The sequence below is a fragment of the Centruroides sculpturatus genome, unplaced genomic scaffold, assembly GCF_000671375.1.
Source record: "Centruroides sculpturatus isolate CEXI.00-Female unplaced genomic scaffold, Cexi_2.0 scaffold726, whole genome shotgun sequence".
Lineage (NCBI taxonomy): Eukaryota > Metazoa > Arthropoda > Arachnida > Scorpiones > Buthidae > Centruroides > Centruroides sculpturatus.
In genome coordinates, this window is record NW_019384840.1 from 350230 (window position 1) to 422318 (window position 72089).

The 72089-nt window shown below is 24.5% G+C and overlaps 1 protein-coding gene across 1 annotated transcript; it reads right to left on the reverse strand.

Annotated features, from left to right (window-relative positions):
- Positions 1 to 9065: 9065 nt before the first annotated feature.
- Positions 9066 to 56442, reverse strand: LOC111630291 (carbonic anhydrase-related protein 10-like). The gene is made up of 8 exons (XM_023374378.1): positions 56303 to 56442; positions 51610 to 51801; positions 36722 to 36817; positions 33610 to 33676; positions 29370 to 29524; positions 24254 to 24388; positions 22096 to 22138; positions 9066 to 9236 (listed from the first exon to the last, which is right to left on the reverse strand). The coding sequence occupies exons 1-8, from the start codon at positions 56399 to 56401 to the stop codon at positions 9211 to 9213; spliced, it is 813 nt and encodes a 270-aa protein (XP_023230146.1). The 5' UTR covers positions 56402 to 56442; the 3' UTR covers positions 9066 to 9210.
- Positions 56443 to 72089: the final 15647 nt, after the last annotated feature.

A 72089-nucleotide genomic window follows, 5' to 3' on the forward strand; every position in this document is an offset into this window, starting at 1 on the left:
TAATTTATATATATATATGTATATACTTTTTAAACATTTCTTTGTGATCTATGATTTTTTATTGTAAATGTAACTAAAGACTTTATTTTTAATTCGAAAAAAATATAGGCTACAATTTTGTCATTTGTGTTATAAAAGCCGTATAAAATAATTATTTAAAGTAAATCTCAATTACTCTTTACTTAATAATAATATTACACGTAATCTGCTATAGTTTCAATTGCTGTTGCTTCAGATTAAAGATGAGAATTATGCTTTAATCTGGAAGGAATATTTATAAAAATTATTAAATAAAGAAAAAAAAAACTATATTTGCTTTATTTGTAAGGACTGGATTTTGACTTTAGGAGATCGGAGAAGGGAATAGTCGATCTCTATTGTAAGTTGATGGAGGAAGACTTAAAGATTTGACGTGACCTTACTGATAAAAGATGCTTAGTGATGGGAGGATTGACCGCACTGTGATTTCACACCATCTTTTTTTATTTCAATGGTCGTTTCCACTACGAACGATGGCAGATTTTCGTAAATCCGATTCGTTGTTTTCTCCCTTGGGGCAACGTCCGGATTGTGCTCTGTGCGGTCTGTTTTGTTGTTTGATTCTCCCGGATTTCTTGTCTTTCTTAAAGGTAACCTGATGACAGAGGGAATTTGTCTACAGTCTTAACCCGGAAAAGAATGAATGTTAGTATTGTTGTTGCTCTTCTATTGATCCTATTAATAATTCTTTGCAATTTTTAGATTTTTTTTTTCTTTTTTATAAAATTTATAGGTTATAAAAAATAAAAGACCGCGCTAAAATACATTAACTAAATATATTTCGCGTCTGAAAAATATAAAATTTATAAATATTTATATATCTAACAAAAATAAAGAATCATATTTCATTAAACTTATAAGAATCTTTTTGAAAAATGAATATTGACTTTCGCACGCTAATCTATCATAATCTACTTTAATAATATGTGTATATGTATGTAGACAGAAGACAACTTGAATTAGTTACATTAACATGAATTTTTTGTAAATACATGGAAAAATTATTTTAAAATACTTTTATAATTTTAACAAATGATATTTTTAATTTTTTATAATATTAAATAACTGTTTGAATATTACAATTATTAGTTTAATTTTTTAAAATAACAAATCAAAATAAAGTTATAATCATAAATTTAATGTTCAGTCTTTTTACAATGTAATAAATTTATTATTAATTAAATCGTATAAATCTAGATAAGAGTATAATTAATTGCATATATTAATATATATATAATATGTAGGATTTCAATACTGTATATAACTTAGATTAAAGCGTACTATATATATAATTACTGTATTATATGTATATATTGTGTATAGCAGCCTATAACCGCTATGGTAAATTTCATGAAATAAAGATATACGATAGTTAATTTTTTTATCAGAAAATACGTTTATTTTATTCTTCAAATATTCCCTAAGACCGGGAAGTGAGTACATAATCGGTAGCAAGATAACACTACAATTACAGTAATATAATATACACACTTAAGTTCTTTTTCCCGGTGTGGAAATATCAGAAATCAAAAATTATCTACGTGTTTTTTACATTTTCTACTAAATAAAAAACGTCTAAACCGTTTTCCAAATTCAATATCGGTCTTACTTCAAAGGATAATCGAAAGGAGAAAAGCACTCGGTTGTTGAAGTATTCTTTTTTAATCTTCTCTATGTATCCCACTCTTTACGTTTTCAATGGAGGAATGAGTAGTTTCGGTTAGTTCAGTGATACAATTTTTGCTGATTATTAACACATCACTTCAAGATAGTATCTCATAGAAATAATTCAGTACTGAGTATAACGATTGATAGAAAGTCTTTTAATTATTACTTTCAATCATCTAAAGTGATTGTAGGAAAGGACCAAACATCTTTCTAATAACAAAGTTTTTAAAAAGTTTCTCTATAAAAGAACTATTATCTTGAAATCTTGATATTATTTTGTCTTATTCTCTTGTTTTTATCTCATTTTTTCGGAACGTTTCAATCAAGTTTTTGTCTCAGAAAATTCATCAATTTATTCAACCGATATTAAAAATTATTTTTAGAACTTAATTATAATGATATTAATTAAATTTGTAAGTAAATAATTTAATTACCATTTTTTAAAACTATTTTATAATTTCTAATTAATTTGAATAATTTTGATGAGAGACAGGCAAGGATTATTTATCAGAATCATAAAAAAGCTTTTATAAATCTTTTTATTTACTACACGGTACGATTAAATTTTCATTAAGATAAACTTTATGTGTTTTTTATTAATCTTTATAACATTTATATTTTCTAAAATCATCGTCGTTCTTCTCTTTGTAAACGCGTTTAATTTATTTTTATAATTCTATAAATTAAATGAATCGGATATGTATTTAAATGTTATAACTCTCAAGTATGCTTGCTTTTTTTTGTTTTGCAACTTTTCACCATAAAATTTCGATATGCATATTAACACAAATTCGTTTTGAATACCAGTATCCCGAATACAGTTACAGCATATCCTGATTAACAATGATTTATACGAAAGTGGAAGTAGGCATTTAGTATACTATGTACTGGATCATTTGGAAGCATATAGCTGATATGATTCATCTTAAGATATATATCAAATACTACGTAAGTTCTTTTCTTATACTACAAAACCTGTGCTTCTTATGGATATGTGTAAGCCTCAAGAATGGATAAATTCCTGAATGTCTCAATATATAACATCCTGATGTGGCTCTTCCTTCATAAGATAAATGTAATACTGTATTCTGATTGGACGACATTCCTTACGTCACAATATCTTAAAGTACTTTGAGTATTTTTGTACCACTCTTAATCCCTGCTGATTTTTAAACAATAAACAATGATTGACGGTGAGAGTAATTGTTAAAATCTGGTTGTTTTTAAGAGTTTTTCTTAATAAGAAACTTTTCACTTGTGTAACATTTTATATAAAAGAAATAACGCTTAAAAATCTGTCTTGGCTTCCTTTGGTAGAAATCATTTCACTTTAACCCTTTGTCACAAAAGAATCATCATCAAACAAAGATGCTCTTAGATTTCAATAAAAATAAACATCAATCAAATTCAACATATAATATGAACTTAACTCTTATTTAAACAAAGTAGTCCTTCTATGATGATCAATGGAAAGATAATTCTTGTGACGACACCAGCTGACACAAAGCAATTAGACGAGGAAGGTAGCAAAGCCACATACATCAGCGCCGAGGATACATTTCCAACATGGCGAGGCATTACTTGGATTCCTTCTTCATGCGTGTCATGTGACTTTCTGACGTCACTGGAATAAAAAAAATATATATATAAATTATAAATTAAGATATCGGTATAAAGGATACGTAAGTGTTAAACAAAAAAAAAGTAAAAGAACTCCAAATATTTTTTTAAGTTGAGCATATGAAAACTCAGTATACGTGCAATGGCATAGTGTCACAGACTTTGCACTTTTCTGAATATTAGTTAAATTTAGTCCGTACATAAAAATTTAAATGTTTGATCTATAAAGCAATATTTTCTAGCCTATTTTAAATATTTAGAAATTTTTTCGTATTATAAATTGAAATATAATACAATACAGTGTTTTATAACCCTTCCAAAATTTATGGTAACATTAATTGCAAATACATATAACTAGATTTAATTTATTCTATAATTGTTAAAATCTTCAAATAAATTAAAAGTAGTAATAAATAAAAGTCATAACACATTTTAATTTTTCTTTATTATTATTATTATTAGCGTTTTAAGATAAAATTTTACAATCGCGAATATGAAACTCGATAAAAAATTTTTTTTAAATGATACTTCCTGGAAATGTTCGTTTAAATTAATTATATATATATATATATAAAGGTTAAAATTTTAAATGTAAGACGTTCCAAATGTTAATGCGAGTGTATAAAATGTAAAAATATAAAACGTGTAATATTTATAACATGTATGTAACTTACTGCATTCTCTGGTAGTGCTATAAAAACTTTTATTACTTGCAATTATGAATAAACCAACTGGCGTTTCAGATTTTTCGGTATTCGTCGCTAAAACTCTATCCAAAGAGTTAAAAAAAATTTAAACTCTACAAACAAACTGCTCCTTATACCAAAAATATTTTAGTATTCCAAGAGAGTAGTTTTTTGCGGTTTTATTACGTGACCAACTTAAGCTCAATGACGTCATTCTTCGACACAAATTTTTCCTTTTAAGATTTTGCTTCTGCATTCTTTTTGAAGTTCCAAATATCGGTAATATTTTCGGTGATGATTTTTTTTTCTTTTTGAAAGTTCTAAATCATTTCCTTAAAATTTTAAAAACGTCACTTTAAATTCTTTTTTAGAATTTATGATACTTTCGAGTTTTCTATATGAAATAGCTTATCTATATTTATCGTAATTCACTTTTATTATAAATATTTGAAGACATTTCACCTGAAATTTTAATAAGTATTGTATTTTAAGTACTTTCTATCAAATAATATTACTCTTTATTCAATTTTGTGGTTAAAGCACTAGCATCTTTCTACATAAATAATAGAAGAAGATGGAAAAAATTAGCAACTGTATTATTTTTACATATACTTTTTAAAAATAAAATTACATTTAAAATACATTATTTCGATTATTTTAAATATTTTTTAATCATTTAACACACTAATAATATAGAAAATAAAATATTTTATATTTTATATTTTGCCAGCTTTAAAATAAAAACAGCATTCATTAATAAATCCAGATATGTCACAATTTAATATAGCTTAAAAATAATATTTAAAAATAATTATTAGTGTTTAATATGTGAATATTTGTTTATAATTTATTGAATTCTTGTTACCTCTATCGGAGAACCTTTTATTAAATATTATTTTTTAATATATTCTAGTATTAAAATATTTAAATAAAAATTAATATGGTGTAGTTTTAGAAATACTCTATAAATAAAACTGTTTGTTTGATGGAAAGTTGCTTATTTTGTTGAATTCAGACGGCTGCATTTCGTCTACCAATAGAGTTACAGTTCACACTAGTGTAGACCCCAAGGGTGATATATTCTGCTTTTTTCACGTTCCTCTTTAGTATCCCAAGTGCTATCTATTGTTAGAAAAAGGAGACACAGTTAAAGTTCCCTATTGGAACATCTATCTCTCAGCTTTTTCTTTGATTCGATATTTTTTTTACACTTTCAATTTTTTATAAACTTTATTGTTTTTAATGTTCAAATACTGTTCAAAATCCCGGACTGTTATTTTGATTTAACACTTTCTTTTAAAATAAATCTTTCAAAGAAAGTTCCTTATACTGTATTTATTTACGAAATTGATGGCATTGGTTAGCAATTTTCTGTCTTTTTTCATTTTCGCAATTAAGTTAAAGTAATATCTGATATACTAGACAGTAGCATTGCAGATATTTATCTTTCGATAATTAGTGAATACATTAATATGTAACAGCTACTATAGTTGAGTAGTTTTCTATAGCATTAATAGTTCTGTAGACTTTAATAAAAGTATTAAAAAATCTAATGTTATTATCGTCTCGATTTAATAACTGTATAAAATTTAACCTAAATTAAATTAATATTCATACGGTAATTTTCTTATCAGAATTTTTAGTGGGATTAATTATATAAGTTACAAATTAACAGGTTTAATATTGAACTGGCTACAGAGATTATATATATATTTTTTATAGAATATGATTTTTATTTTAAGAAAATTATAATTTTTTGTAATAATAATTATCGTTTTTATTATAATTTTTAAAAAATATTTTAATAAGACAAATTCAAAAAAATTAAAACGTAACTTATATAAGTTAATAATATAAAATATATTTGAATATTTATCTATGAAAAATAATTATACAAAAAATAATGGTTCAGTTATTAAATTTTATAACTTTTCAAGACCTCTAGGGAGTGATGAGTAATGTTCAAAAAATACCAAAGAGACATTATCATACACTAAGCATTATATTTTATTAATTTAATATTCACGTTTCTATTTGCAAAATTAATACCTTAGGATAAAAATAAATAAACTATTGATGTAATTGTTCTAAAAGAGGAAAAGAATGAAAATATACTAAATATAATTGTATATATACACACACAAAATGTGTGTATATCGTACGAGCTAATATATTCTTAACATTATGTTTAGAATCTAAGTCTTGTTAAAATTGATTAAAAAGCTAATATAATTTATCTGCCGAAGTAGTGTTTTTGCAATTTCGTAATTAGTAATTTACCTTGATGAGAGTTATGTCTGGCAAATGCTGGCAGGGAAGACGAATACAGTACAATCTCTAACTGAACTGAAGAGGTTGTGCCGTTGGAACGTACAATGCCCAATCGAAGGCACTGAAAACCATGAAATATAGGCAACTCTTGCAGTCAAAGACGACGGTTTGAAGTATTTGCTAAAAATAATAATCGTAAAGTAACTATTTATAATCCTTTTCTTATATGCATAATTATTTAGCCTATGATACAAATAATTGAAATTAATATATATATTTTTAAATATTTGTGAATATCTGTAAAAAATGTAAAACATTTTTAATAGAAGAATATTCAATGCTAAATTGTTAATATGTAAGTCACGTGTCTATTATAAGAGCCAAAATAGAGAAAAAGTTTAATACAACCGTAAAAATAGCAGTAAATTCGATTCTATTGAAGTCAAATAATTTTTCCCTATTTAGAATGTTAGTTATTTTTCACTCATCGATTTCCAATTGATAGATTGTATTATAATTAATATTCATTATTATGAAATTAATATATTTATAATACATCTGATAATAAATGTTTATAATTTATCAGAACAACTATTTGATTGTTTCATAAACTTACCGTTATGTAGATTTATCAATATAAACAGTAATGCAATAATTCTAAATATTGTCTAATTTATTTTATTAAATTTATCTATAATAGCAAACAAGTTATTAAATGCAATTAAATTACACTTAATATTTAATACATCATTAAAAATCTAATAAACTTTTTAATTTTATATTATACATCATATTATCGAATTTTATTAATATTTTTCAGATAAAAAATTTATTATATTTCGATAAATATTTATATTTATTATTTATTAATATACATTTTAAATATATTATAAAATATTTAGAAATTGCAACAATTCTTTTATTACAAAACTTAATAAAGTCAAAAAGTATTTTTATTTTATTTTTTATTTTTTACTGTAAACTATCATTTTACTTTAAAGATTCATTTCAAAGGGAAATTTATTTTCATATTGTTGCTTTCATCTTGTTTAAATATGTTCTAGAGTTTTTAATAAAATATTATATGCACTCCTTGAGATTTTTTTAGTAAATTTTCCCAAGTTACAACATTAATAATCCAAATATTTTGTATTTATATATACGTGTATATATATATTTGAGTTATAAATAATAATTTTACTGAAACAACTAAATTTTTAAATGATTTAAAGCTCTATTCAAATGTTAATCATTTAAAATTAATATAAATTGTCGCCTATTTATTTACAAAGAAAAGTTTATAATTTATTTATTTTTTAAAAATATAGGAATTATTTTAAAAAAAACTGAAAACTATTTAAAGTAAGATTTATTTTATATTTTTATTTTAAAAAATAGATTAATTAAATAAATGAAAATTTATATAGGCTACGTGTATAGTTAACGTATCTTAAACATTATGTATTTTAAAACATTTATACACTAATCTCAACCTAATGATGATAAAGTTATTTTATTTTATAAAAATTAAAAGTTAGTTTGATATAATTTTGTTTAAAATAACAGTTTGATAAAGAAAAAATGAAGAATAAGTAGCATGATAATAAAGTCCTTTATCTTTGAGATAGTGTTTCACATCCTTGCTAATATTTATATAATTTATCTATTTATGGCACTTATGTTTTATTTTTTGCTAATTATTAATTTTTTTTACAATATAACTTCACGTTTAAACGGTTGAGGAATTTTAATCTACATAGGCCTAATACTAACATTTGACATATACTGTTTCGACAAAATCAAAATCTTCAATTATTTTAATTTCAAATTATTTTATAACAGAAATATTTTTCAAAATTTTCAAATATAGACTTAAAGTTTTAAACTAAACTTTATGATTTATTTAAAAAAAAGNTATACTAGACAGTAGCATTGCAGATATTTATCTTTCGATAATTAGTGAATACATTAATATGTAACAGCTACTATAGTTGAGTAGTTTTCTATAGCATTAATAGTTCTGTAGACTTTAATAAAAGTATTAAAAAATCTAATGTTATTATCGTCTCGATTTAATAACTGTATAAAATTTAACCTAAATTAAATTAATATTCATACGGTAATTTTCTTATCAGAATTTTTAGTGGGATTAATTATATAAGTTACAAATTAACAGGTTTAATATTGAACTGGCTACAGAGATTATATATATATTTTTTATAGAATATGATTTTTATTTTAAGAAAATTATAATTTTTTGTAATAATAATTATCGTTTTTATTATAATTTTTAAAAAATATTTTAATAAGACAAATTCAAAAAAATTAAAACGTAACTTATATAAGTTAATAATATAAAATATATTTGAATATTTATCTATGAAAAATAATTATACAAAAAATAATGGTTCAGTTATTAAATTTTATAACTTTTCAAGACCTCTAGGGAGTGATGAGTAATGTTCAAAAAATACCAAAGAGACATTATCATACACTAAGCATTATATTTTATTAATTTAATATTCACGTTTCTATTTGCAAAATTAATATCTTAGGATAAAAATAAATAAACTATTGATGTAATTGTTCTAAAAGAGGAAAAGAATGAAAATATACTAAATATAATTGTATATATACACACACAAAATGTGTGTATATCGTACGAGCTAATATATTCTTAACATTATGTTTAGAATCTAAGTCTTGTTAAAATTGATTAAAAAGCTAATATAATTTATCTGCCGAAGTAGTGTTTTTGCAATTTCGTAATTAGTAATTTACCTTGATGAGAGTTATGTCTGGCAAATGCTGGCAGGGAAGACGAATACAGTACAATCTCTAACTGAACTGAAGAGGTTGTGCCGTTGGAACGTACAATGCCCAATCGAAGGCACTGAAAACCATGAAATATAGGCAACTCTTGCAGTCAAAGACGACGGTTTGAAGTATTTGCTAAAAATAATAATCGTAAAGTAACTATTTATAATCCTTTTCTTATATGCATAATTATTTAGCCTATGATACAAATAATTGAAATTAATATATATATTTTTAAATATTTGTGAATATCTGTAAAAAATGTAAAACATTTTTAATAGAAGAATATTCAATGCTAAATTGTTAATATGTAAGTCACGTGTCTATTATAAGAGCCAAAATAGAGAAAAAGTTTAATACAACCGTAAAAATAGCAGTAAATTCGATTCTATTGAAGTCAAATAATTTTTCCCTATTTAGAATGTTAGTTATTTTTCACTCATCGATTTCCAATTGATAGATTGTATTATAATTAATATTCATTATTATGAAATTAATATATTTATAATACATCTGATAATAAATGTTTATAATTTATCAGAACAACTATTTGATTGTTTCATAAACTTACCGTTATGTAGATTTATCAATATAAACAGTAATGCAATAATTCTAAATATTGTCTAATTTATTTTATTAAATTTATCTATAATAGCAAACAAGTTATTAAATGCAATTAAATTACACTTAATATTTAATACATCATTAAAAATCTAATAAACTTTTTAATTTTATATTATACATCATATTATCGAATTTTATTAATATTTTTCAGATAAAAAATTTATTATATTTCGATAAATATTTATATTTATTATTTATTAATATACATTTTAAATATATTATAAAATATTTAGAAATTGCAACAATTCTTTTATTACAAAACTTAATAAAGTCAAAAAGTATTTTTATTTTATTTTTTATTTTTTACTGTAAACTATCATTTTACTTTAAAGATTCATTTCAAAGGGAAATTTATTTTCATATTGTTGCTTTCATCTTGTTTAAATATGTTCTAGAGTTTTTAATAAAATATTATATGCACTCCTTGAGATTTTTTTAGTAAATTTTCCCAAGTTACAACATTAATAATCCAAATATTTTGTATTTATATATACGTGTATATATATATTTGAGTTATAAATAATAATTTTACTGAAACAACTAAATTTTTAAATGATTTAAAGCTCTATTCAAATGTTAATCATTTAAAATTAATATAAATTGTCGCCTATTTATTTACAAAGAAAAGTTTATAATTTATTTATTTTTTAAAAATATAGGAATTATTTTAAAAAAAACTGAAAACTATTTAAAGTAAGATTTATTTTATATTTTTATTTTAAAAAATAGATTAATTAAATAAATGAAAATTTATATAGGCTACGTGTATAGTTAACGTATCTTAAACATTATGTATTTTAAAACATTTATACACTAATCTCAACCTAATGATGATAAAGTTATTTTATTTTATAAAAATTAAAAGTTAGTTTGATATAATTTTGTTTAAAATAACAGTTTGATAAAGAAAAAATGAAGAATAAGTAGCATGATAATAAAGTCCTTTATCTTTGAGATAGTGTTTCACATCCTTGCTAATATTTATATAATTTATCTATTTATGGCACTTATGTTTTATTTTTTGCTAATTATTAATTTTTTTTACAATATAACTTCACGTTTAAACGGTTGAGGAATTTTAATCTACATAGGCCTAATACTAACATTTGACATATACTGTTTCGACAAAATCAAAATCTTCAATTATTTTAATTTCAAATTATTTTATAACAGAAATATTTTTCAAAATTTTCAAATATAGACTTAAAGTTTTAAACTAAACTTTATGATTTATATAAAACAAAGTAACTTTTATCTCTAGAGTTGTTAGGGAATTGAGAAATACAAACGATTTTTGTAACGTCCAATTAAAACAGACCTGAAATAGAATTCTTGACCCAATTCCGCATTATGCGATTTCTAAGACCCAAAGACCTTAAAATAGAAGATTGGAAGCAAGAAGTAAAGGAGAGAAGAAATAGAAAAGAGAAGAACAAGCGCTTGATGACATACAGCTGATGAAAAGTTTGATAAAAGTAATAAAAGGCTTAAACTTTTCTGCCTGAAATAGAGCTAACATCTTAGAGTTAAATTGAGTTTATTATATAAATCAATATAATAAAATATATAATAATATATTTTATTATATTATTTTAATCTAAACAAATTTTGAATGCATATTATAAGTAAAAGGCTACATTAAAACCAAAGGAAAGCTTAAGTCGTAAGACATGTTATTCACAATACAAGCACTATTAAAGATTTTTCACTAAAACTTTTCACTAAAAGAAAGCTGAAGAAAAAAATGTATTTAAAGTTTTTTGATTAATGATTAATTTGATTCAAAAAAATTTAGATTGTAAATTAGGGAAAGTAAATATAGGTCTAAAGAATCAGTTACATTAAAACATATCCACACAAATAATGTTATATATAGAACTTTAAAATTTATTAGATTTATTTTCTAACAATATTTATTTATGAAACTTTTTCTTGATATTTAAAAAAATATTTTTCTGAAATACATATTTTAATGTTTAGAGGAAAGAAATCTGTTTTTATTGCATTGGATTATTTCAGATTTCTGAATAACTTCATGTATATTAATCATTTCATGGCATTAACACTTTTATGATTCTTAGTTGAAGAAACAAGATGCTATGACTTATTGTAACATGGTTTTGAAAATTTACAGCATAAAAAACTCTACATAAAAGCCGGAAAAACAGAAAAAAACATGAGCAATTATTTATTATGCAATTTTCAATTATATTTTAAACCTTTTTAATTTAAAATATATGCTCTCACCTGTCGTCCCTCTGTTGTCTTTCCTTAATCTTGAGAACAATGTTAGATAAATGAAATTAAAGACAAGATATAGAAAGCTTATATAAAGGAAATTAACTATATACGGACTTCCGATGCAAACCAGAAGTCACGTTATTTCAATTCAAAAATTTTCCCCTGAAAGGAGTAAAATAGATGATCGGCACGACTCCACTGCTAACGAAAAAGTATTATTTACAGGGGCAAGTCACTACTAATTTGAGGTGGAAAGAATATATTTTAAATGAAATAAATTAAAAATATGATTTAAAAAATGCAGTCCGGCATTGTGACGATGTCACAATAAATAATTGCTTGTTTTCAGCTAACTTTTTAGGTAATACGACGGTTTTAGAACGATAATATAATCAAATTTTTTGTATAAGCGTTTTTAAAAAATATATTTAAGATAGTAGATTAGAAAATAGCAAACTTATTATTTATCAAAATAATCAAGAAGGATAAAAATAAATAATATTCAAAATAATAGATTAATTCTATACGTGCCTATGAAATATACTTTTACATTGTATATGTATACTGTATCTCATTGTTCAGATTTTAGCGTGCATTTTCAATGGCTAACTATCTTATTTGGACGTTTGAAGTACCGACTAATATGGGCCACTTGAATGTTTCATTTAATATCTATAAATAAAATTATTTGTATTAAGTCTCTAGTTTGTTTAAAAGGTAAACTGCTATTCTGTATTGTTTTTGTATGCCAGTTTTTATAGCAGGAACGTTCCAATTAGTTAACCATTCAGTAAATCATACACACGTCAATGTAAGAGGCAGATATTAATAGTTATATCAGTGCAAGATTTAAATAAAGATATATTCTCAGATTATAATTAAAATCATATTCTTGAACTAAAAATTAAATACAAATAATTGTAAAAAATAAAATAATCCTAGTATTAATTACGTAAATTAAATTAATGTAATGAAAACTGTATCTAATCATTCGATATATATGAGTAAAAATTGCGACAACTGCATATATTCAGACAAATTTAATGATTTTATATGTAACTTTTGATGATAAAAAATGTCTTGCAGACATTTATTTATTATATTTAGAGATTCGTGTAATATAAATAAAAAAATTAATATTTTTATTCAATTTTTTAGCGTAATAATGTAATATTAACGAAATAATAAAGAATAGAAATTTGTATATTTATAATTAATCATAATGTTATAACCATTATGATAGTCACCTTATTTCAAAACGCTAACTTGTGAATTTATCCTGATTTTTTATTGTATTTAGTTAAGGAAAACATGCTTACTAAACATACTTGAATAATAATAATAATAAAAAACAATCAATTAAAATATTTTGATTTATAAAAGGCATCATAGTAGAAGTATATTCATAGTAAGCTTATTATTTTATAATAAGATTCACTAAATTNATATAATATAATACACGTTATATAATTTAGTTTTATTTAATATATAAAATATATTAAATTTAAACAAGTTGTATTTTCTTTTTAAAGGAAAATACAAATTTATATAACAAATTTTAATGAGCTTTTCACATAAAAATAAAAAAAAATATTATAATAATTTGAATTATAAAGTGTTTCCTTAATTTTAAAGTCTTAAAGAAGTTTTAAAAAAATGTTAAATGTGTAAATATTATTGTATGTATGTAAATGCTTTATAAATATAAAATCTATTTATAAAATATATAAAAGTCTATAACATTTATAAATTTAAAAATTTTAAACATTCTTTATCCAATTTTTATGATGTAAAGGAAAACAAAATTATTATTATTTTTCCTCAAATACATTATAAAATAACTTTAGGTTAAATCATTGTTGTTTGAATACTTTGATATAATCAATTTGTCAATTCTTCAATAAACATTTTTTTATTCAATTCATTCTAATGAAACATTAAGTAAAGTCAAACAAACAAGTTAATTTAAATTACAAAATTTAATAATGTAAACTACTTCATGTCTTTAATAATGAAAGATGATTGATAAATCTACAGATATTTAAATTTAAAATCCTTTTCTTTCGAAAAAAAATAAAGTAGAATCATCTTAAGAAAACTGTTTAAATTATAATATAAATGCATTCTGCAGTCAAGTTTTATGTATTTGCAAATAATGTTAAAAGGTATATTTATGTTTATACAATTTATGCTACTATAAACGTATTTTATAAGACACGGATTTATCGTTAGATTTGATCCTGTATATCGTTTATAAGAAATAAATAAATAAACTAATAAAAATTTAAATTTTTTAGTAATATTATATGTGCAAAAATTAAAGTATTTTACGTGTTTGCACTGAAACAAGATTATATCCTAATTTAATATTATTAAATAATAAAACTATAAAATTTTTGTTTTATTTATTAAATTATAATACTTAATACTTTATATTATCACTCCCTACTCCAGAGGTGAAGAACGATTAATCGAAAGACAAAATCCAATTTCAGAAGAAACACGAAAGGCCGCATATTACAAGTTGAATAAATTTATGCATTTTGTATACATATAAATTGTACTTAGAAATATATCTTTATTGAGAAAGAGGACAGAATACATATTTTCATAATAAATAACTTTAATTTTACTGCCATGAATTTTACCATTTTATATTTTATCAGGCCGTGTGCGATGCCGAATGTGGCCTTAAGGCCATAGATTCCCCACCCCCGTTCTAGATATTGAAAAAGATACTACACGTTCAATGATCTATAACAATAATAATAAAAAATCTAACTTGAATTTTTGAGTCAGTATATTTTAAACTATAATATAATAAAATCTTTCCCTGTTATTTCAGCATAGAACATAGTTAAATTTTGATATCAATAAAAAAAAGTACATACGAATATTATATTTAACGATTTGAAAAATCAAGAAACATTCTAAAAAGTAGCCTTAAACAATAAATTTATTTGGGATTTAATTCGGTTGATTAAAAAAAATAATGAAAATTTTAGCAATAAGTAATACGTAGAAAGGAAAAAAATACAAGAATAAATTGAATTGAATGAAAAAATTGTAAAAATGGCTTCATAAAAGCAATTCACATGTGTGGGCACTCCGTAATAAATGATTTTACATTTATTACAGTTCCCCTTACAAAATGAAATACTAGAAAAACTATTATAAAAAAATAAAAATAATTGAATTTAGTATCTACTGCCGATCGTGTAGCAACTCGGTTACGGTGGTAAGGACGAAACTGCTTAAATTATATTTTTGTTTTAATAAATATCAAAATAAAAATAAATATTAATAAAGATGAACACACGTATAATCTACAATTTTATTTTTTGTGTAATATAAACTAGAATTTATAGAATTATATCAAAAAATCTATTTGAAGTCATCATGTTAAGAAAAACAACTGTATAAATATGAGTGTGTCTATATATTACTGTAAATCAATAGAGTCTAATCTGATAATGATTATCCAAATTAATTTAATTTAATTTTTGAAAGCCAAGCTTATAATAACTAAAGTTAGAAAATTCAAATTAAAATGTTGTAGAAGAAGAGTATTTTATGCTCTCGTTTCAAATCTAAGGACAAAAACTGTGGAGAAATGGCGTATTTTATCTTCTGCGACAAGTATAACATTGGCGCAACTAACGTATCGCAATGCGCTGTTTCAGTGAGCAAGAAAATAATAGTGTCGTATGTTGTACTTTTTTCTTGTGCGACGAAGTGCAATATGAACGAAACTAAAATATCCTAAACGACAGTTATTATTTACAATTTCCGTTTCACTAAGATATAAGTAATGCAAAACAGTATTTACAATTATTATTCTAAATGAGAATTAAATTGAAGGAGGATGTAAATTTCGTGGCGACACATCAATCGTGTCGGCATTGTGTTGTGAGTAGAAAATAAAAATTCATAATTATTTCTAAGTACTTTTCGTTTGAATTTTTAATAGTCTCGATCGTTTCTATAGATCTGTTTTATGCATAACTGACTTCACTTCAGAATTTTATAGTTTAAATTTCTCCCTATTTTCAACTATTCAAAGTTAATTGCCTATTTTAGAAATTAAGTCAAAATTTATTGAGGTAATATTTCTAGATTAGATTATTCATTAAATACATGGATATACACACATTTTCAAATTTGCAATTCTATCAATATAATTATTAAAATCTAAACATTTTTTTCTATCCATGCTCCTTATTACAATACGATAATATTATTTAAAAAATATATAAATAAAAATGTTAATAGTAATCATTAACAGAATTATTTCGATAACTGTAGATTTATTGTAATTACAATTATTTTATTTCAATATTTAATATAATGAGCCTTATATTTGATATCTGCTAAATAAGTAGAAAAATTTTAATAACACATTTGGAATATTTTATTAAATAAAAAATAAAAGCTAACTCAAGATTATGACAATTTGATTAATGCTAATGATGAAATGAGATACTAATTTCTGCTTTATAAATCTATTTTCAGTCTTATTTGTTATATAATTGTACTGTACAGTACATTGGAAAATTTGAATGATACCTATGAATATATTCCTGTTATAATAAATATTGATGATATATTTTCTAAGCTTTCAAATTGAATGCATTGTAGATCTGTGTTAATCTATTATTGGAAAGTTTGAGATGGCTGAAACATCTATCAATATAATCACAGAAGAAGCTGTAAATCTACAAACAACAGGGACTTTGAAAGTAAAAATTGTATAGTAAAATTCCTATTTTTCAACATTACTATGGAAGTTTGTTTTATAAAAGAAAAAATAATAATATAATAAATATCATTTAAATTTTTCTGTTATAAATCTTATGTATTTTTAAGATTATTAATATTTAGTTTGCTAGATTTATATGTAACTTGTTCTCTTTTATACAGATTATTTTTTGTGTGTAGACTATCAAGTATAAAAATTCTAGCTTAAATGCTACTAGTTTATATATTAGGTATACCTAAATATAGATTTCTACTTTATTTTAGAATGTTGATTTAAATTGTTTCTGATATTTCATACTATCTGACTATCTTATATATTAAAAATGTATAATTTTATTGAAACCAAAAGCATAAGGCGAATTTAAATAAAATTGAGTAATATGATGCATCAGTTTCATAAGCGGCTTTTGGATTATTTTACTGGACTGACTTTCATTACTTTAAAGATTCTAAACGAAGTTTTGTATACATAATAAATTTCTCAGTCAAAATTCTTTTTATCCGTCAACGTAAGATCTATGGCACATTGTTTTGAAGCCATTTATATTTGCATCTTTATTTTCATATACATTTAATAATGAAATATGTAAATATAACTTGAATCTTTTTGAATTAAATTTACATAATTTATTTTTAAGCATTCTTATAACATTATTAAGTAATTCATTTTATTGGTTAATGCTAACAAAGCGTATTACTCCTGATTTTCCGCTTCAAAATTCAGTAATGGATAAGAAATAATTTAATTACTTATCTTAAAATAATATTTCTTTAATATGAAATTATATTGTGAAAAATGTAGCATTCAAATTTCAAAATATAATAGGTTGTATGTAAAAAACTTATTTAATATGCAAAGAATCTAATAAATTAACAATGGTACAGATTATTGAAGTATTGCTTTAATAGTGTTTTTATTATAGCACTTTTTACTTTTTTATATAATTTTCATACAAATTAACTATCCAGAAATTATCTAGACTTAACCTGAGAACAGTTACATCTGTCATTTTATGTGTCACAAACTTCACACTATCACTTTTCTAACTTTTATCTACCTACAACATCAATATCATCTTACTAGTCTTTACTTTTAGAAACGGAATGATTTCTATTTACTTTAACGAAGGTTATATTTTTTCATTGTAATAAATGTTTTTAATGTGCAGAAAAAATATTATATAAGCAGAGATAACTTAAGTAGTAGGAATAAGAAATATTAATTAATAATATAAAATTATATAAATCAAAAACCGCTTATAATTTTCTATTATTTTTTTTACTATTATTTAATTTTTCGCTATTCATTCGAACGAATATATATCTTTTCTTCAATATTTTTCCTCTTCAGAATGATGAACGAAGATATTTATTTTACTGTCCTTTACGAAGAAAAGATTTAAGATACAAAAAATTCAATATATATTCTTTTCTGAAATAAATTTTTATACTTAATAATTTTCTATTTTTATTGCTGTATCTTTTTTGATTTTTAGAAAAAAAATTTTACATCCTATTTTATTAATATTTTGTTTTCTCAATAACATTTATTATTAACGTTACTGGAAAAAATATTTTAATTAAAATTAATTTAAATTATCATAAAAAATATTGTTTTTCTTAATAGTTTTTTACATAATAATAATTAACGTAATTGAAACAGAAATAAAATAAAATTACAAATAACATAATAAGTCTTAAGATTATTTTATGTAAGTTATATTTATTTATAGACTATAATAATAAAGGCATTGTCTTAAAGTTTATTACTTTAAGCTTACTACTGTATCTGCATCTATATATATATAAGTTATATCAGCATTAAACTTAAATTACCAAATATGCTTTAGGGTAAAATGTATAATATATGAATTTAATAAACCTTTCGTATGCTTTCCAACTAGTAAAAACAATTTTGTTCCGAACCGATGAAGGAAAAATAGCAATAACTGTTTAAATGGGAGAAACTTTTCCAAGTTGCAACGTTGATTTTTATTTTAAATCACGTGACCGGAAACAACTTTATTCTTTTTTCTAACCCTCTTTTGCGTTCACTGCAGATATAGAAAAGTGGTTTCGATTCCATCTTTAAAGTCTATGTTGTCTTTTCTGCTGCTTGTCATTCAATTCGTATGGCATGGAAACTCTCTTATATGTCCAACATCTTATAGGATATACGCTATGTATACACTATTTGCTGGTTTCTTCTACCAATGTAGTATCAATTCTGAAAATTCTTGTTCCCTATAGTATTATGTTAGTCTAAGATATTGGTATACTTTATAGAAAAAAACAATTTGATAGCAAAATTGATATAGGCTACTAAGAAAAAATTTCCAATGTATGATTACGCTTTTGTTATACCAATTTCTAGGTAGATGTATAAATAATAAAATAAAAAATCTGAACTATTTACTTTTAGATATCTGTTTAAATCAAAAAAATAAAAACTTGTTATTGAAATTTCGAATACATATTTATATTATTTATAATAAATATTTACCTTTATAAAACATTTTTCTATGCATAGAAGGACAATTTTCTCCCTGAAAGAAAATATAGTGTCAAAAATATTCTATTTGCTAATGTACAAAAAATATATATAAATTATTATTTCTTCTTTTATATCAAATTTTCAAATTTTTTCGCTTCAATATTATTTTCTTTTATCCCGACAACAAAATTTAATTTTCTTTAAAGTATATTTCATTATAAAATATTAATATAAATACTGTAAGCAATAATTGTATTTATTAGTCTAGACTATATATAAAATAATTTCTCCTGCAGTTATTTTTATAATTGATGTAGAAAAACTTATTTTTTTAATGGTTTAACCAGAAAAAAGATGATAATGTATTAAAGCAATAAACAGCATTACTTTGCATTTTTAACAAGTAAGCGCATTAATAGTGATCGTATTTACTAAAACCAAGTTTTTATGAAAAATTTTATTGAAAAATTTACTTTTATATTGTTTTTAATTTCATACATGCGCTGACAAAAGATGATAAAATTTAAAAATTCTTTACTTCAAAATACAGTAGAAAATTCCATTATAAAGTAAAATTGTCGAGCTGTAACCTTTAAATTAAAGCGTGGGAAAATATATTTTCGATTATTAAATATTTACAACCCTTCATTGCCTCTTTGGAAATAGACATCATACGCCACAGTATTTAAATTTAACAAGTTATATGGTTCCTAGTAGAGACATTATTAATATATTATCTTTTGTTCCAAGTTATTTTCTTTCAGTAATGATCTTTGGCTTAAAATATCATTCGTCAAGATAGCTCGGCTGATAAAGAATGAGTCGTAGAGATGTAGATGTTTGGAAGACAAGACAAAGTAGAATAATGGAGGATATATACTTCAATCTCTTTTGCTTAACAGTGAGATTGAGCATGTTGCTAGAATCTACGTAAGTGCTAAAGCTTTTTAAAGACAACCTGATGAATAGGATCGTAAAGGGAGTATTTACCCATACGCTACCAAACAAAATTTTCTTTCCTTTTACTATACATTATAAAACTTGGTAATGTTATTCTTTGCATTTACGACTACGTGTAAAATTTTCATATTTTGTAGTAATAAAGGTTGTCCATTCGCTGTTTTAATTTTAATTAGCTTTACAAAGTAGCTATTCTATTATAAACTCTAGAGATTTCTCCTTAGTAATATAATGCGGGTGTAAGCATTTATATCCAGAACATATTATTTAAAAATTCTAGAAAATAAAAACTTACGTTTCGATAAAGATGGGAAATATAACTGTTAATTTACATTTCAATAAATTCTCATCATTAAAGCAAAATTCAATTTTCCAGATCTTTACCGAATTCTGCTGTTAACAATACCGGTTGAATATCTTTAGTAGGATTGCTCGAAGCAACTGAGATATTGAAGAAACGATTCTTTAGTTCTAGTTCTTTCTTATGCAAATGAACTGTAGTTTTCTAGTTATTCACGGCGAATTTAGCCTGAAGGATGAACATGCCGCTTCTTTTCGTTTTTTTTTTTTTTTTTTAGTTTTAAAATGTTCGATGAACCGAACAGTTATTGCCATTGGATGATTAAACGTGATTCTTTTATACTTCGACACATTCTTTTGATGACATCTCTCTACTAAATTTCAAGTATTAAAATTTGGATTTAATATCTCATTTATTTACAACTATGAATTTATAACAACTTCTTGAATTCTTTAGAATTATTAATATTTCTTATTATATACCGTACCTTTATTATTACTTTTTAAAATTAAATTTAAACGTATTTAAATTTGTTATTAGTTTTATTCATTTATTTACAATAAAGCATCAATAAAACAATTTAATTTACGGTCTTTATTTATTTAATCATGATTTAATCACTTTAAAATAACAACCATTTATATTCAAGAGTTATTGAGTACACTTTTAATGCGCGTATATAACCAACAAAAATAATAATTTAGCGGCAATTTCCGTTAATTTTTTTAAAACAAGTTTTTAGATACTGACATGGTTCAATTTTTAACAAAAAATAAAAGTAAATTAAAATTACAAATAACATAATAAGTCTTAAGATTATTTTATGTAAGTTATATTTATTTATAGACTATAATAATAAAGGCATTGTCTTAAAGTTTATTACTTTAAGCTTACTACTGTATCTGCATCTATATATATATAAGTTATATCAGCATTAAACTTAAATTACCAAATATGCTTTAGGGTAAAATGTATAATATATGAATTTAATAAACCTTTCGTATGCTTTCCAACTAGTAAAAACAATTTTGTTCCGAACCGATGAAGGAAAAATAGCAATAACTGTTTAAATGGGAGAAACTTTTCCAAGTTGCAACGTTGATTTTTATTTTAAATCACGTGACCGGAAACAACTTTATTCTTTTTTCTAACCCTCTTTTGCGTTCACTGCAGATATAGAAAAGTGGTTTCGATTCCATCTTTAAAGTCTATGTTGTCTTTTCTGCTGCTTGTCATTCAATTCGTATGGCATGGAAACTCTCTTATATGTCCAACATCTTATAGGATATACGCTATGTATACACTATTTGCTGGTTTCTTCTACCAATGTAGTATCAATTCTGAAAATTCTTGTTCCCTATAGTATTATGTTAGTCTAAGATATTGGTATACTTTATAGAAAAAAACAATTTGATAGCAAAATTGATATAGGCTACTAAGAAAAAATTTCCAATGTATGATTACGCTTTTGTTATACCAATTTCTAGGTAGATGTATAAATAATAAAATAAAAAATCTGAACTATTTACTTTTAGATATCTGTTTAAATCAAAAAAATAAAAACTTGTTATTGAAATTTCGAATACATATTTATATTATTTATAATAAATATTTACCTTTATAAAACATTTTTCTATGCATAGAAGGACAATTTTCTCCCTGAAAGAAAATATAGTGTCAAAAATATTCTATTTGCTAATGTACAAAAAATATATATAAATTATTATTTCTTCTTTTATATCAAATTTTCAAATTTTTTCGCTTCAATATTATTTTCTTTTATCCCGACAACAAAATTTAATTTTCTTTAAAGTATATTTCATTATAAAATATTAATATAAATACTGTAAGCAATAATTGTATTTATTAGTCTAGACTATATATAAAATAATTTCTCCTGCAGTTATTTTTATAATTGATGTAGAAAAACTTATTTTTTTAATGGTTTAACCAGAAAAAAGATGATAATGTATTAAAGCAATAAACAGCATTACTTTGCATTTTTAACAAGTAAGCGCATTAATAGTGATCGTATTTACTAAAACCAAGTTTTTATGAAAAATTTTATTGAAAAATTTACTTTTATATTGTTTTTAATTTCATACATGCGCTGACAAAAGATGATAAAATTTAAAAATTCTTTACTTCAAAATACAGTAGAAAATTCCATTATAAAGTAAAATTGTCGAGCTGTAACCTTTAAATTAAAGCGTGGGAAAATATATTTTCGATTATTAAATATTTACAACCCTTCATTGCCTCTTTGGAAATAGACATCATACGCCACAGTATTTAAATTTAACAAGTTATATGGTTCCTAGTAGAGACATTATTAATATATTATCTTTTGTTCCAAGTTATTTTCTTTCAGTAATGATCTTTGGNTTTTATAAAAGAAGACCTTTTTTAAATATTAATATGCATATAGATACATTCAATATTGTATTATTCAATGTCTCTTTTGTATGGTCTTACGTTACACAAAGCCATTTCGGTGATGCTTTTTTGTTATGCTTTGATATCATTTTCATAGTGCAGCGAAGAGGAAACATAAAGGTATGGAGCTCGTATTATCCCTTCTTTGAAACAAAGTTCCATAAAAAAAAAAGCAGCTACTCCAATCGATTCTACTATAATCTGTATCAGAAAAGAAACTTCTAAATAGTTTTCTATTATAACTTACAAGAGAAATATAGGTCATGTTATAACCATCAGAAAACTCTTATTTCTTAGAAATAGACCCAATAAGTAGTGAGCTGTACAAAAGAGGTGAATTTGTGTCTATAAACATTATTTAGAAATCTTGGCACTAAGTCATCAAGGCAGTGTGTTTCTCCGAAATTTGCGCTTGTGGTTGCTCACACGCAGCACGTTTTCCATTAGCACACGCATTTAAACACTATAACTTTGCTACTATCGCCTTAGCAATTTTACTGTCATCGACAGAAATATGGAATTACTATAGTGCATAATATAATGTCCGTTAGGCTATTTAAGGTTGTAAACGAGAAATAATGTTGTCAATAAACTTACTTTTCGGGACATTTACTGAATTTTGATAATCTTTCGAGAAATTTTTCGTTCAATTTTTTTTTCCTCCAATATTAAAGCAAAAGAAAATAGTAAAAAAAAGGAAAAATAATAACGTAAAGATTGTAGCGTAGAAACATTATGTATGACTTTAAAAATGTAATATTTTTAGACTGCATTCGAACGGGAAGAAGTCATAAAAGTTACAGAAACATTGAAGCGCCTCATTATTATTATTTTTTCTTTCTTAAATGAAATTCGGGTATTTCTATTATTTTATTTCTTTGCTTTATAAATAATAAAACCTTCCAAATTTCATTTAAGTGTTGAAATAATGTCATTTCTTGCGATAATCTGAGAATAAAGACAGATAAATTTTCTTTCGTTGTCAGAGAAATTGTCTTTAATACCAAAATTTACTGGAATTTATTTTATAGTGTTGTGTGAGAAATATTATTTTTCATTCTAAGATATTTCTATTATTTTCTAGAATTTTAATACATTACTTTATATACATTAAGTAGATTTACTAATAAATATAGAACATATTCTAACATTAAACTATAGCAATTTTTTGAATTGTTCTCGTTTTCTTTCACTCGTACTTACATAATAAAAATACATTATCGTCACCGAAATTTTATACGGCAAATTTAAACTGAATAGAATTGAAGATATAAATATGTTAAATAATTATTTAAGAAAAATACTGTAGAAAATTAATGAGGAGAAAAATTTCTTTACCGGTTCACGAATGTTAAGTTCTATATTGGTTCGTATGGCTCTATGATGAACAGGTTGTACTGGTCGGAAATTATTACCTAATGGGGCCTTTGGTGAATCAACATCTCCTTGCATTAACTTCCTTAAGGCATATAACTGAAAATGTTATAAATAAGTTAATAATGTAATAATAAATAAATTTAATAAATAAACCTATTAATTCAAATTAGTCAGCTTAGAAATTTTACTTTAATATGTTAAACTTAATACAGAAATCGTGCAACAATATTTAAAAATTCTTACATATATTTAACGAGGAGAAAAATATAAAAATATACATTTTAAAGTTATCTTTTATTTATACGGCATTTTTATAAAAATATATTTTAAAACCATTCTTTCAAGCATTTTTATTACTTTTACCGGTTGTTTTTTCACGGATTATTTCTTTGATTTTTTTTTAATAAAAATCCCGATAAAAATTTATTATTATTCGATTTTAAATAATTCTATATATAAATTGATAAACTTAGTTTCATTTAAAGACACATTTTGCCTATCGTAATTAATACACTCTATTTATTACTTAGGTTAATGATCTCCGGTGTTAATAGATATGTATTTATACCTAATAAAAATTAAATAATTAATTAAAGCAAAAACAATAAGTTTTTTAAGTTTTCTTAGTTTTTGTGATCACAAATAAGCATATATTTATTTAAATTTTTAATACTGTACAGTACAGTATAAGTACAGTACAGTACATCTTCCAATTGTTTAGATGATCTTTGCGTTTTTTAACAGTTTATTGAAAATCTCTACTTATAATTTAGGTTCTATATTTTACTAAATGGTTTCTGGAATTTAATTTCAACTGATACTTAAATCTTCACTGATTGACTATAAGAAAGTAAAGAGTCAGAAGTGCCGAATATTCGGGGGTCTATTTCTCCGCTCTCCAAACGCCTAAAGTAATTTTGAATATCTCATTTGAAAGATAATTGTTTTCTTCGTTAGTATGCAAAATTTCAAGATTTTCTAGTAAAGAATTGCCGAAATATAAGCAATCGAAAATTGCAAAAATCGTCAAAAAAAAGCTGTATTTTCTTTTCTTCATCCGGTCCCAAAGAAAAAACTACTGAGTCTAGTAAGGTCAAATTTTAAGCTTAATCTTTTCTCGTTATCAGTGAGGCGCGGACAAAACTTTCGGATCGATAAGTCAAAGTTCACGGAGTTACCCATAAAGCTATTTTACTTTTATCGCTTAATTTTATGCTTGTAAAGATAAAATTGCACTCAGACAAATGATTTTTATTCGAGATGTTATCCAGAATAACAAAAACCTCAAATTTATGCCAATTAAAACTTTTTATAACAATTTTATTAAACGGCATATTGAAAATGTTCGGTTGGCATACGCTACCGACCGAACGTCATCGTCTTATGTCTTAATGTAACAATGCAATCATTAACAAAAAACAATTGATATCCAAACAAAAACATTTAAAATGTAAAGAAATTATGTCAAGTTAAAAGATATGACAATTTAGATGACAGTCAAATTTTTTCTTAGTAGTTTTTCTTTGGTAAAGATAAGTTTGGCGCTTGGAAGCGATTTGTAGAAAACAATAATATAGGTAAAAATCTTGTAGGTATCACTTCCAAGCGCCAAGCTTATCTTTACCAAAGAAAAACTTCCAAAGAAAAATATTTGACTGTCATCTAAATTATTATAAGTTTTTACTTGGCGAAATTTTATACATCTCAGATGTTTTTGTTTATATTCTTATATAATATTTCACTAGCTAAAACTCAAACTTTTAATAATAAAACTATATAATGCAATTGCTTTACATTGATTTAATTTATTAAATATATTTCCTATGTAAAAAAACAAACCATTACTCTTTATCTTTTCACATTTAAATTAAAAATTGAAAAAGTCTTTTGATCTAAATTTAATTATTCAGTTTTAAATAATTGATTATACTCTGTATTCAGATATTAAATAATTATTGTTAATTAAATATTCCAACTAATTAAATACTTTCTTTTCAAAACTCTAGAGATGGATGAATGAAAAGTAATTATTAAACTTATTTATTTTTTTTTATATCCAATCGTTGCAACATAACAATTGTACATATATAGCCTATTATGTTCTACTATCAACTAATTAGTTTTACACAAGTAATAATAAAACATTATAATAAATAAATTATTGATAAGATGTTTAATGATGAAATTTTTTTTATTTCATTTCTGAAATATTTTATTTCTGAAATTAATTTATCACCGTTAATTAAATTGAATATAATCTAAGTACAAAATTTTCTAATGTTTAATGTCTGAAATCGTTATGAAATTCTGTTAATTCATTACTTTAAAGTTTAACGCTGAAAAACTGTTATAAATAGATCATCTGCTGGCTTATTTAATGAAAGTATTTATTAAAGGGAAAAAAAGAAACTGCAAACTCAAAATTAAAAGTTAAAATTGTTCCTCTTTTTTAAGAGAACCATTTGAATATTTTAAAGATTTAAATGGCTTCAATTATTAGTTTGCAGTCGCAATTTTAGCAATATTTCTTCTTCAAAGTATCTGATTCGGCGAATAGAGAGAATAGTTAATAGAAGTTGAATGACAAACGAACTAATTCGATGTAATTAACTATGTGGAGGTTGAAGAAATTAGCACTTTAATGTTTTTCGTGACAAGATGAATAATCGGACGTAGATATAAGCGTCAAAAGAACTTGTTAATTGCTGAATTCTCGCTAAGATAGAGTCAAAATTATCATTTCATGCTGCGACATAATTATTTAAAGCAGTTTGTAATGATGTGTATAAATAACAGTTCTTTAACTAGTAAATCTTTCTTAAAATTACAAGGCTGAATTTTTATTACAAGTGATTAATGAAAAAATGCTCCATTTGTTTACAACTATTTATTAACAGTCCATTATACGTTTTAATTTTTAATCTAAAGAAATCGGTAAAATTATTCTTACTTTAATTTTTTTTAAGAAACGTAACTAATAATTTATAAATCATGTAATAAATACACGTATATAGCACGATATATGATAAAATATTTAGAATCCTTGGCAAAAGATAAAAACATTTTTCTTGTGTGTATGAAAGGAACCGTGAAATCAATTCTTTTTATGGATGCCCCTGGAAAATAAGCCTCGAATATTATAATGGAGGAATGTAAAAAATATATACAATTTTCAAGAAAAATATTTAAATATATTTATTATTTTAAGGATTCTTTGCAATAACTTTGGAGAATATTTTTTTCGAAACATTACAGGAAATGTATAAATTTTTAAAGACAGTTTTACTGTTAAATAAATTTTGCTCCAAACAAAATATACATTTTCAGTAAAAATATATTATATAAAGTGAGAAAAAAATTATCTAGAAATTATTTAAGGATGGCGAAATATGTACTTAAGTAACCTTAAATTTACCTTAGAAACTAATTTATATTGCATGTCTATTAAAAGTTACAAATGTTATTTACAATGTTTAGTAGAACTTAATACCTTGACAGTCTGAATTACTCTTTGCTGGAGCTCATTTATTCTATATAAAGCATACTGTATAAATAGTATCAGGTTAATCAATCTATTGACATCTGCTTTGACACTGTATAATTATTGACAAAGTCTCTAATTTTAAAGGAAATAAATTCGAGAATTTAATGTTATTGATTTATTTAATTATCGTACAGTACATTCTAATATATGACTTTTGTAAGAATAATTTAGATCTATTTATTATTATTGAATTTATCAGTAATTTCTGTGATATTCAGAATATTAATGGAATGGTAAAACGATAAGAATCTACTCCAAATCTCTGAATTCTTCAATGATGATTACGAACCGAAATTTCGGTTCTCAATCCTCATTTATGTCGATCGATTCTTATCACAAATCTGGCCAATATCAATATTCTAACAATAAGTAACTGTTTGCCCTTCTTACTACTCACAAAGGATAAAACAGTACAAAGAAAAGAATGGCAATCGAAGACAGAAATAGAAAAAGATATAAAATAACATAAGAAAAGAAATGAGCATAAATATATTTTCTACAGTAATTTATCAAAGTAAATTTGTTTTAATATTTTTTCAAAATAATGAAACGGATAAGATAAATAACACTTTATCGGCATATATATANTTTTAGCGTAATCTATATAAATTACAGCCAAATAAATTATTATTTATGGAATAATATGAAAAATAAATTAAAATTCCTAAGTATAATATATTTAATATTAAAATCTGTTAAGAAATCTTTACATGAAATAAATAAATAATTAATTAATATTTTAAAATGATAATGGAGTTTTAGAAGCTATTTTATGAAAATATTAAAACAAGTTTTAAATATTTATAATCTTTTAATTGGAAACGTTTTATATAAGTTTAAGCTCATTTGTAAAGTATCGTACAAACAATATATTGTGTGTACAGTCTTACAGTATCTTACAAAGTATTATTTTTAAATTTTTACATTTTTAAAAACTTTTTCTGGTATTTTTTTAAATTAAAATTTTAAAAATTACTGATATCGTTAATAAGAATTATTTTTAATGTCAATATTTTTTACTGAGTTTTGTTACTTAATTTACTATTTTTATTTAATAAAGTAATAATGATTATATTTATAATTATTCGGTATAAACTATAAGCGTTCTACTTCTGTAATTTATATAAATTTCTAGAATGACATGTTAAATAAAACATTCTCTTACAGAGAATTCTTTTATAAGTAAATTAAATCTCCTATTTCCTTCTCAATATATAATCTTCGAATTTAAAATTTAAACACTTAAGAATGAAGTTTAAATTGTTTAATTTTACATCAATCATTACAACTAATGGTTTCATTAGTAGTAATGAAAAAAACTCTCCCAAATGATTAAATATTAAATTAATCCCAGAAAGTTTGATTAAAATTTATTTATTGAAGCTATTATTTATTAAAACTGCAGAAAATTATTTATAATATTTTATAGTTTAGCCAAATATTTATAATCTCATTAGAAGTTAATAATGTTAAAGGTTAAATCAGAAACACTCTTTTCTGCTAATTTGTATTTATTCATTTTTAAGGACTTACCTGCTGCCTTGTTATATAAAGGGGTCTATTCATTACTATCCAGGAGACTGTTTCATGACATCCAGGCATTGTTGTTGATCCTTCGTATGTCATATAATGTTCAGTATCTGGCAGTAATTCCTTTACAGAGAGTGACTTTAGAAAAGCATCCTGCCCTGCAACGGGCACGGAAAAAAATAATTAATTATATTTATTCTAAATTAATTAATAGACAAAAATCGAAACTTGCTATAAAAATCTTCAAACTATTTTCTAAAATATTTTTGACCTTATAAAAATTGAAAGAGTCGCATATTAAACTCACGTAGTTCATTAATAATATTTAATGCACTTGCTTAACGAAGAAACTTTCACATACGCATGTTTAATTATTTACACAGTAAAAGTAAAGCATTCTCAAATGAGTACTTGGAAAATATGATTTATAATAGCAGATCCTATTTTATCGCCATGTGGATTAAAATTTTATAAAGCGTGTTGTAAAAAAATTTTATATTATTAAATTATTGTTACGACGCCGCAGGATATAACTTTTTAAAGCTTAATCGTAATACAATGATTTATTATCAAGCTGTAATAATAATCCTGAAGATGTTTGTTTATTATATAAATCATTTATAATATCTTGAGTTAGTGAGGCAAGTTTACTATTGTACTATATTTGAATTACGAACGTTCTAAATTACAAATTAGTACGTTCATTAATTCAAGTAGTTGCAATTAATTCTAAATTAATTTCATAACACGACAAACTAACAAAGAATTGATGTAATATATATTTTCCTATTATAAAATATATTATATTATATTATAAATTTTTTATGCTGGGCAAGTTTCAGTGATTAGAAAATGATTATTTCAAATTATAACTCATTGTATAATCGATTTAATTTATAAGTCATACTATTTCAAATATTAACTGTAATAAATGCGAGTCAATTGATAAGAGGAATCGACCACACAACCGATCAATATTCTGATCAATAACAACTGTATCCATATATAAAGTTAAATTTACACTTTAACAATAAACTTGTTTAAATAATGAACTCGAGATTTTTATAAAATTAATACTTATTTTTAATAAAAATAAATAATGAAACATTTTTCTTTCATATTTTTTTAAACAAATAGAAGCAAATAGATCAGAAATAAATATTTTAAGATATTATATAATCGAACACTAAATTTTCAATGAAATTTATTAATTAATATCTATATTTTTGTTTTATAATTAAGAATTTATGTCATACAATAGTAAAAATGTTTACAAATTCAATGCTAGATGTATTATTTGACAAAATGAACTTAGATTTATATGTATAATTAAATACTGTTTCATATTTTAACGCGAATGCATATGTTTGGACGGTTTTGAATTTTGCAACTTCATAAAAATGAGAGATGTAATAATATATTCATTTGAATAGAAAATTGAAAATTCCACTAACTAATGCACTAATGATGCATTAATTCATTGAATATTTAATATTGGATGTGTTTTACATTAAATAGTAATATCAAAGGAAATTAATTTTCTTAAATTTTATTCAAAAAGACATTAAGCAATTACATAGATGTCTAGAAAATTATTTCAATTATACCAAACATTATTCTAACCGATAAGACGATTAAATCTAAATGCCTTAAGGATTTTTAAATGAACTGCTTTATAATGAATTAATCAATTTGAAAATCGCTCTTTGCTTAAAATTGCATAATGAAATTTATTAATTTTCCTATATTTAAGAATTTTGAAAAAAAAAACATATTGTTAATTTTTATAAATAAAATAGCTATAAATCATTTAATTTATTATTCTATTTTAAATATTAAAAAAATTAATTATATTTTAAACTTTTATATTGATATTCTAGACTGTAATAAAATGACAAAATATAATAATTAATTCGATTATATTTTTATATTTAAGGAAATTAAATTGATTATTATATAAATTTTTAATCCACATTATTAAAAATATGCAAATTATTTAGTATTTTGTAATTTTAGATCTTATATTTTGAAGAATTTCACATTTTGATAACCTGAAAACGTGATTTAGATCATTTATTTTTGTTATAAAGTTATTTTAATTTGTTTATTTTAAGCGTTTAATAAATTACTGCCGAGAAAACTTTTCAAAAAATTATTTTAAGCATACAAAATTGTCACGAATATATTATACTTTAATAGATTTAAAAGGCAAGCTTGTATAGCATACAAATTTCGCCTGATAAGCAGCAAGTTAGCAGTACGAAAATTTAGTCTACAGTAACCAGGGTGTCAGAACAAAAGAAAAAAAAAAGGCGACGGACAAAAGTGTATTTTTTTTCTTTAAGTAGACTGCATTAACATTGTCTAGACATTTTAATATCTTAGATATGCAGCTATCTCCACCCTTCTTTGACTCCATTATTAGCTCGTTAGCAATGAATACGTTACTAGATGAGAAGAATTTACGACTATTGGGTGTATCCTAATCGGGTGCAAACGCAACGTGACAGTATTGGAGAAATGAAGTAACGATAATTAGTGGAACGAAATAATAAATCTGTCAGGTGACTAAGAATCTTTTACTACAGAATTCAGGAAATTTATGAAGCGAAACTACTGTAATTATAACAAAACGTTTTAGATACGCAGAGGTTCAAGTAACCACAAATACCACCTAAACACATTCTCTCCTTAGGGATGGAGCACTTAAGAGGCTTTCTTTACCATAAATTTGCATTTGTTGTGAATAATATAGTGTTTGATATACACCACACACAATGGAAAAAGTGTATATATATATATATATATCACAAATTTCGTTTCAAGAATATAAATACATGCTTCTAATTTAATATTTAAAGATAAATTGGATAGAATATATAAGTTTTTATTTTAACCAGGAAAACATTTACAGAATAGTAATTTTATTAGTTAATTTATAGAAATGTTTTAAGCAAGTTTTAAAAATATATATTTAAAATTTAATATTAAAATAATAAATATTGAAAGAGAAAACGTTCAGATAAATTGTCTACTTCTTACATAAATAAATTAAAATTGCAGTTTTCATTTAAGTATTATTTTTCTCAATTTTCTTTCTATTCTCCTTCTATTCGATTTTTCTTTCACATAAATTTTCTATCGATCAGATAGACCTTCTCTTAGTACTTTCCTGGATATTCTCCCATTTAAAAGATAAATAAATCGGAATCTATTGGATCATAAAATCTACTTATCACTATTTTCAGAAAATAATAAAAGTTTAATTTCTAAATTTCAATATAAGTTTGACAAAATAATATTTTTAAAGCATTACAGACAGAAGAGAATAAAAGATTGAATTTCAATTATAATTCACTTTCAATGTAGATTTAACTGCATTTATTGATTTAGAACTTAAGTTTATTACATAATATTATTGTTCTTTGCTTTTTGATCGGTTTAAATATTTGAACATGAAGGAAAAAAACTAGAAAGAAAATTATTTTCTGATTTTTACTTCACTAAATTGTATTCTGATTTATTTGAAGTAATGTATTTATATATCCAGCGTATTTTATACAACTTATAAAATAATTATAATTAAAATTTATTATAAAGAATATGAATTATTTATTTAACACTCTGCCAATCAATTAAAAATTATTTAAAATTGTAAGCAAATCATTAAAAGTTATTTTTATATTAATTTATTACGACGAGAAGAAACAGTTTCTTTTGAATACCTTTCCAGTTTATTATTTGAGTATAATTTACCAATATTTTCCATCATCGATTTAATATATAACCTTATAGTTCAACTTGGTCATTCGCCTTTACTTAATCATATATGTTTGTAACAACATTAATTATAACCATCAGTCATTTCGCACCATAATCACTAATCCATAAATGATTCATTACGGCCGATGTCGTATTCAATTTATATTCGCTTCTGTTTCGGCTGAACACAGATTACTTCATGAACACAAAAGTGAATAGGAAATCCCAAAGCACTCAACTCATTCTTCTTCACCTCCTTTAAAAAGTAATTGAACCCATCACAAACATATATCAGTGTAAGGGAAAGTTCTTTCGTCCATTATTTAACAAGTTGGTTGCTTAAATGTTTCCAGGAGAAACATTTCAAAAGAGCAGTAACTTTTGTTATTCTGGCTAAATGACCAGCAAGAACAAATACTGCATAGATGGGAATTGAGATCGGACTTTACACACCATCTGATAAATCCCAAATGACTCTCACCTTTGTACAGGATTTGATGTAGTTGGCTGGTGAGCAGTCGAAGTTCTATATTTGTCATTTCTCCTATCTGTAAACAACCATAAAACGTAATACCTAATTAACATTTATAGTTAATTATATTTAATTGAATTTTTTTAATAAAAGATTTTAAAAAATGTTAATAAAATTAAAAGATTACGTGTTAATAATAATAAACCTATTAATTTTAAAAGATGGGGAGAAACTGAAGAGAATCATTAGTGTGATATTAAATTTAGAAAAAATAAAAACTTTAATACGATATCTGATCTAATTTTCTTTCTTTGTTTTTTACTTTACCGGGTCTACTATTTTTATTTTGCCTTATTGATAGTAATTATTAGTCGTTCCTTTCTGAATATTACATTTTAACATCATCATAAAATAATTATCATGATGCGAAAATCAATATCCATTAATTACATAAAACTCTTGAAATATCGATTCATGAAAAATACTTAAAGCTAAAATTACTTATTTCTTTTAAAATAGATTACGTGTAATTTTATATTAAATATTTCTTTCGAATTTTTCACTATTTTTAAATTTTTTTTCTTGGCTATTTTAAATGGGAAAAATAATATATTCATAAAAAGTAAATTAATAAACTTCTTAAGCTTATAAAATTACTTAAATAAATATTATGAATTCTTAATAAAACTATTACAAATTAATTATTTCTTTTTAAATTAATTATATTTGTTTAAATTTTAATTTATAAAGACAAAGCTTAAAAGTGAATAATTTTTTTATTTTATCAATTGTAAATACTTTTATACATTGATAACAGCTCTCAAAAGTATTGATTAAGTAAAATTAACCTATTATGTAAGCAATAATTTCTCTTAAAATTGAGTTTTCAGGCAGATTTTAAATAGATTAGATTCAATTATTTTGTTAGAATTATTCGATTTTTTTAAATATTGTTTTAATTTTTCTGCAATTACTCATAAGTAATAAACAATAAAATATATTAATTAAGTTAAAGTAAAAAATTTTATTTATAAAGGATATTTAAAACAGAAGAACATACAATTTTTTTAAATGTATTTATAAGAATTATTTTCTTATTCTAAAAGCTTCTCACATTCTTAAAACGTTATCTTAACAAATTGCGGTTACTAATATAGTCTACAATTTATTAAGATTTTGCTGGTTTATCGTGATAAAGGCTTTTTAGTTATTAAAGATATGTCCTTACATTATTTCGTTAGAACATTAATGATGGTTTATTTCGTAATCAAGACATCATCATTATATACTGTTTTACGGAAACTATTATCGTGCTCCTTCTGTTACGAAATGCATTAACAAAACTCTTTAGTTGATACTTTTGCATTTTGAGAAGATAATAAAGTTTTATATCGGCCATTAAAACTTCTAGTAATTCAATCTATGACAAAACTCTGGAAAGATTTCTGAATACTTTCTAATGTGGATATTTTTTAACAACTTAACTCACATGCTATTTATAAGTGAAATTTATGTTTCATACTTAAAGTGTTCTTAGTTTAAAACTTTTAATAGAAAAAAACGTGTCTTTGTATCGAATTTTGCGTTATAAATTTAAAGGAAAATTTTGACCATTTATTGAATAAAGATGCTTTTATTATTACATCTGATTGTTTTCTTGAACTCAGTTTGAATACAGCTTAATAATAACACTTTCAGCTTTTTTAAAGTAACTTTTTGGTGGATAATGTAAAGTACAATCATAAATATTTGGAATAAAAATATAGATAAAAAATACGAATATGTATTTTGTAGACGATCACTAAAGTTTAATCTAGATTCGAAAACTTTAATATTAAAATAATTATTTATTCAATACTTTTAATAAATTTGTAGTAAATAAATGACAATCTTCTCGTTTCTCGGACCGAATTTACTAGAGATACTTTAAATTTTATTAAAATTCACAAGTTCAGAAGAAATATTAAAATAGGGTAAAAGTGTCTTCACAATTCGTTATTTTTTACACCTCGGGATTAGAAAATGTAGTCTTATGAAGGCTACGGCGGAGTCGAACTTTATTTGGAGGCTCTCGTCCTTCTCAATATGCTAAACACACGTTAAAAATCCCTCTGGTGATGGTACAATTGTAAAATTATTTATTGTATAATTTTACAATTGTGCCGTCACCAGAGGGATTTTTAACGTGTGTTTAGCATATTGAGAAGGACGAGAGCCTCCAAATAAAGTTCGACTCCGCCGTAGCCTTCATAAGACTACATTTTCTAATCCCGAGGTGTAAAAAATAACGAATTGTGAAGACACTTTTACTCTATTTTAATATTTCTTCTGAACTTGTGCATTTTAATTATAATTGTCTTCCTGATTTTTATTTAATATTAAATCTTATTTTTCAAAAACATTTTCTACAATACAGTATTTTTTTAATTGATTAAACATTGAAGCCGAACATACTTCAATCGAAGGAAAATGAATGAACATTTCATTCATTAAACACTACTCGATTTTACCGGAATTTTAAATAACTTTTTAAAATTTTATTCGTGAAAAGTAAATTTTCCATAAGATCATATTTGATGATTGATTAAACATTGAAGCCAAACATACTTCAATCGAAGGAAAATGAATGAACATTTCATTCATTAAACACTACTCGATTTTACAGGAATTTTAAATAACTTTTTAAAATTTTATTCGTGAAAAGTAAATTTTCCATAAGATCATATTTGATGATAACAATTCACAAGATTTCTTTAGTAATGTTTTGATACTAGAAAGTGTACTAGCATTTACATTAACAAATAAATAAATAAATAAACTTGAAAGCTTTTCAATTATTTTTTAAAAAACTCTTATAACTTTCAAACTAATATTTTATTTACATTAGACATATAAATCTATTCTACAAATAATACCATAAACCGCAGTAAATTCTATTAATCCAATAGAGATTTACGATTTGGATAATTTAACGTTTGATTATCCATCCATTAACTAAACTTAATCTGAAACGATTCACAAATCAATTTTAATCGTTTTATCTAGTGGTTGATAAATGGAAATTAACAGTTTAAATATATAATGATTAATTTTGAAAACTTAGAAAAATAATATATCTTACCTGGATTAACAGAGCTATTCCAACTAATCCTTGAGCTTTGTACATGGCTTCGGTAAAATTATTATATAAATCGGAATTATATCCAAAAATTTGAATCTGTATAGCGTAAAAATAGTATATAATTATCTTTAACTTGTATAAAATAAAATAGGAAAATGTGAAATTAAAATATCATTATTGTAGTATTAACAGAAAATCAATTAAAAGTTAAATTATTTTCTCTTTCAGGGAAGTTTATTAAAAATTAACTTTTCAAAAGTTTACTTTAATATAATTGCTATAAAATTAATCGTTAAAAATGAAGTAATATCCGTAAAATTAGTTTTAAATGTTTAAAAAAATATATTCCTTTGTTTATCAAAAAGATAACAGATTTGAAGATAAAATCGATAAAATATAATTGGACTGAATAAATTCATGGTGAAATTCAATTGGGTTTACCTTTGATGCATTATTATACATATCGAGTAAAGCATTTTTCTATTTAATGAGACTTATAAAGTAAGTTTCAACGATGTAAACTCTAACTTATATAATTCGATAACGAATATTGCAAAGATTGGAGACAAATTATCTTTCTTTTTTCAATATAAAAAGTAATGAAAAAAAATAAAACAAGTAAAGATAGATATCAAGAATTTGACGTCATGGCACACCTGGGGCGGCATCAAAGTGATTAAGGTCAGACAAAAAGATTTACCAAACAATTCCATTATCTTCAACCGTATGGATCAAGATGGTCATCGGATGGTCTTTTATTATCAAACCAATCATTTGTAAGTTCTTTTATCTCTATACTGATCTATTCTTTTCCTTATATCATAACGAAAAATATTTTTCTGATAACATTATTCTCATTAATTTTTTTAGAACCTTTAAAAGAAACTTCCAAGGATTAAACTTGAAAAATGAAGGATTTTTGCCTATTTTTCAATATTCAAAATTATTAACGCTTACTCTGTATTCATTAAGGAAATTTAATAAAAATTACGAAGAATTAAAGCGAATTTTTATAATTATTTTTATTTCTAAATGTATAGAAACATAATTAAATTTAATTTACAAAGCATTTTATATATTTTTTACCATATCAATATAGTTTTGTTGAAAAAAAAAAACCAAGAAAATGTTACTGTTCTGGAAAGATATATAAATATTTAAACAAAAATTACCCACTTAATTGCCTAATTTTATTTTATAAAACCATTTCTAAATCATACACGAGAAAATTTTTAACGAGAAAATTTAATAAATGGAAAGTAATAAAATTACAATAATTTATTTCGTTATAAATTTTCATCTGATTTGAATTTTAATATCTGTTATACTATTTCAACAAATTATTTGATAAATAAGTGTTGTAACAAGGAACAAATATTCTCTGATCTTCTCTGAGAAAATCCCATCTGTTCACATTTGAATCTGGCTACTCCAAACATTTAAAACTATAAGTATCAGAATAATCTATTTAGCTCTGTCATTAAATAAATATGTTCATTGCTCCTTAATATAACTTCAGGTTTTATTTTTTGCATTTAAAGTGCCATTCTGTCATCCTTATCGAATTATCAAATTTATTAGACAATATTCCAGTTATGATATTATCCTATTTAAAAATTATTTTTTTTAAATAGCTAATAAATTTTATCTATATTTAACAATTTAGTATCAAAGTAGATACAAAATTGACATTTTTAAAAATAATTTTACGTGGTAGGTTATAGGATTTTTTTACAAAATAAGTACCTACAGTTTATATCACATTTAATGGTTTATTCAATATCTATGTCAAAGAAACTTAATACTATAAAATGGAGATTATCTCTATTCTATATTATTAAATGGAGATTATCTTATTTCCGCAAAACTTAGCTGTCAAACTTCAAGATGGCTTAGAAACTATATTTGAATTTTTTTTTCAGAAATAAAATATTCAAGGTTCAACAATTTTAAAAAATTAATCAATTCTATATTTCCATATATGTTTTGAAAGGAAATTGGATTTATTTATCGATTTTCTTTAATTACTGAACAAATTGAAAGAGAAACGAGCAAACATTATTGTGACATTGTCAGAATGCCGTGCTGCAATTTTTAATCATATTTTTAATTAATTTAATTTAAAATATATGCTCTCCACCTCAAATTAGTCATGACTTGCCACTGAACATTATACTTTTCCTGATAATAACAGAGTCATGCCAGTCATCTATGTAACTACTTTCTGGAGAAAACTTTTTAATTGAAATTAAATTTATATCAAAATTTAATTTTAACTTCCGGTCTAGATCGGAAGTTCTTATATAGTTAATCAGAGCCTCTTTCCCTAAGCTTTCTAAATATGGTCTCGACTTTCGTCTTTCTAAGACCATTCTCGAAATTAAGGACAGACAAACAGTGGGAATTTATAGGCCTATAAATTTTTTTCAAATTACTTAAAATGTGGTTATTTTCTTGTTAATAATAACAAGAATAAATTAAATTCAGAGATGACCTTTTTAAAACCTTATAATAAACATTACTCGATTTCTTTCTGTCGATGCTATCTTCAATTATTTGAAGAAACAATAAATATCTATCTATTATTAAATATAGCTTGAAGTTTAAACTCTAATCTCATCTTAAAGAAAATCGTATAAGAATAAACAATTACGGATAAGAACTTTCTATAACAAACGAAAAAGTATTTTTCATAGCTGAACATTACTATTATATACTAACTTCAATTATAATTTGAAATTTAACATTAGGCAATTGAGAGTTAAACAATTTCTCTCTACTAGATATCCATCCAAATCAATAGTAATAACTTCTGATTTGTGTTTATTTTGCCATTCTTCACATCAAAACTTTTCTTTGAATGAGTACTTCAAGTATTCAAACTCTCTTCAGATAGTCTACAAAATCTTTTTACTTTATCCATGTAAAACTATCAACTATATTAAACCTATTATTATATTCTATAATATTATCTATCTACATTTCATGTTATAATTTTGTCTTTCTCTCGGTATTGTATCCATTTTCTGCTCCGTATTCCTCCTCTTTACAGGAAAATTTTTTAATAAGTTTAGTTTAATGGATTGATAACATAAAACATTGAGATAATTTCATGCAAAGAATAATGTTATTATATCAATTTTATGACGAAACAGATATTTAAAAAGAAAATAAGATAAATAGGAGTGCTAGTCGAAGATAAAAATGGAAAAATGAAACTTTTGGTTAATTTTCTACATAGATAATACATAAAAATATCCTTTCGAGACGTGCTATTCTATTCGATTGGAAAGTTTCTCTTAAATAATATATGTGAAAAAAGAATTATGAGATAGGTATCGATTACATTTAAATTTGTTGATGCGAGACACTAGCTCCCTACAGGCTTTATATCCTATCTCGATTTTGTCCATTGTGGTTACTTCACCCGTATTCTAACTCACACCGTCTGCAATAAGATCGTAGAGAAATAAGAATGACATTCGACCCGAACTGTTTATGAAAAATAACAAAAGACCAAATCGAATTTTAACCAGAATTCTTTGCATTGTTAGGGAGATGTCATAGAGGGTGAAGACAGATGGGGAGAAATAAAAGGAAGTTCAACTTTAACCTAATCTAAGCCAAAAATTAAGAAAAACCCTTACTATTTTTTAAAATTCATAGAGTTTTTTGTTACATCTGTGTAAAATAAAGCAATTTTAATGTCACTTAACTATAATAAAACAGAAAAATTTTTGATAGAACTTCTACTAGTTATAACGCTCATCTTTGAAATTTTCATTTTTATTTGTTGTTTTAATTTATTGATAAACTTATTAAATTGGGTATGAAAAAATGTTTATGTAGAGATAATTTTAACCTTAAAAAAATCATAAGAAATATTGTGAATTTGCTATTTAGTATGTAAATTGGTCGATAATGAATATTTCATGTATATTATGTTTTTATTATTGACAGTGTAGGCTTAATTTGAATATATATATATATATGTTATTTATAAAAATAACAAAAAAATTATATATTCCTACATATATTTTTATATATTAGGCTATATGATTCCTTTTATTATTATTGTTATGTTGTGCAGCAACTGGAAAGATTCGACGTTGAATTTAGTTTAGTTATTGGAAGAAACTATATACGATTTCTAAGGATCATATAACATTTTATTAATAATCCAATTAAATAAATAAAGTTCATTTTTCATTAAAATGATTTTAAAAAGCGTAAGCTTCAACATACATATTCTACAGATAAAAAAGAATATAATTATATTAAATAAAGTTTACTATTTTTTAATAAACTATTATTTACTTTAATAATAATTAAAGTAAATGGGTAATTCTGCATTATAACCAATAATCAGCGAGTATCTATGTAAATTATTACTTATATCCGCTTACTTCATCCATTTTGACTTTATTATATGCATGATCAATTTATTTAAAATCTAATTCACTTATGAAATTTAAGAAATAATCCGATAAAATACATTTATTTTAAATCTGATTATCATATCTTTTGTACTTTAAAATATTTCGCAACATTTTGCGATAATTACCTATAAATTTACTTTATAAGTTAATAATTACAGATTTTATAAGATTTATTTTCTCCATTTAATTGCATTCCTAATACGAAATACACCAATATTTCCTACAGTGATTTTTATAATTAATAAACAACGTGTAGCACTGTACTGTACATGATGATGTAATATGGGATATAGGACACGATAAAATTACTCTGTTAGAACCATGTAATTTCTCCTCTCTAATTCCAAGAAACATATCTGTATTACATCTTTTTCTGAAGTCTATGTTGCGCAATCGATAATGTTATTTCTAACCAACACACTCGAAATTCATCATTACGTATTAATCTGAAATTTTATTTAACTATTCATTATTACTATGGCGATAACATGTTCAATTTTTAATTCTTCTAACAAAAATATACAATTTCTGCATTCTCTTTTCTTGCCAGAACATAAAGAATTAAAATTTGTATAATGTGAATATTATTTTAATCATTTCTACGTTTTAACTTAGATGCTTTTTTTAAACAATATTTTTTTTAAAGTGTCATACTCTTGATCAAAAACTTCTAGGACGATTGTATCTTAATAATTAAACAAAAATGGATTTTTGTCATTTATTTTTAGAACTATTAATCGGATTTATCGTAAAAAATTGTCAAATTAAGCAATTCTGATTTCATTTTTTCCTAGATATTGCAAAGATTATCGTTAATACGAGAAAAGTCTTTTTGGAAGAGAGTTGTTGAGCACGTGACTGATCCTGTTCGGTATCATAAGCTTTCGGAATGACGTCATGCGAACACCTGCTACGATCGACCCTTCGTCTTTCTAATCTACCATCTCTTCTATACACTCGCTAATTGAGTATTGAAACATTAATGAGACTGTACGGAGCACAAAGTGGCTTTTAGGAGATCGGAGTCTGCATCTGACGTACAACTGCTATTTTCTGTTTTCTCGAATTCTCCACATTACTCTATCCGAACTGTAAAGAGCACGCTGAGATCAGTCTAGTAATTTTCTTACTACTTAATTATTAATAAGTATTCTAAAATTGTTTATGATACTTCTGTTTCTTGCAGGTGGAAAATTTTCTCATTTTTACTTTTAAATGATCGATGTTGATTTGCAAAAAAGATATACTCCGAGAAAAGACTAAATTTAATGCGTTTAAAATGAGAATATATTTTCTATATTTTAGAATAAAAAATAAAAATATATATTTTAAACATAACTTGGAAATCTGGAAAATTATTAAAGATCTTTCTCGGAAAATCGTGATTAATCATTTAAATATTCAAGTTTTTGTTCAGCAGAAACAATTAAATTTTAGGAAAGATCTTTGTGTAACGTGTCCATTAGTACACAATCGTAGGAATAATATAGGTCTAATAACGAAATATTTCTCATGCAGTCATTTATTAAGACGATCATTAGCTTAGAAGCAAGAGATCTTCATTTCCTTTCATTCAAAATACTTTAGATACATAAGGGACCAGGCGGCCATATTGACGACATTAAAAGATATTTAGATTTGGGTGTGCCTTGGATTTGGGGTGGAGATAGTAGATGAAACTCGTAACGACTTCCGTTGATAATGAGGATGTGATGCTGTAAATGAAATGAAAAAATATATATACCGTAAAGATGCTACTCCGTATATATTAATAAGATTTGCAGACTCCTATTTAATGATAGATATTGTGTAAATTATGGTATAATAAATATACACATCTTCACTTTAGTTTTAAAAATTTATAAAATTCGATAATTCGAAAAGTAAATGCAGATAATTCTGGAATGAGAAATGTCATACATATATTTATTACTTGATCGTTAATAATTATTTTCCCTTATTTTTAAATGAAAAATATTCATAACTTCTCAACTAATTAAATGAATTATATAACAAATCATTTATTAATATAATCCAGGATGTAAATTTCAATTCCGTGTTAGTCGATTAGGTGAATTCACAATAATAGATTCTCCTATTAGGATCAGGTCTGAATTCGATCTTGACTCTCGCGATTTTTCATGGGTAATTTGGTTTATAACTTCATTCTAATCCTTCATCGCCGTCTCCATTGCGGGTTATGTTCGTCGTAACGACAAAATTGATGTCAGCTACAGAGTATGTAATGCGCCTAAAAAATTAAATCTAAATAAAGAAACTTAATTTAATTTTTATATATTTAGTAGCCTACATATAAAATGCAAAGTTTCTTTATAAGTAGAATAGTAATAAATCAACGTAGTGTAATACTTTGATCACTTCTTAAAACATATTTTATAGTAAATTGTATCTTTCTAAATTTTTTCTAAAATTTATTCCTGAAGAATTGCTTTATATCAAATTCAAATTAATCATAATTTTATGTATAGCCTAACTGTTTATAGCAGGAGTCTCCAAAAAAGTGTATATCTATCAAAAAGATATTTTCAGGGGTTGAAAATTAGTTGGAGGACGATTGGGTGTCAGGATGTAAATTTTCACACTAAGACCTTCGCTATGGAAACAGTGTACGCATTAATACTAGCTCATCGGATTTAATTAATTAATTATTGGCCTTAATGACTGTATTGTCAAAAGAAAAAAAGAAGAGAGACTTGAAGAATCCTTGAAGGAGTTTGGAGACATCTGGTTTAAAGAATTTTATTTAAAAGACTAGTGTACTGTATACTATTAAAAGTTAGATTTTTCAAACTGTATTTTAGATTTTATATAATAAAAATCATAAATAGTTTCTAATTAAATGCTAAAAACTCGAGTTAAGTACGAATAATTATCGATATTATACATATTATTCATTTTTAAAAATGCATTATTCAGTTATAGAAATATATTTGGTCACTCATGCAGACATAGTATAGAATTTTAAAATATGTAATGCAAATTTTGATATTATAATAAATATCCTGGGATATTTTATATTTCGGAAAAAATTATAAAATTACTTCGATTAAATTGTCTTTTCGAAAAATCGATTATAAATCTATAAAATCTATTCTTCGATTTTGATTGATAGTAAAAAATAATTTTCGTTTTATTTTTAATCAAAAATATAATTACAATTATTTTGCAACCCAATAAACAATTTAATTAGCAAACCAACAAGTACTTTGTGCTAGAAACCATCAAAAATATTAAGTTCAAAATTCAAAACGTTCCATATTTATCTGCTTCGAAAGTTGTCTCAAAAGTTAATAATCGCTTCATTTTGCTATTAATCACTACATATCATCATCATTAATAATAACTGCATACAACTGTACACATTACCTATCAATTCCGTTTGGCAATTACTATGACAGATTTCTTCAGATTGAAGTATATAGCATCTGAGAAATGAAAGCGCATCTTAATATGTGAGATAACCTCTCATGCAGACACTATCATATGTATGGTAAATATTGAGCAGTTTTGTAATGCGATACTAATGCATAGCCTAATAGGTTATGTAACTAGTCTCACTTGCGCTTCAAAGCAGTCACAGCGCTTAAACTGCAATGAGGTCAAATAGCAAGGATGAGAAATGGATAACGTATCTAGATTCGAATTTAACATGAAACATCGATAAGGTTTATATCTGATTCGAACCTGAATTCTCAAGGAAATGATAGGATATTTTATTGATTGGCATCAAATGAAACGTTACTGTTTTTGGTTTATAATTGCGTTGCAAAATCAAATACAATTTAATATTTTTACATAAAACAGATGGCAATAAATTATGGCTGAAAGAAAAGTTGTTTGAGTAAGGAATTTTTAATTTAGAAATCATAACATTTTATAAAATCAAAAATCAGCTAAATATAACATTAGCTTTAGCTCATTTCTGTTATCTTTCGGTAAACAATGTAGTTCTCGAATGATGATCTTCAAAAAACTTCGTATTCCTAACATCATCTGAGAAAATATTTAGTTTAGTTATTCTAAAAAAATCCTTTATATAGATATAAAAAAATTCAGTTGCCAAAAAATGAGGATTATAAGCAATTTATAATGATTCATCTAAACAATATATTACATTTAATATTTTAAGTATGCCTGTTGCTAGTCTTTTCATTATTTTGTTAAGTAAAATTTTTATTATGTATTTTTTACTTAAAAAATGTATGAGTAAGATCAATGCCGAGAAAAATCTATAATCTGCATCAGTGAAACTTAAATCAAATTATGTTTTTTTAATAATAGATGTATGAGTATTATTAACTTGTATGAAATTGCTGGTCAGTTTTCATGTAAAATTACAAAAAAGATATCTTAAACTATAAGTGCTCCAATAATTACATTACAATACTAATTATATCAAAGACTCCCCTCTTTATTCTTTAAAATGATAAGATAAATTCATTAGATGATACTGTTACACTTATACATTTTTTTAAATACATTTATTTATATTTTGAATGGTTGTTTGCTTTATATATACTATTTATGTAGTGATTATATTATCTATCGTATAAGAAAAAGTTGTAAAATTTATTTAATGTTTATTATTTTATACATTTGTTGCCATTAGTGTTTATTTATTTATTATCTATACTTTATTGAAAGTGCAAGCCGAGATTACAATAAAATATAAACAAAGTAATAAAGATATATTTCTTAGGTTAAAATATTATAATCAATGTAATTATATTTGCTCTGCATATATATGCATGAATAAACTATTGTATACATTCTAAACATAGGAGAAATATTCCTAAAGTAATGAGATTAATGACATCACTTTGAAGAGTCGCGAGTTGCTATCTGCTGCTTTGATGGTTTGAAGCTTTAGCTCGGTCATTGTGCGTGTGAAGATAAATTTGTGTGAATCTAACACTGTTGAACTGTCCATTAATTGACATTTTCTCAATACGGTTTATATAGATTATAAATTTGAAATTTGAACAAATAGCGGTTATATAATTTTATATTCGTATCAGATAAACCAGTAATAAAATCTTTGATATTGGGGAAACTCTTGGATGTAAATATGTATCTTAATTTGTAGAAAAATACAATCGAGTTTATCAAGCGTAAGAAAATCATGATTGTATCAATAATATGTAGTCTATAACAACTATGTAGTTAAGCGTCATATTGTAATCACATATTATTACTGTAATGATTATTATTCCTCAATAAAACTTAGTAGACTAAATCTAACGAAGCTATTTGTACAATAAAAGCTGAAAATTTTGAAGATATTGTATATCATTTAATTTTTCAATATAGGCTAAATGTAAAGGGTTACAATATTACAATTTGTAACTTTTATATTGTTTTGTACAATTTCTAATTTGCTTAATAAATCTTATCAATTATATATAGTAATTATTTTTCGTCATTTATTTATTCCCTTACTCATCGCTCCCTAACTTTCTAATACAGTTATAGATCTAAAAATCATTTACAGGTATTGCCTGTACCCGATCCTGATTATGTATGGTATTATATAACGAAGAGTGTTAAGTTGCAAGGCAAATTTCAAAGCATATAGACGTTCATGTTGCAGTTAATTGTTATTTATTTTTTATCTATTTCCATGAAATCTACAAACATTTCTTTAATTAATATTCATTACTAAAAAATTAGCGTCAGAATATTAATTAGTATTCAAAACTATATATTACTTTAAAAAATTCATTTAGCAATAAATTGTAAGTTAGCATCAAAGATGCAAGAAAATTTCAATTAAATACAAAATTATTATGCATATTACCTTGCAAGACAACTTTCTACGTATATTATAAAATAAACTGCATGGAAATTATCAAAATAGAAGAAATGTCTTACGTTTTAGATCCCACCTCCGTTACGATGAGATTTTTTAATGAAATCGTTTAACATTAAATAGATGATGAGAAATAATCTTCTAAGTCTAGATAAACAGCTTAATTAGGCCAATTTAAAAGTTAAAAATGATAATATCATAAACATTAAGTTTATTTTTGTCATCGTATTCTAAATCTACAGATTTCAAGTAATTAATAACGTTTTCAAAACTTTTTTTAAAGAAAATGATGCGAGAAAGCACTATTTAAATTATCTTGTAATACACAAGTTGATAATTTAACTCATAAAAGTATAAATCTGCATATTAGAGAAAATACATATAAATTTCTGTTAAAAGTTTACATTTCTTTTGGCATTATATTCAGTTTTCTTGAATTATTTCTTTAAATCATTTAAAATGTATCAATATGAATAAATTCAAAAGAAAAATGTTTGAAAAACGTTTTTTCGTGTTACGTAAATTATTTTAAATGTATAATATTTAATGCATTTTATGAGAATTTATACTTGAAGAAATGCTAAAATTTTGATATCTTTTTTCTCCTTATATAAAATTTTATCAAGTAAATTATAAATATTTCTATGGTTTCTCATAAATTTGGCAGAATATTATCCTGAAAAATCTCCTAAACTTCAACAGTGATAAGACCCAGATCATGATATTTACAGCCTGACAGCTGATATTTGGTTCTAACATGATATAAAGTCGAAAAATAACAACAAAATTCAGGTGTTACATTTGCTTTTTCTCATTCATGGTGTGGTGAATTATTATAGATATATTTTAACATAAACATAGTTATATAATAATTATAAATAAAAAATAAAGTTTAAATATTCTACAAATAATTAACTAAAGTAGTCAGAAAATATTCAAACAATTGAGTTAAAAATTTTCAGATTATTAATTAAAATCGTGGAAGAATTTTATAATATAAATTACAGATAATATCTCCATAAGTAAACACAGGAAGTTAATAAAAAAATAATTTTAATAAAATACCATAAATGAATAAAATATAATAGATAAAACTATATGATTATATGAATTATAAAATATCGCAAATTTTCACAATTTTTCTATAATTTCCTTTCCTAGAACAATGTTTTGCATTATTGATATTTTTAAATGCTTATAGTCTATAGCGAGAAATGTTTTAAATATAAATTTATAAGAATTTTAAATTAGTCTCAACAAAATTCTTAAGTTTTAATGTTTTAATAATTTAAACCTTCGAATTTATTTCATAAACTAATATATCTTCTACTATTTTTTATATTCCTGTATTTGATATGTCTTAGTTTTTCAGTAATGTTATATTTAGTAATAACATATTTTAAAACTTTATATTATTCAATAAAGATTATTGAAAAAACTATTCAATCTACTAAACTTAAGATCATACAAAAATAAACTTAACACTTGAATTTTTGAAAAGGTTGTATATAATTCCAATAAAAATTACAAACATTTCATGATTTTTTAGCTATTTGTCACATAAGATAAAACATATTTGTGTGATGTTCTTTTACAGAATTAAGATTTAACCTTCAATGCGCGCTTCTCGGACATTTGAGCTCTGTGCATTAACCGTCTTAGATCCTGGATAAAGAAATAAGAAAACTAATTTTTTGCCTTGCCAAAATGAAGCGATCATGTTGGTCTACTTTAGGATTCCTTTATCCATTCTACTGCACTAGGACTAAAGATCGTGTTTTGAAGATAAGCTGTTGTGAGCTGTACTTGTCCAAAGGATTGGATAGACTACCAGGTCAATTCTTTCTAGAAGTTGTAGTCTAAGATTAATCTTTATTTCAACACAGACAGACAACTTTCACGTTAGATTGTGAAAGCTAGAAATGAAGAAATGATTTTTCTACGTGTAAATTGTATATTCTGTTATTCGAATGCGTTATAAACACAAAAATAATTTAAAATCTTAATTATTTAAATACTAAAGGGTTATAAAAAGTATATTAAATTATTAAATTTTATTATGGTTGATTCATTTATAATGCTTTTGTGCACATTTTATTAGAATATATTTTAATAAATTATTCTAGGTTTGTGTATATTTTAAAAGGAAAATTCAATCTAGTAAATATTTTAAGTCAAAAGTATTCTTAGTAGCAATATATAAAGTTTTTATATAAGAAGCTAAAAATAAAATGTAAACAAAATAGAGAATATAAAGCAGATAATAATTCGGAGAAAATAGATTTACGAAAATAGCTGAGCAAAGTTAAGTTGGCTCCATTACTGTGCTTATGCGTTACGTGATCTTCTTTATGGTTAAAAATAATAAATTCTTCCAATAAATCATATAAAATATAGCATAAACCTCATAACATTTTATCAGTAAACTGCATCCATTGCAATACCGTGATAACATTGACTAATATTTCTTCAATTTTTCATTGGAATAAAAATCATAAACTGACAGTATAAAACCTGAAATCATCTTTTTTCTCTCTCAATAATGTAATGTTCGATGATATCGGAAAATCGGAATGTCAAAAGTTTCTGTAAATAGATTGATGATCTCAGGACCGCTTTCATATATATACCCATGACATAGAACTCTCTTTCAATGACTATAGTAAATCTATTCTGTTAGCTTTGCGAAATACAGTCTTCTGAATATAGTTTGAATAATACTTTTCAGCGATTCTTGCCGTTATTCTATCAATATTAGCGTAATCATAAAAGAAACATTGTTAAAATATTTGAATTAAGATCCGGAAACTCTAGAAAACTTCCTTCAATATCCTGGATTGCCATTAACTATATCGAGGAACATACGTTAGTTGCAAGTAAATCTTGACCTAATTGCACCCCATTGGACAGGAGGGAGTGTTCCTGCCTCGCTTCCGGTACGATTTCCGTTTCCGGTGATGTAAGTTCCTTCCCCCTTTGGTCGTCATGGAAACATGTCATCTACCTCAGTCTATCGACTGGAAACAATTTGTATTAAGTTTCCTCATCGAGTTTCAGTAATTCCAAGATCAAATAAAATGCTAGTATTTTAATTAAAGTAACAATTAATCTAAAATATAATAATGAAGCATGTTATTTTATTAATTTTATATTATTTCAAACTTTTCCGTTGCAATTTCTTATTTTATTTGTCATTTAGAGTTCAAAGTGCGCTTAACAATATGTTCAATCTATATACATAAAAATTCTCAGCATATTCTGCTATGTTGTTCGATTTTGGTCTCGGATCTACAAAATCGAATATCTACAGTCACATCAGAGATTATTCAACCAAATCGATTGACCAGTTTAAAGAGAAACCTACGGAAACTTTCACAGAGAAAGCTTTCAAGAAATCGAAACTCTCACATATCCGAAATGCTCTTAGATCTACATCAGAAAAACGTTACACAATCATTTTAATTCGATTTTGCATTACTTTTTAATTTATTATTCAAAGTTATTTATGATTTTTATTAATTTTTTCATATAAGAAATCGTAGAAAGAAACTCGTAATCTATGTATAATTAGTAAAAGTGAATGAAAAAAAAGGCAAAACTAATGATGTAAAACAGTAGGATCTGAACAGATGTTTTCTGTTGTCATAATTTATTATCAGAAGGTTAATAAAGTTCTTTGAAAGTTATTACCCGTGAATAAGACATTAAGAAGTTTATACTCATCCGATTTAATTCGGAATGACGATTAACGAAAGAAGTATAACGCAGTCGAATTTAAATTGTTTTGATCTCCAGATCTGGCAGAGAAATAAATTATTTTAAAAATGAAAAATTATAGATTCTTTGATTAGAAAGAGGAGTCTTCCAATTTGCGATTGCTTTCTTATAAATGAAATGATAATCTTATCTAATTTTCCTGTTTTTTTTTTTTTATTATACCGATCATAAACAAAAACACCAAAGAGAAACCTGCAATTTTCGTTTAAATACTTTTGCTCATATTTAATTAACATAAAGAAATTTTGTTCGTTCGATGATCGCAAAGTTGCGATTTTTTAACGAAAAAATAATCTCTTTTAAAGATAATAATTAATATTTGTACTATTAATAAATTATTTTTAAAATATTCTCTTAAAATATCTTTTAGACAAATTTTTATAAATAAAAATATTATTCAAAAATTTAATAAAGTTTTAAAAATAAAATATTTATTAGAATATCTTAAAAATTTGTAATAATTTACTTAGTAAAAAGGTTGTTTTAAAGATATTTAAAAGCAAAACAATATATATATATATTTCTTTATTTATCTTCAACGTTAAACAATTTTAATGTAAACCGATAAAATTAATTGCTCGTTTATTAAGAAAATTGCAATTTTTAATTTTCTTTTTAATCAATTTTTCAGATGAAAAATGTACTTTTAGCAATAATTTTCAAGGCATCAGAGTACAACCATCTGGATTTTATCATATAAGCCGATACATCAGAAACGATTCTTAAATTGTTATAGAAGATCACTATCTACTTTCAAACTAATTTCTCAAAAAAAAGTAGTTACTTTTGCTTCTTTAAATTCTATTTAGATAAAATGTTAGATAATAATAATATTACTTTACCTCTGCTGGAAATGAATCCCCTCCAACTGTGTGCTCCGAACCGTAAGTATCAGTCCTTCCGTAATGTAGATGAATCTCTTGAAAACGATAGGTATACGATAAAGGACCGCCACTGATGTTGACGACGGAAGAAAATTCTGTATTAACATTAAAGATGACACTGTGTCCCGTGTTGGTGATTACACCATTTACCTTCGGGGAGGAAAAAAAAAAAAAATGTATATATTAAGCACTAGCAATTGTTCTCGTATTGAATAAATTAGCTCTTGATGCTTTGTAATTTATACAATAACTGAGCTAAGATATTGATATATACCTTAAATAATACTAATAATACAATATTCGAAGAAGGACAAACCACGAGTGTTGAAAAGATGAGCCAATAGAATATCAATGGTTAAATTCACTGTATAGGGCGCAGGTGTGTGTAAATGCCTAGACGTATTGACGAAATTACAGCTGTTGTCGAATCTTCACTTTTACCTTAATTGTTAGAACCGTTCCACCTCTGGCATGATGTAAACACAAATATTTTTTCTAGCATTGAGGACAGAAGGAAAAAAAAAAAACTTGATATGTTTTCTTCTGGGAATAGAACATTTAATCAGTATAAAGAATGTCAGATTGTACTAAAGTCTGTTGAGTTGTTCTTGTATAAAATAAGCAATGTTCCAGTACAAACAAATTTCTTATTTATCTTTTTCGAATTTAAAAAAGATGTTTTAGAATAAAACTTTTATTTTAAAAAAAAATAAGTGAGAAAATTCTCAATATTGATTGACAAACTTTAAATAATATATATATCGGCAGATATTATTGATCTAATATTTTCATTATATATTTTCAATTGACGAATAAGAAGACATTCATAAAAGAACTATTTCTACATCCGAAAAGTATTTGTTAACATAAATACTTAAACTATATACGCCATTATTTTAAATTTATAAACGGCTATCAGCTTTACGAGAAGATTTATGTTAAACATACCAACTTACACGCTATTCAATTTATTTTAATAAAACAAACTTTTTATAATAAATAATTTTATATTTTATTAAATTACGTGTTTGATATATATTCTTTTAAAAAAATAACATTTACCTAATAAATTATATTTGCATTTATGTAATATAAAAAGTACTTTTTTAAGCAAAATTCTTTCTATATACCGAAAGCAATGTTTCTAAATTGTCATTTTATGGATCAATTTTCTGTAAATTCTGTAGCTGCAAAGTGAGAGAAAGTTTCTCAAGAAAACTGTTTCGGGTTCTCTTGGGATCAACAACCTATGTTTCATGGCCACAAATGCAGCACAAATTGAATTGCAGCATGGCTTGTATCCAATCAACTATATATATAATACATGAAACCAGAAAACATAGCAGAAGTCAAGAAGATATTTATTATTGAAATTAAGTGCTCTTATATTTTAAAAGGATAGAATCGTTTACTATTTTGATTGAAAATTTTATTTACGCTTAAATATTAATGAAATTAAAAGAATATAAAAATTATAAGTTTGTATTTTGAAAAAAAATAACGTTTATCAGAATTCTTTTTTTTTTATAAAATACATTTGTAATAGCAAATATTTACCTTATATTTTATTTTCTTCAAAATAAATACTAAAATAAAAATTTAGTAGTAATTAAATAGTTTACCTCTACTAAACACTTATCATGAAATTCTTATTGATAGTGATTTCTTAAATAATTTCATAAAGATTATTAAAATGTAAAACTTGATTTAATTTTAATCAGTAAAAAATTATATATTTATTAATTGACATATAATATGTGATTTTAATTATATAATTGAACATGTTNAAAGAATGTCAGATTGTACTAAAGTCTGTTGAGTTGTTCTTGTATAAAATAAGCAATGTTCCAGTACAAACAAATTTCTTATTTATCTTTTTCGAATTTAAAAAAGATGTTTTAGAATAAAACTTTTATTTTAAAATAAAATAAGTGAGAAAATTCTCAATATTGATTGACAAACTTTAAATAATATATATATCGGCAGATATTATTGATCTAATATTTTCATTATATATTTTCAATTGACGAATAAGAAGACATTCATAAAAGAACTATTTCTACATCCGAAAAGTATTTGTTAACATAAATACTTAAACTATATACGCCATTATTTTAAATTTATAAACGGCTATCAGCTTTACGAGAAGATTTATGTTAAACATACCAACTTACACGCTATTCAATTTATTTTAATAAAACAAACTTTTTATAATAAATAATTTTATATTTTATTAAATTACGTGTTTGATATATATTCTTTTAAAAAAATAACATTTACCTAATAAATTATATTTGCATTTATGTAATATAAAAAGTACTTTTTTAAGCAAAATTCTTTCTATATACCGAAAGCAATGTTTCTAAATTGTCATTTTATGGATCAATTTTCTGTAAATTCTGTAGCTGCAAAGTGAGAGAAAGTTTCTCAAGAAAACTGTTTCGGGTTCTCTTGGGATCAACAACCTATGTTTCATGGCCACAAATGCAGCACAAATTGAATTGCAGCATGGCTTGTATCCAATCAACTATATATATAATACATGAAACCAGAAAACATAGCAGAAGTCAAGAAGATATTTATTATTGAAATTAAGTGCTCTTATATTTTAAAAGGATAGAATCGTTTACTATTTTGATTGAAAATTCATTTCTCCACAATTCCAAAAGAAGACAATTAAAATAGGCTATAAAAGATTTTTAATTAATTAAAAAATAATTATCTTTACATTCTTACAGCTTGTGTTAGACCTTATATAGTTATGAAATTAAAAAAATATAAAAATTGAATGATATCATACAGTGGAAAACGGGATTAAATACTTGACATCAATATACTGTTTGAGACGTCTCGACATATGTTTTACAATATTATGATCATTCAGTTCTCTTTCCAATGGATAAACAGAGATAATCTTGGAATAAAAATAACTGGAACATTAGTTATTTTTATTTCAAGATCATCATCTATTTTCTAACTTCTTCCTATTTATAAGATACCTTTGTGCTATGTTTTAATTTATTTGTGTTATAGATAAAAAGACAATATTTATTATCCAAATTATCAAATAATATTGGCTTAATATAATTAAAAACGCAAATCTATTTAGAATATGTAAAGTTGCGCCAGGTTAATGCTCACTTTTAAATTAATTTATTGATATTTAGTAGAAATAATTTGAATTAAATTAATTACTTTAAAAGTTCAAATGTAGTTTTTACACATTTAAATTACTTTGTATTACTTTGCATTTAAGATGCTGCAGAATTTAGGGTACCCCTGCACTTCAGAGCAGAAAAATAATTTTTCACAAGTATATTATAGAATACACTATTCAATACTAAACCACAGACAAAGCATCCCCGGGTTAAAGATGTAAGGTTGTTTATCTCAATCACTTTTATGATTATGATTTGTGGAATTTTTTACTCAATCCCAGGGAGGAGCAAGTGTCCCGTTTGCTTCTTCTGTGGGGACTCCCAATAGGAGGGCATTATATCAAAGTTTGATCATATTTTTGACTCAAAATTATATGTAGTATTTTTTGCAAAATCACAGTTTAACATTAGGAAACAAAGTGCATTTTTTGGTACAATTTCACCTTTGAATGAGATGGTTGGGACCTTAACAGAGCTGTAGACCATACCCATAGGGGCAAAAAGTCAAAGGAACCATACATCTATGTTGACCCTTTGTGAGTTACACCTGTCCCAAAATCAGCTTATTTCTGGGTCACATACAATCGAGAGTCGTGTCACTCCACTAAGACTATCGCCATGGGCATAGCGAGGGGGGAGCCTGGGTGGGCACAGCCCCTCCCAGAGAACCTGGTGCCCCCCCAGGAAATCACAGCCGAAAAAGTGTTGAGTCGATTTGTAAACACCTAAAGCTAAAATAAAAGTTTTGAATACTAAAAAAAAGGTGAACGGCTTGCTTGGTGCCCAATAATGAACAATAATTTGAAATAATTCAATTTTGTGTCAGGTTGGCCTCCACTAGGCCCCCCATAACAAAACTCTGGCTACGCCCATGACTATCGCATTTAACTATTTAGCCCATGTAAAGACTATGCCAGCTTTGAGTAGCCTACTTGACTGTTTGTGGAGTACTTGATATTATATAGTGTTAGGGGATGTGGGGACTTGCCCCCACGTGGACACTAAGGTACAAGCAATAGTAGGGTTACCATAATGGTTGATGGCAAAATATGGACATTAAAAGTACAGTCANTTTTTTTAAGTTTATTTTTATTAAAATTTTGTTTTATAAATTAAAAATAATTGAGTTGAAAAATTAAGTATCCTTTATATCACATTACCTATAATTGAGTCAATATTATGTGAAAGATAAATGAATTCAGTGTTTAAATATGGTCAATTAATAAAAAAACATATTACTTATTTTATCATTTATCGTAATTATATTATCTGATTATTTTCGATTGAATCTTTATATCATCTTTTAAATCTTATCAATTAAAATTTAAAATTTAATAAGTAATTTTTGAATTTTTTATTAGTCTAAAGTAATAAATTATATTATAACGGTTAAATATTTAATTTATCAAATTCAAAAAGTTTGTAGTCTATTGAAATTAATCATAAACAAGTACAGAATTAAATTATTAAATTATTTAAATGCTATAACTTACCCTCTGTTTATCGACCTGTATAGCTCTGAGATTAGGATCAAACAAAAGAGTATTAGGATTGATGTTTACAGGTGATTGTCTTCTACCTTTACTACACATACTCCAATCGGGATTTAGAAGTCCCCAAAAATCTGGCCCTATAAATAATATTTGATTTTTTAAAACAAATATTTGTAAAGTATGAAAAAAGTTAATATTATATTTTGAATTTTTAAAATAAAATACAAGAAAATATATTTGGTATGATATCTTAATGAATTATCATCATCATCAAATGCGACTGTATTAAATTCTCAAAGAACTTTTTTGCTTTGTTTTATTGTAATTTAGCAAATATTAATTATTGTCCTTTGAATTTATACAAATTTAAAATTATTTAATTTACGAAAAATTGTTATAATAAAGTAGAACAATTAGTTAATTTGTTTTCTGTGAACTTCTTTTTGATACATGTTACAAAGTATAATGGCTCACACTATATCATAATTGGCACACTATACTCGTCTAATGATTGCTGTTGAACTAATAACCATTCACCATATCGGTACTCACCTGTTATTACTTGGGATCAGATAATGTCACGCAGCTAAGTTCCTAGCGTGCAGCAAACTTACCAGGGAAACTAAAGTCTAACTTAATTACCCGATTGGGATATTAGATTTTGATGAATAGCGTTCGATTTCGGAGTATCTCTTGTCATTTTAGTCACTGCGACAACGTTGAAATTAATACATAATATAAGCACAATTGAGATATATTGTTTTAGTAAGTTTAGTTATGGTTACTGTAATGTGCTCTATTGTCTGGTCTATTAAATTAAAGCATATTAATAATTGTCATTGTAAAGTATTGTTGTGGATAATTCGGTAAGTTTATGCTTGTCAAGATATTTCGTTAAATGTTTAGAGTAATGAATCCTGTAAAATGAAAATAAATTATATATTTAAATATTTTCTATTTGGATATATGTTTTAATATTATTTAAAAAAAAAAACGAAACTAAAATGTAGCATAGATTATATAAAACTATTCGTTACTCCAAATATAAAATGTGTGTGAGCTTTAAGTTGCACTGTCTAAACTAAACGTTCGATCAGAAAGTAGAAGTGAAACTCCCCTGGGATCGGTAGGAAATTAATGACTTGTTTTCTCCAAGAAAAGTACGTAGCTTGTATCAATCAGACTTCAGTCTTTTGACCCATGGGGAACACCAGTTGCAAATTTACCGGCACCAAAAGTATTTGTTTGTTAGAAATCTTTTTCGAAAGATTTATTGGAAAAGAGGGAAAATACTATACTTGTTCTCCGCGACGAACTACATTTTACAATAAAAATATATATACTAAGTCCTAACTGCATTACTATAAGGAGTAACAGATGTAACATGGTTCTGAACATTTGTATTGTACCAATATTGATATCGTGGTGTGATTAATTTTTGCTATTTTGAATCAAATGTAAAACGAAAAATTTTCTCTATTAATTAACAATGATTTTAATTATAAGCTATATAAATTAATTATATTTAACTAAATTAATTTTCATCTCATAAAACTGGGATGTTAACTTATAATTAAATTAATCATAACATGTTTATAGTAAATTTATATAGCACGTTTCATATATATAAACAAACCATTATATAAGTTTAAAATTCGTTTCGATAAATAAATAAATAATTTTTTATATTAATTTACATAATTATTATTTTATAATATGACATTTATAATTTCTTTCTGGAACTCCTTATTAACAATCATCATCAAATGTAAATTACTTTACTATTAAATCTATTTAATAACAAGTTATAATTTTTTAAATCTTCTCAACGAAATACCTTCATACATAAAATAGAATCTCGATTACTATTTCATTCCGAAATAGGATTTTGGTTCCTCGGGATGAGAATAAAGATTAATGGATCATTCACTACTATTAATATCGCTTAGTAGATTTATATTATATTTCATTACAAATATTGATTAATTATGTTTAATCGAATAAACGAAAATCAAGCACTTAAACCCTTAAGATATTACTTTTAAGAAATAAATGATGTAATAAATCAAATTTATTAATTTTTTATAAAAATAAAAAGTAAAAATAGTAAAGAATTGATTATAGAAATTTCAAATTTAATAAAAATTATATTTTTAGATTATTTATATAATTTTTTAAACATCAATTATCGTCAAAAGATGACAAATTTACCGCCTTTTAATAAAATTAATGCAAAATAACGCAAAAAAAAAATAAATAAATAAGAACGTAAAACGTAAAAAATAATAACATATTTCTATTAATCTTAGTAATAAGCCTACTCAGATTTCTTAATTATCAGCTATCATCTTGTGATAATAAAGTCTCAAACAAGTTAATTAGATTTATTCTTTGACACTAAATTATTCAAAATTGTTTTTCTCTATAAAGACATAAATAGCTAGAAAAGAATAAAATATTTTCGTGTTATTATATGCTAGACTTCGAAGCCAGACTATTTAAAAAAAAGGATTATTTCTTCTCAGTTAGCAATGCCAATAATTTAAACGTCATGCAATTTCTTTAAGAAAATATAAACAAGAGATATATAAGAATTTACTTGTAGCAATATATCATTTTCACTAAACTCTACATAGATTGTAGATCATGTTAAGCAATGTTGTGTAAAAAAAATTTACAGTATCATCAATCATTGAATAAAGGTAACTATTTTGTTGACACCGAGACAAACTAAATTCTATTAACTACACATATTTTATTCATAGTATATATATTTAGTAATTACATTAATATTAAATACATTTTAATATCTTACTCTAATATATTCAATTATGTTCTTATTTAGTTAATTTGTTTTCTGTGAACTTCTTTTTGATACATGTTACAAAGTATAATGGCTCACACTATATCATAATTGGCACACTATACTCGTCTAATGATTGCTGTTGAACTAATAACCATTCACCATATCGGTACTCACCTGTTATTACTTGGGATCAGATAATGTCACGCAGCTAAGTTCCTAGCGTGCAGCAAACTTACCAGGGAAACTAAAGTCTAACTTAATTACCCGATTGGGATATTAGATTTTGATGAATAGCGTTCGATTTCGGAGTATCTCTTGTCATTTTAGTCACTGCGACAACGTTGAAATTAATACATAATATAAGCACAATTGAGATATATTGTTTTAGTAAGTTTAGTTATGGTTACTGTAATGTGCTCTATTGTCTGGTCTATTAAATTAAAGCATATTAATAATTGTCATTGTAAAGTATTGTTGTGGATAATTCGGTAAGTTTATACTTGTCAAGATATTTCGTTAAATGTTTAGAGTAATGACTCCTGTAAAATGAAAATAAATTATATATTTAAATATTTTCTATTTGGATATATGTTTTAATATTATTTTAAAAAAAACGAAACTAAAATGTAGCATAGATTATATAAAACTATTCGTTACTCCAAATATAAAATGTGTGTGAGCTTTAAGTTGCACTGTCTAAACTAAACGTTCGATCAGAAAGTAGAAGTGAAACTCCCCTGGGATCGGTAGGAAATTAATGACTTGTTTTCTCCAAGAAAAGTACGTAGCTTGTATCAATCAGACTTCAGTCTTTTGACCCATGGGGAACACCAGTTGCAAATTTACCGGCACCAAAAGTATTTGTTTGTTAGAAATCTTTTTCGAAAGATTTATTGGAAAAGAGGGAAAATACTATACTTGTTCTCCGCGACGAACTACATTTTACAATAAAAATATATATACTAAGTCCTAACTGCATTACTATAAGGAGTAACAGATGTAACATGGTTCTGAACATTTGTATTGTACCAATATTGATATCGTGGTGTGATTAATTTTTGCTATTTTGAATCAAATGTAAAACGAAAAATTTTCTCTATTAATTAACAATGATTTTAATTATAAGCTATATAAATTAATTATATTTAACTAAATTAATTTTCATCTCATAAAACTGGGATGTTAACTTATAATTAAATTAATCATAACATGTTTATAGTAAATTTATATAGCACGTTTCATATATATAAACAAACCATTATATAAGTTTAAAATTCGTTTCGATAAATAAATAAATAATTTTTTATATTAATTTACATAATTATTATTTTATAATATGACATTTATAATTTCTTTCTGGAACTCCTTATTAACAATCATCATCAAATGTAAATTACTTTACTATTAAATCTATTTAATAACAAGTTATAATTTTTTAAATCTTCTCAACGAAATACCTTCATACATAAAATAGAATCTCGATTACTATTTCATTCCGAAATAGGATTTTGGTTCCTCGGGATGAGAATAAAGATTAATGGATCATTCACTACTATTAATATCGCTTAGTAGATTTATATTATATTTCATTACAAATATTGATTAATTATGTTTAATCGAATAAACGAAAATCAAGCACTTAAACCCTTAAGATATTACTTTTAAGAAATAAATGATGTAATAAATCAAATTTATTAATTTTTTATAAAAATAAAAAGTAAAAATAGTAAAGAATTGATTATAGAAATTTCAAATTTAATAAAAATTATATTTTTAGATTATTTATATAATTTTTTAAACATCAATTATCGTCAAAAGATGACAAATTTACCGCCTTTTAATAAAATTAATGCAAAATAACGCAAAAAAAAAATAAATAAATAAGAACGTAAAACGTAAAAAATAATAACATATTTCTATTAATCTTAGTAATAAGCCTACTCAGATTTCTTAATTATCAGCTATCATCTTGTGATAATAAAGTCTCAAACAAGTTAATTAGATTTATTCTTTGACACTAAATTATTCAAAATTGTTTTTCTCTATAAAGACATAAATAGCTAGAAAAGAATAAAATATTTTCGTGTTATTATATGCTAGACTTCGAAGCCAGACTATTTAAAAAAAAGGATTATTTCTTCTCAGTTAGCAATGCCAATAATTTAAACGTCATGCAATTTCTTTAAGAAAATATAAACAAGAGATATATAAGAATTTACTTGTAGCAATATATCATTTTCACTAAACTCTACATAGATTGTAGATCATGTTAAGCAATGTTGTGTAAAAAAAATTTACAGTATCATCAATCATTGAATAAAGGTAACTATTTTGTTGACACCGAGACAAACTAAATTCTATTAACTACACATATTTTATTCATAGTATATATATTTAGTAATTACATTAATATTAAATACATTTTAATATCTTACTCTAATATATTCAATTATGTTCTTATCATCAACAAACCGTTTATTTAATTATTTATTTTAACAATAAAAAAAATAAATCAAATATAAAACCAGAGTGTAATAAACGTATAAAGTATTAATAAATTATTCTTTTAAATGTAAATATGAAATTTTGAATAGAAAATTATCAATTCTTTACTTATTTATATTAGTATTGTTACTTTGAAGTTACTTAAAATTATTAAACATTTTTCAAAAGATAAATTCTTTCAATGTTTTAGTAATTTATCGCTACATATGACCCGAAAATTGATAAATTATTTAAAATTTATACTCGGCCATCTTTGAACTTTGTACATTCAATCTCTGTGTTGTTATTTATTTTATTTTATTTTTTTATTTTTTGAATCTGAACATATAATAAATTTATTACATTTAATAAATTATAACAATTTTTATACATTATTTACTCTTATAAATCGGTTTACTGTTTACTTCGTTCTGCATAAAATATATAAATATAATTTAACATAAAAAAATATTAAAACTAACTTTATAAAAAGAATTCAAAGTGAAAAATGATTTCATTATTGAATCAATTTACAAGAAAGTCTAAACATCTTTCTTGTAGTTTCTAACAGAGGGATACAAATCATCTGTGACTGTTCTCTCCTATATTGCTATTCTCATGTATATAACATGGATACATCGAAAGTTATGATAGATGGAGAGATTTGCATGCGAGGATACAACATTTGCAAATTATCACCAACCACCTATCGATACTCCTAATAAATATGGATTCTCTTAAGGAAAGAACATAACAAAATCGTTTTTGTGTTAAGTGATACGTAAAATTCCTAGCAACACATGTCTAGTTTGCAAATTTAGCTTTATTTCTTTTCCATCCTCGACTATGTAAATAAGTTTCACTCTTGCTCAATTTACAAGTTTTTCTAACGTTAAGATACTCAGTTGATTCATAATATTTTGCTTGTTGAACCGTTATGAAAAATGCTTATCATTTCAATATGAGCGTTTTTTTACTTTAATGTAACTATAAAAAAACTTTACTAAACAAAATTAAATTCTGCCAACTATTAAATTTATTATTATGCGGTTTTAAAGAGATTTTTATAAAGTTTTTATGAGCGTTTCAATCGAAGATTATTAATGGTTTTAATATATCTATGTATATATATTGAATGTAGTATGTTACTATCAATATCCACTTTGTTCGGTCTAACAATTCTTGTCGAGCTAGTTGGAACACATTCCCGTGTCATGCCAAAGACAAAACTCTAACTGGCTGCTAGCTCAAGACATCTAGAGACCATGGATCATCAATCACCCTCGATTTGTGAGAGGTGTTGGCAAGGGTCACCGCGGTTGACCGATAAAAAAACACTAGGTCGCTTCCGAATCTCATTTTTTTTCTGGCTTCACTCACTTTGAGCATTCCACCCAATTTTCCACGCGCAATTACCCAAAACTCTTCCGCTTCACTCTCTTCATGACGTCACAAAAATCTGGTGAAATGCCAACAATTTTTTTTCTTTCTATCATTTTTTCTCATTTTATCAATCTCTTTAGGGCCAACTTTTTATAAGAACTTAAAATACATTAAAGCTTTTTCCTATTTAATTTCCCTTAAACTTTGATTCTGTAGAGTAGCAAATGTTTAATATTTATTACGGGTAAGAATAAAAATAAACTTTTATTATTAACAAAATTTAATCTTAGGGTTATCTGATGTCAAACCGAGATGTTTTGTGGACGAGATAAAATCTATTTTTCTATAAGGTTATAAAGAAAATATTATATATTTAGAAGGTAGTACTGCAAACATGATGATCAATATATAGTTTTTTTGCAGTTATGTAAGATTTTTTTACAGTTTTCTAGAGATATTCACATAAAACAGTTAAACATTTTATGTTTCAGAGTTTATTTATAAAAATTCTATGTATATAATCATTTTCTCTTATTTTTTTTATTAAGTAAAAGTTTCAGAAAAGAATCAACAAATGGAAAAGTATCTCTTATTAGGTCCAATTAGTAAGAGGATTCTACCAGTTTATCATTACGTTAATCCTTCCTACTGTTTAGATTAGGAAAAGGAAATTTATTGATTCTCTTGATATTTTCAATATATTAGAACTTACAAGTTGTGTAATATATTTGTATAGCTATTATATTTATTCACATCTAACAAGAAATATAATTTATTTATATACAACGTTTATAAAACTGACTTTCTAAAAATATTTCAAGTATCACAAGAAACTATCATTATTTAAATTCTTTAAATAAACAATCTTACAACTGTAGAGAAGAATGTTAGATCAATATGCAAAGTTATCTATATATTTGCATTGTCAATAGTTCTAAAAGTTTGTATTCAATAGATTTACCATCAATTCTTAAAGTTTAATGGATAGTCAACTTTCTCTATGATTAAACCTACTTGAAATAGTTGTTTTAGAAATAAATTTGCATTATCCTCCTTNAATTTAAAATAAAAAACGAATAAATTAAATTACATATACAGTATGCATAATTTAAAGAATAAAATATTTATAATGAGATAATTTAAATTTAAAATACTTCAGCAACATTTTCTTTATTAACAAGTACAGTAAAGCAATGTTTATATGTATAACTCTTATTCAGTTGCTAATATTTTGTTTAAAAACATTTGAATGTTATATATACGTTTTTAAAATTAAATATTTATTAACTTTTTTTAATAAAATCTTTCACAGGTTAAATAAATATTTTAAATTTAAAATATATTAAAAATTGAAATAAATTCTGTGTATTTATTCTTTTAATGTTTAAATATTTCGCTTATTATTTATTAAGTTAATAACTAAAGAGTAATATTATCATAAATAAACTTAAAATTATTTCTACACTTAATGCATTTTTAAAACGAAATGTTAATAATAAAAATTATACAGAAAAAATATTTTTATTGTTATTATCAAAATTATGGTTATCCAGAAACTTGCTTAATAAAAAATAACAATTTTAGAAATGAATAAAATTTCAAAATCAATTTTATTCTTAATCTAAATGAATAAATTGCATTTGCATTTACGACTATTTCAATGTAAAACTTATTATAAGGTCTAATAAGTAATGGATTATCAAATAATGCCAGTTCTTTATGCAATTGCTAGACAAGAAGAATTGAGGGTCTTGAGTGAGTTTTATTTAAAGCTATCTTAAGTTCTTCTCAAATAATTTACAATTATAATAGATTATTGGCAATCCATTTAGACGATAATATGCAAAGTAATTATATCAAAGTTGTATAACAGAAATTTCAATTCTTGTGTATAATATTGTACTGTATATATAAAGAAGGGAGCAAAAGAGAAAAAGTAACAGAGCTGAAGTATTCGTGTTAAAGTAGATCAAAGTGTCCTTCTAAAATCATAGCAAAGAAAGATAAATTCCCGAAAAACTGATTTCTCATTTCATCTGATAATGGTAAAAAAAACACTGTTTTTATTTATATTACGTATATCATTCGAGCTTTCATATCAATGCGTTATTATATTATTCAACGACAATAGTAAATAACAATCTGACTTTAACTGACCCGTTGCATGATCTGCAAAAGAAACATTCCAAGTCCCTTAATAGAATAAACCTTGACATTCCATTCTCTTCTCAGAGAAAGGTTTCTACAATACATCACGAGTGATCCGTTCGAACGGTGTACCGACATAGCAGCAATGCATTCGACTTCTTGTCTGGTCATATGTCTTTTCGTCTACATAGACTCGCGTCGACGACACCTTTTCGATCTTTCCTCGGCATCGAACACAGAAAAGCTCCTGAAATTGTTGTTAAGATAAAGATTATATCTAACAGAAAGTAGATATTTCTGACGTCCTATTCTTTAGTGTAATACTGATGTATGCTTTCGAAGAAATGGTATTTCGAACCAATCCTTTTGCTAGGTTTATTTCTCTCTATATTTGTTTGCTATTTTTTTATTTTTACTGAGAAAAAAGATTAGAAATATATAAAACATTAAAGATAATCAATATCTTCACTAACCAGCTTTTACAACAGATGTTACTGAACTTGTTTTAGGTTTAGCACCCACTCCTTGATCTATTGGTTGTTTGAATTCTTTTTTTAGAGTAAATATCTTTAAGATGTTTTTCTTTCTCTTTCTTTTGTTAAATCAAATGTCTAATTCTTAGTTTAATCAGTTCTATAAATGTTTACTCTCGTAATATTTCCTTTCTGCATAATTATAACTGTAAGCTGATGTATTCTTATTTAAAAAAAAAATTGTTTGAAGCCTGATTTGATTTACTAAAATAGAAAAAAATATATATGAAATACGCTTTAAAATAAATGTATGCTTGCATACGATATATGTAATATTTATCATTTCATTAATAGAAAAATAATAAGCATGGAAAATAATATTTATTTAAATTTTATAATCGNTACATTATTTACTCTTATAAATCGGTTTACTGTTTACTTCGTTCTGCATAAAATATATAAATATAATTTAACATAAAAAAATATTAAAACTAACTTTATAAAAAGAATTCAAAGTGAAAAATGATTTCATTATTGAATCAATTTACAAGAAAGTCTAAACATCTTTCTTGTAGTTTCTAACAGAGGGATACAAATCATCTGTGACTGTTCTCTCCTATATTGCTATTCTCATGTATATAACATGGATACATCGAAAGTTATGATAGATGGAGAGATTTGCATGCGAGGATACAACATTTGCAAATTATCACCAACCACCTATCGATACTCCTAATAAATATGGATTCTCTTAAGGAAAGAACATAACAAAATCGTTTTTGTGTTAAGTGATACGTAAAATTCCTAGCAACACATGTCTAGTTTGCAAATTTAGCTTTATTTCTTTTCCATCCTCGACTATGTAAATAAGTTTCACTCTTGCTCAATTTACAAGTTTTTCTAACGTTAAGATACTCAGTTGATTCATAATATTTTGCTTGTTGAACCGTTATGAAAAATGCTTATCATTTCAATATGAGCGTTTTTTTACTTTAATGTAACTATAAAAAACTTTACTAAACAAAATTAAATTCTGCCAACTATTAAATTTATTATTATGCGGTTTTAAAGAGATTTTTATAAAGTTTTTATGAGCGTTTCAATCGAAGATTATTAATGGTTTTAATATATCTATGTATATATATTGAATGTAGTATGTTACTATCAATATCCACTTTGTTCGGTCTAACAATTCTTGTCGAGCTAGTTGGAACACATTCCCGTGTCATGCCAAAGACAAAACTCTAACTGGCTGCTAGCTCAAGACATCTAGAGACCATGGATCATCAATCACCCTCGATTTGTGAGAGGTGTTGGCAAGGGTCACCGCGGTTGACCGATAAAAAAACACTAGGTCGCTTCCGAATCTCATTTTTTTTCTGGCTTCACTCACTTTGAGCATTCCACCCAATTTTCCACGCGCAATTACCCAAAACTCTTCCGCTTCACTCTCTTCATGACGTCACAAAAATCTGGTGAAATGCCAACAATTTTTTTTCTTTCTATCATTTTTTCTCATTTTATCAATCTCTTTAGGGCCAACTTTTTATAAGAACTTAAAATACATTAAAGCTTTTTCCTATTTAATTTCCCTTAAACTTTGATTCTGTAGAGTAGCAAATGTTTAATATTTATTACGGGTAAGAATAAAAATAAACTTTTATTATTAACAAAATTTAATCTTAGGGTTATCTGATGTCAAACCGAGATGTTTTGTGGACGAGATAAAATCTATTTTTCTATAAGGTTATAAAGAAAATATTATATATTTAGAAGGTAGTACTGCAAACATGATGATCAATATATAGTTTTTTTGCAGTTATGTAAGATTTTTTTACAGTTTTCTAGAGATATTCACATAAAACAGTTAAACATTTTATGTTTCAGAGTTTATTTATAAAAATTCTATGTATATAATCATTTTCTCTTATTTTTTTTATTAAGTAAAAGTTTCAGAAAAGAATCAACAAATGGAAAAGTATCTCTTATTAGGTCCAATTAGTAAGAGGATTCTACCAGTTTATCATTACGTTAATCCTTCCTACTGTTTAGATTAGGAAAAGGAAATTTATTGATTCTCTTGATATTTTCAATATATTAGAACTTACAAGTTGTGTAATATATTTGTATAGCTATTATATTTATTCACATCTAACAAGAAATATAATTTATTTATATACAACGTTTATAAAACTGACTTTCTAAAAATATTTCAAGTATCACAAGAAACTATCATTATTTAAATTCTTTAAATAAACAATCTTACAACTGTAGAGAAGAATGTTAGATCAATATGCAAAGTTATCTATATATTTGCATTGTCAATAGTTCTAAAAGTTTGTATTCAATAGATTTACCATCAATTCTTAAAGTTTAATGGATAGTCAACTTTCTCTATGATTAAACCTACTTGAAATAGTTGTTTTAGAAATAAATTTGCATTATCCTCCTTACATTTAATCCCGTATTTAATTTAACAATTCCCAAAAGTGTGCTAATTTAAGAAGAATAATACATCTGGAAATAACGGGATTCTAGCGTCAAATAATAGACCCGCCATCTGATAAAAATTGTAAAAGATGTATAAAGATTTTTGTCACATATTTGAGATGGTATTAAAATAATAAAAGTCTTAAATTTATAGAAAAAAATGGTTATAAAATTTTATTGCGCTGCTACAAAGAGGTTTTAGCTTCAAAACTTCTTTCCATTTTCCGGAATTTCAGAGAGTGTTAAGAAGAATCTGTATTCCTTAAAGAAATCACAATTATTTCAAGCTAGAAAGGATGCAAAATAAAAATTTTACTATTTTTCTTAATGGAAAATATTTATTTTAACCTCACTTTAGGATATTTCATTCGTTGATAATTTTTAATTGAAACAGTTGAATATATTCATTTGAAGTGAAATGTTAACAATGACGGGAGAAATCCTTTAGTACTAAATCAACTCACAAGCACCGGAAGTCCGCTAAATACAATTAGTCCGTGACGTCACTTTCCTTCATACTTATCTAGCGGTTGATGTATGGCGAGACTCTGTTTATATGTCCCTTGTGTTTCAGTAGCTAACTCGAGTCCTCTCCATTAATGGCCTTAATTGCTCGTCTGATTTACTGGTCGTCATCACTAATTGTCGTATTCGGACAGTTTTGGAGGCACCCCAAGGGAGATACCAAATCGACGTCTCCAACTATTTCATCACTAGATATTCACGCGATTTCTCTCCTGATAAGAGGTCAGAAATCATGTTATGTAATTATTTAATAGGTTATCCGGATGCCTGTTCTGATTATTAAATTCATATATATCTTTATATTAATAGTTACCGGCCGTTTCATTATTCAAAATGCAATTAAACTGAAAGTTAAACTAGTTTAGAAATTTTTATGCCGTTTTGTAAGCTAGGAATATCAATTTAACTAATTTTCTAGTCGCAATTCTCTCGTAAACAAGAGCCAAAATATAATTAAAAGTAGAAAATTTAATTGTCGTATTGTTAAAATTTCAATAAATTAATCCTCTGTTACATAAAATTCTTTAATTTAAATGTTATGGATTATATTTTAATTAATTATCGATTAATTAATTTCGATAATTAATAATATAAAAATGATTATCTTTTTCATAAAATAAATTAATTACTTTCTGAAAATAGAACACGTGTTAGAGAATTATTATGTTTTCATATTGTTGCCTGGCAATAACATTGGAAAGTTAGGGATTGTCACGACATAAATTGCCTGAGATCATTTCCCAACTTCTGACCCACTTAATTATTACTGTATATTTAGATTAATTACATGACTCGTTTATTCTTTAAACATATGAACCAGCTGTTTCTGTTGATAAGACTCTTGATGTGAATATCACAAGACATTCAAAACTTCAAGATTATAAGATGCTTCCAAGACGCTTTTACCAAGTAAAACTTTTCGCTATTCATAAAATTTAACATTAACGAAGACAATTTAAATACGAAATATACTTATTATTTTTATAATTTCGTTTATTTATAATATTAATACATTATAAAATCTGTCAGCAATTTATCCTTGAAGAATAAGTTAGCAATATTAAGAGGATATTTCAAAAGTGACAATGAAAATTTAAATCTAATAAAATTCTATTATTATTTATTATAAGTCATAACTGAATTATATGTAACGAACAAGATTAAATTCTAAGAACTGGCAATACTTCTACTCAGATTTTAAACCACTAATCATTTCAGATAATGGGTTTTAAAACCAAATTGTTTAAGTAATCATATATTAACCGCTACTGTGTCTGCCGTCAATCAAGCATGGGAGAATAGCAGGTAATCTGTTACCACCAGGTAATTAAGATGTAATATTAGTCCCAACAGGAAGTGACAGCCGATTTGAGAATACTTGAATAACTTCACTATAATCGATTTTCACTCGCTTAAACTATTATTATTCGTTATATTAAATAAAAGATTGTCTTTATAAATGTAGTTGTTACTGTGCAACAATTTACCAGTTACAATGTAACGCATAAATTGTTAATTTATGTACTAATGTCACGGATTCACTTATATATAAATTATTCCTAAAACATTATCACTTGTGTTAATTTTATTTTGTGATATCACGATACATTTCAACTGTAATTTCGCAATGTTTAAATTTAAATACGAATCTTAAATTATTAAAAGTGAATTTTTAATATTAAAAAAATTTTTTATAAATGAAAATTATTTATTTTGTATTTAAATCTTGTTAATTTTTAGTTTTTAAGATGGGGTTATAAATAATTAATTATTAATGATTTAAATTGATTGATCTAAATTAGAATTTATTACATAATAAAAGAATATTAATTACTTTAGATATCATTATATTATAATTTTTCATATTTAATAAGATGTCATGAATGTTAATTTAATTAATAATATCATTTCTCTCTCCTTAGCTACTCCACGCTCTCATTAAATTTAATGCTTACAGGAAGTATTTCCTCTTTCCTAACCAAAACATCGTGAAAAATGATCATCTGTAAATTAAATTATTCAATTTTGCTTAAAATTCCGTGAATGGCAAATATTAGCACGTAAGTTCAATCAGAGCTCGTAGCATAACGTTTGCGACTTAAATAGCCATGGAAAGAAATTAGAGAATTTTTTAAGAACCGTAAATTGAAATGAATTTTTTACTGTTTATATCCTGTTATGACATAAACAAAATTATTATTATTTGAATAAAATTTAAAATAATTTTTATCAGAGAAAGAAATTTAAGCTCCTTGAGGAAAATTTTTAAGTTAATTTTACAAACTGCGAAAAGATAAAAATTTAATACTAAAACATGGAAAATAACAATTTTAGCAGTAATTTTTTAAAATGTAAAACAGCAAAATGTCATGAAACTGTTATATATGAGTCCTTCAAGAATCATAAGTAATTCGAGAAGCAACCTCTCGAGTAATCAGATTCCAAACTAGTAAATTATTCTTTTCTTATTTTTCAACGGATGTAAATAAATTGGATTTTAAAATTAAGTGATTGAAACGATAAAGTAAAACGTTTTCAATAATAAAATCTCATTTGATGCTTATTTTTCTTTATTTATAAATAATTAATTTATTCGTCTATGACATCTAAGATTGCAGAGTAATTAATTTTTTAATATAAAATAAATTGGTAAGAATACTAATAAGATTTATTTTTTCTGATAATTAATTTGAACATCTGGATAAAGGAATGTAAATTCGGATCAATCTTACTTTTATTTTACGAAAGATTTAAAATATAAATGCGTATTTACATTTATTTTTATAAAATCAATATTCAAAGATTAATAAAAGTAAATTGAATATATAAAGGCTATTTATGATATTCATAAAATAAAATTCCATAACAAAAAATAGAAATTATGGTAAGAATAAACTGTAATAAGATATATTTAAGAATAAATTAAAATTTATTTGAGTTTTATACAAAATTATTTAAAACCCACAAAAATGTATGCTTACATTTTAACTTTCTGCTTCCATTAAATATAGTGTAAAATTTAATGAAAATTTATTCGTTGCCTGTATTTAAAACCATTATTAATTTTCTAAATTAAAAATAAGTTAAATGTTAAGTTTAGGGTAAATTTATTATTCATATCCACTAACGCAATTATGTTATAGGCCTAGTAATGCAACGTTGTTTGTGTTGACATCACAACAAGGTTAATATCGAAATTTTAATTTTTTTCTTTTTTTCTATTATTACAGTATTTAAATTTTGTTTTAATTTTAACTTACATCATTAAAATTTTAATAGTTAAATTTCATTCTTTTTAAAATCATTACCCGTATTGTAAATCAAATAAATTTTATTTTTCGAAACTCTTTTCATCTTGATGTACTGTACAGATCTCTTCTTACAACATCTAATTTCATTGTTGTTTTTTTGCTAATAAAACAACAGTAAAATTAGATATTGTAAGAAGATTGTAATATTATTAATTTTAATTTTTTTT

Coding starts and splice junctions, on each gene's coding strand:
- LOC111630291 (XM_023374378.1), bottom strand. CDS start 56,401: ATGTGTAGTAAAGGTAGAAGACAATCACCTGTAAACATCAATCCTAAT. Junction 36,818..51,609: donor GGGATTCATTTCCAGCAGAG/GTAAAGTAATAT, acceptor TACGCTATACAG/ATTCAAATTTTTGGATATAA. Junction 33,677..36,721: donor GAATAGCTCTGTTAATCCAG/GTAAGATATATT, acceptor GGTTGTTTACAG/ATAGGAGAAATGACAAATAT.